A 72089-nucleotide genomic window follows, 5' to 3' on the forward strand; every position below is an offset into this window, starting at 1 on the left:
AGGGGTTTGCAGAGGTAGGGAGGGACATATGCATTTTTATTTATTCATTCATGGGATGTCAGTGTCTCTGCTAATTACCCAGGGGACGGCTCAGAGTTAGCCATATTACAATGGATCTGGAGTCACATGTAAGCCGGGCCAGGTTAGGATGTCAGATGTTCTGGAGGTCAGTGAACCAGATGAGTTCTTCCTACTGATCAACAACGCTTTTATGGTGACCTGACCGATCTCTTGTACAGATACAACATGACGTCCCGACTCCTACTCTTAATGCTCTGCCCAAAGAAGGTAAACTTCCCAAATGCCTGCTTCACCAGCCTGTCCACCTGTGACACCACTTTCAAAGAACTGTGTACCTGGGTCACTGGGTCACTGACTGACAACACTCCCCAGGTCCCAAACATTAACTGTACAAGTCCCACACTGGTTTGTTTCACCAAAATGGAACATTTCACATTTATCTCATTAAACTCCATCTGCTATTCTTCAGCCCGCTATCTCAGCAGTACTGTTCATCCTGTTGCATCACAGATAACCTTCATCACTGTCCAGTTTACCACCAATGTCAGTGTCACCCAAAAAACTTACTGAACATACATAACAATATTCCCATCCAAACCATTTATCCAAATGACAAACACGGCCGTGATAATATTCCAATCTTTTATCCGACCGTAAGATTTTTAAAAAGTGGCAATTAGAGTTTAATTCATATAAATGCGTGGTGCTGCATTTTGGGAAAGCAAATCTTAGCAGGACTTATACACTTTATGGTAAGGTCCTAGGGAGTGTTGCCGAACCAAGAAACCTTGGGGTGCTGGCTCATAGCACCATGAAAGTGGAGTTGCAGGTCGATAGGATAGTGAAGAAGGCGTTTGGTATGCTTTTGTTTATTGGTCAGAGTATTGAGTACATGAGTTGGGTGGTCATGTTGCGACTCTACAGCACATTGGTTAGGCTACTGTTAGAATATTGCGTGCAATTTTGTTCTCCTTACTATCGGAATGATGTTGGGAAACTTGAAAGGGCTCAGAAAAGATTTACAAGGATGTTGCCAGTGCTGGAGGATTTGAGCTATGTGGAGAGGTTGAACAGGCTGGGGCTATTTTCCTCGGAACTTCGGAGGTTGAGGTTTTGTAAACTTCATAGAAGTTTACAAAATTATGAGGGGCTTGGAGAGGGTAATTAGACAAAGTCTTTTCCCTGGTGTTGTGAAGTCCAGGACTTGATGGCATAGGTTTAGGATGAGAGGGGAAAAGATATAAAAGAGACCAAAGGGGCAACTTGTTCACACAGAGGGTGATACGTGTATGGAATGAGCTGCCAGTGGAAGTGGTGGAGGCTGGTACAATTGCAACATTTAAGAGGTATTTGGATGGTTATATGAATAGGAAGGGTTTGGAGGTAAATGGACTGGGTGCTAGATTGGGCTGGGATATCTAGTCGGCATGAACGGGTTGGAAATAAGTGTATGTTTCCACGTTGTACATATCTATGTCTCTATCTTCTATACCCTTCAATTTATTATCATCCATGTGCCTATCCAGAAGTTTACTAAATGTCCCTAATGCATCTACTTTTACCGCCACAACTGGCAGTGCATCCCACTCAGCTACCACTCTGTATGTAACGAACCTATCTCTGAAATCTCCCCTTAACCATTCGCTAATCACCCGAAAATTATACCCCCTTGGAATACCTATTTATGTCAGGGTAAGAAAATCTCTCTTTTCACTGTATCTATGCCTGTCATCACCTTGTTCACCTCTGCCAAGTCACCCCACACTCTTCTTCACTCCAATGAGAAAAGCCTTAGCTCCCTCAACCTTTCTTCACAAGACATGCTCTCCAGTACAGACAGCATGCGGGTAAATCTCCTCTTTACCACTCTAAAACTTCCACATCCTTCCTGTAATGAAGGGACCAGAATTAAACACAATATTCCAAGTCGGGTCTAACCAGGGCTCTATAGAGCTGCAGCATAACCTCACAGCTTTAAAACTCAACCTCCCAACTAATGAAATCCCACACAATATATTCATTCTTAACAAGCCGATCAACTTGGGTTGCTACTTCGAGTGATCGATGGACTTGGAACCCAAGATCCCTCTGTTCCTCCACACTGCCAAGGACCTGTCTTTAACCCTGAATTCTGCATTCAAATTCAATCTTCCAAAATGAATGACTTCACACTTTTCCAGATTGAACTCCATCTGCTACTTCTCCGCATCATGTCAATGTCCCGTTGCAACCTACAACAGCCCCCCACACTGTCAACCACTCCACCAAACTCCGTGTCATTGGCAAACTTACTAACCAACTCTTCCACTCACACATCCCACTTATTCATCAAATCACAAAGAGCAGAGGTCCTGTAACCACTCCCTGCAGAAACCCACTGGTAACTGAGCTCCAGGATGAATGGTTTCTATCTATCATCGCCCTCTGTATTCTGTAGACCAGTAATCCCATATCCAGACAGGCAGGTTTCCCTGTATCCCATGCCTCCATACTTTCTGAATGAGCCATCAACGTGTTTCGTCACATTCTCAAAAGATTCAATAAGATTTGTAAGGCCTGACCTGCCCCTTACAAAATCATGCTGACGATCTCTGATCAAACTATGGTTTTCCAAGGAATAATAAATCCTATCTCCCACAGTCCTCTCCAATAATCTGCAAACCACAGACATAAGACTGACAGCTGTGCAATTCCCAGGATTATCCCTATTCCCTTTCCTGAACAAGGGAATAATATTTTTCTGCCTCCAATCATCTGGTCCGACTACAGTGGACAGTGAGGGGACAAACGTCATTACCACGTGCGCAGCAATCCATTCCCTCGCTTCGTGTAGTGACTTTGGACGAATCCAGTTTGATACAGTGAGTTATCTATCCTTATCTTTTGCAAACCTCGCAGCACATCCTCTTTCGTAACACCCACCTGTTCACGTAATTTGGCCAGTTTCATGCTGTCCTCACAAATGACAAGGTCCCTCTCAGCAGTGAATACTGAGACATAGTATTCATTAAGGACCGCCCTGACCTCCTGTGACTCCAGGCTCAATTTCCTTCCTCTATCCCAGATTGGCCTTATCCTCACTCTGGCCATGTTCTTCTTCCTCACATAAGTGGAGAATGCCTTAAGGTTTTCCTTTATCCTTCCCAACAATGCTTTTTCAGCCCCATTCCCCCACCCTATTACTCTCCATTCGCCCTGACTAATGCGCGAAACCAACCCATCCGTGAACACTATGTGCAATTTAGCATGGCTGAGTCAACTAAGCTGCACATCTTTGTGCTGTGGGGGGTAACCGGAGCACCTGGAGGAAACCCACGTAGACACAGGGAGAATGTATAAACTCCACACAGACTGTCGCCTGAGGCTGGAATCGAAATTGAGTCCGTGGTGCTATGAGGTCGCAGTGCTAACCACGGAGACACCGTGCCACCCAATGTAACTCTCTGGAGCCCTGTCTGATCCTTGCTTCCTCAACCTTAAGTAAGCTTCCTTCTTCCTCTTGTCTCGATGCTAAAGTCCATGTGGACAACGTTGACTGCTCTGCCTTTACGTATCTTGGGCCACCTCCTCAAAGAGTCAATCCGGTTTGTGAAACTTTGTTTCCCAATCACAAAGCCATGCTGACTATCTTGGATCAGCCCTTGCCTTTGTAAATATAAGGAGCTCCTTTCTCTCAGATTCTCCTCCAACAACTTCCATATCATTGCGCTCACGGGACGGTAATTTCCTGGCTTTTTCCTGCGTCCCTTAAGTGATGGAACAGCATTAGTCAACCTCTAGCCTTCCAACATCTCACTGTTTCTGTTGATAATATAAATATCTCTGTTAGGGTCACTGTAATCTCTTCTCTAGCTCCATTAATATTTTAGGATTGGCCTAATGAGCTACTGAGGATTGATCTACATTTATTTGTTTTAAGATTCCAGCACTTTCTCTTCTCTGGTGAGGATTCTTTCCAACACATCATTATTTATTTCACGTTCCCGAGTTTCCATGTCTTTCACCACAATAAAGACTGACAAGACTATTTTGTCTAATACCTCACCCATATCCTCTGGTTCCTCACATGGGTGACCTTATTGATCTTTAAGGGGCCCTATTCTCTACCAGGTTACTCCTTAGCCCTTATTGAAACTTGCATAAAGGCGTCCCATTCGTCAAATACACCATATCCCCTATAACACTCCACCCCTTCTGCACCCTTACAGTTCTGCCATTTATATTCGCACCAACAAATTAAATCCAACAGGCTCAAAAACAAATTATCCTTTATCAAATGTGTTGCTGAGTGGCCAGTTATTGCATATTGACATATCTTTTCTAACAATTTCAGTTTGCTCCCGACGTACTGTCAGGCTAACACTATTTGGTTTCAGACCAACACCAGAAAGAGTTGAGGGAGTTCTTGTTTATCAATCTGAAAAAGGTAGCTTACAGAGTCAGGAGGTAATAGAGAAGGCAAATCCAATGCTGGACGTGCTTATTCTAAGCTCCACCTATTGTCTCATTAATGCTTTATCCTCATCCTTTTTTCACAACTTGTTGATTCTTTTTCCTGAAACGTTGATTCTCCTGCTCCTTGGAGCTGCCTGACTTGCTGCGCTTTTTCAGCAACACATTTTCAGCTCTGATCTCCAGCATCTGCAGTCCTCACTTTCTCCTCGTAGATTTTTTTCCCTAGTCTGCCTCTTGTGACTAGATTGGATGGGGATATCTGGTCAGCATGGATGGGTTGGACAGAAGGATCTGTTTCCATTCTGTACATCTCATTGACTCTATGACTCTATCCCAACAATCCTTCAATATTCCTTTCCCAGCAATGGTCATTCTGCAGCTACATCTCTGGAATGACAGTTCCATCATATCTGTTCACTGTCATTCTATCTGCCTTATGACGAATACAGGGGGTCATTCCTCAGTAGTGGGGGGTTGAACGGATGGATCGAGATTGCAGAGATGGGGAGGCTTACAGGGGCTCGAGGATGTTTGAGTTAAACAGAGTTACGTCTAGTAAAGAATGTCAGTGGGACAAAGGGGTTTGGGGATTGGAGGAATTTACAGAGATAGAGGGAGCTGGATTAGATTCTGGAGATAGGATAGGGATGGATGTAGGGAGAGGCAGGCAGAGTGAGAGGCAGCGACAGGGGGTGTTTCAGGTAGGAGAGAATTGTACATACTGACAGAGGTATGGAAGGTTGTAGTGACAGAAGACATTTACAGATGTCAGGCAGTTTCTAGGTTCTGGAGGCTACATGGATAGGAAGGCAATGGAAAATGCCAGGTTCTGGGTTGGATACAGTTACACAGATGGAGAGGGTTGCACAATCTGAAAGAGATTCCTGTGGTCGGGAGGGGTGTGGGAGGCGGAAACGAGGGTGAAATTTAAAACAATTCAGATCAAAGAATCAGAGAAGGGTATGGAGATTACAAATTTTTCACAGCTCAGGAAGGTCTGTAGGAGTTGGAGAAGATTACCTAGGTAGGGACCGGTGGAAAGGTGAAAGATAAATGCATTGACATGGGGAGGGGGTGGTATTGGTAGGAGGAGCTTACAGGGATGACAGGACTGTCTGGGTTTACAGGGATGAAGGAATTTAGTATCTACTGGAGAAGTTTAGGGATGAGGGTGTTAGGGTTTAGAGAACCTGACAGAGACAGAGAGCATTGTGTGGACTAGAAGAGATTCCAAACAGAGGAAGGATTATCGGGTCTGGAGGATATTACAGAGATCATTATTACTGCATGGGCCAGGATTGATGCTTGGAACCTCCTGTACTGTCTCAGGGAGGACCAATACAGCAGAGGTGAGAGCAGGACCCTCACAAGATGGTGGGAATAAAGCCTAGGATGTTGCTGTTCCTTGCCCAGCATTATAATCTGTATCCTGTCTTCCAGGTCTGAATACAGAAGGCTACTAGCCCCACCCTATGCTCTTTACTGTAAGTGATCTTACCGGCTGCAGATCTCACTCTCCATCCCTCTCTGGCTGACCAAGCATCTTCAATGAGCTGATGGATGAGACAGGATTTAGGAATATCCTGATTCCTGCATGAGACAGAGAAGTAGACAGAATGGGAAATTTGACTGATGCAGTGAGGATAACTCATGCAGAGTGGCACATAGTCCAGTAGAGATCACGAAATTCTCAGTCTCCAACTCTGACCTGTGCTGCTGTGTCTCTCTGGAGTGGACAATTCTGTTGACTTAGGATCTCAGACCAGCAGTAAGATAAGAAACGCCGACAGAAGCTGCAAATAGACCCACGCAACGAGGGATACCACATGGAGATATACTGAGTGATATCACCAGAGTGCAGGAAGGTGTCTGAAGACGAGGTTCTGATGCAGTGGGGACTGCTACCAGTACTCAGGGAGGAGTCAGCCATTATATTGGAATGGGCTCCACTGATACGGTGCTGGGGCCAATGTCCTTGTCAATCATATGACCAGAATTATGCAGAGTGCTTTAAACTTACACAGATGAGGAGGAACTGAGCTTAGGTGAAAAGAAATTCCCAAGTCCAAAGAAAAATATTGAAATATTGGAACACGATGGAGATGTGGCTAAAGACAAACGTAAAGAAACAGGAAGGGAGTGAGTTTAACTGAAGTTGTACATCAGCAAATAGTTTTGTGACAGGAAATTGTGATAAAAAGGTAAATTACTGTTTCTTAATTTGAATGCATGAAGTATTTGCAATATGGAATATGCACGTGTGACTTGTGATTTCTATCTAATCACCATCAGGGAGACGTGGTCACTGGGTAAACAAAAAGGTGAGTCATTAATGTTAGAAGTCATTCATCATTGTGGAAAGCCAGACAGAATGGGAAGCAGGATGGGGAACTCCCATAGTTAGGGAAACCAAGTAATAGGAAACCATTTCTTGATAATAAGGGTCAGACCTCAGAAGTGGAAGGGCCCCTTTACAACATGACATTATTAGACACTGCATTAACAGGGAATTATTTCAATTTGTAACGAAGGCACTGGGATAATTGTGAGGTAATTCAATCTTCCTTTTATCATCTTGTTGGTGGTGGGTCACAGACAAGGCTGACTCTCTCCCACTCTCAGGGGGAGCTGAAAATGTGTTGCTTGGAAAAGCGCAGCAGGCCAAGGAGCAGGAGAATTGACGTTTTGGGCGTGAGCCCTTCTTCCTGAATGCCCGAAACGTCGATTTTCCTGCTCCTTGGATGCTGCCTGACCTGCTGCGCTTTTCCAGCAACACATTTTCAGCTCTGATCTCCAGCATCTGCAGTCCTAACTTTTTCACTCTCAGAGGGAGTCTGTACAGACCGATGTGTCCTTCCACAGACTTTGTTACACTTGGGACAGAAGGTGGCCATGGGAAGGGTGTGGGTGGGGCGTCGGTGTGACAGCAAGCTCCTTGTGCTGTTTTTTCCTGGTTTCCCATTTTCCCCACAGCAAGTCTCGAGGTGCTCGACACCTTCCCAGTGCTCCTCCCCCACTTCGGAAGGTCTTGGCCCAGTAATTCCCAGGAGATACCAGATTTGATTAAGAGATGAAAAAAACCTATCAATTCTGAAGAAGCCAACGTTTAGAAATGTGGACACATTTGTTAAAGAGATCACTAGGGAGTCTCCGAGCAGGAGGAGTGCAGTAGGAATAGGAAACATTGCCAGCGTTTAATCAGATGATAGGAACAGGGAGAGGTGAAGGTACTGGAGTGGTGAGAGTGTTACACAGAGGGGCAAAGGCCTGAACAGTGTTACAAAGCCAGTACAAATAGCTGCAGATAGAGCTGTTTGCAGAGGTAGGGATGGACATCTATATTTTCATTGATTCATTCATGGCCTGAGGATGTCACCGGATGGACCAACATACATTGCCCTACTGCTAATTGCCCAGAGGCAGCTCAGAGTCAGCCATATTGCTGTGGGACTGGAGTCACATGTGAGCCAGACCAGGTAAGAATGTCAGATGTCCATCCCTAAAGGACATACGTGAACAAGTTGAGTTTATCCAGATAATCAACAATGCTTATATGGTGACCTCACTAATGTCCATTACAGATACAATCTGACATCCCAACTTCTACTCTCAATGCTGTGACCAATGAAGGTAAGTATCCCAAACGCCTGCTCCACCAGCCTGTCTACCTGCAATGCCACTTTCAAAGAATTGTGTACCTGCATCCCTGGGTCACTGATTGGCAACACTACCCAGGGTCCTAACATTAACAGTACAAGACCAGCCAGGTCTGCTTTACCAGAATGCAACATATTGCATTTCTCCACATGATATTCCTCAACTCATTGCCCCAGCAGTACTGTTGATCCCATTGTACTCTTGGATAACCCTCTTCACTGTCCACTTTACCACCAATTTCATTGTTACTCACAAACTTGCTAACCATGACTCCTGTATTATCATCCAAACCATTTATATAAATGATTCACAACAGTGACCCACCACCGAACCCCATGACACACCGTTGGTCACAGGCCTACAGTTGAACTGCAACCCTCTATGAACACACTCTGTCTCCTACCGTCAATCCAATTTTGTATCCAATTGGTGAGTGCACCCTGGTTATGTGTGATCTAAACTTATGAACCAGTCTGCCATGCAGAACTTTGTGAAGCGCCTTGCTAAAGTTAATGTGGTCATCATGTACTGCTCTGCTTTGATCTGTCACTTGTCAATCGCTACACTCAGGTTTGAGGCATGATTTCCCGTGCACAAAGCCATGTTGACTATCGTTAGTCTGTCCTTGCCTTTCCAAATGCACAATGATCCATTCTATCAGAATCAACTCCAAAAACTTACCGACCTCTGCCATCAGTCTCACTGGTCTGTAGTGGCTGTCGATGACACAAACATCTCTGTGAGGGATTTGGTAGTTTCCTCGTTAGATTCTCACTAGGCACTGGGATACATCTGATCATTTCCCAAGGTTTTATCTGATGTGTTTTGCATTTTAAACCATTCAGCACCTCCTGTTCTCCAATGTTAACTCTGTTCAAGACATCACTATGTATTCTCCCAAGTTCCCGAACTTCCATGTCTTTCTATGTAGTAAATACTAACGCAAAATATTTGCCCCATCTGCCCCATCAGCAGTGATTCCACACAGACAGCCTCATTGACCTTTCAGGGGCCCTATTCTCTCACGAGTTAATTTATCGACCTGGTTGAATCTTGTCAAAATGCTTCTGAAATTTCAAATATCCCTCGACCACTACTAGCCTCCTCCAGCCTTAACTATTCTGCCATTTATGGTCACACCAAAATATAGAATTCAACAGATTTAAAAATATTCCCCTTTAATAAAATCATGTGTCTCCCACTGTTTCTAAGCATCCAGTTATTATTTATTGTCATATCCTTTATAATACACTCCAACACGTCCCCGACTTACCGTCAGGTTAACATCGTTTGGTTTCAGACTGACTCCACAAAGGGTTTTGGGAATCCTTGTGGATCAATCTGTAAAAGGTAGCTTACAGGATCAGCAGGTAATCGAGAAGGCAAAGGAAATGGAGTCTAAATATAGGGAGGTCTTGCTAAAACGATGCAAGGTACAAGTCAGGCCACACCTAGATTATAATGAACTGTATGCGTACCCTAAGGAAAGAAATTTTTGTATTAGAGGCAGGCCAGGGAAGGTTCACTCGACTGATCCTGGAGTTGGCGGGATTTTCCAATGAGAAGAGGTGGAGTAGATTGCCCTTGAACCTATTGGGGTTTTTGAAGAATTGAAGAGAAATTGAATGAAACATCCAGGTTTCTGAGGGGCTTTCACAGGGTAGATGCCATTAAGTTAGAAAATGGAACAGTACAGCACAGTAATAGGCCCTTCGGCCCACCATGGCTGTTCTGACCATGATGCTATTCGAAACTATTTCCATCTGCCTGCACATGGGCGATATCCCTCTATTCTCTGCCTGTTCATGTTTCTGTCTAAATGCCACTTCAAAACTTTGCTCTCATTGCCACCTCTCTCACCTCCTGAGCAGCTTCCACCCTCTCGGTAAAGACAATTGGCTCATTTATCTCACTTAAAACTTCTCACTCTCATCTTAAACCGGGGTGCCCTAGTATTTGATATTTCTACAGTGGAAGCAGGATTCCAACTATCCACACTATTTACGCCTTTCCTATGCTATATACCTGTACCCAGTCATTTCTCAGTCCCTGATACTCTCACAAAACAATCCAACTGCGTCCAACCTCCTTACAGTAAACACATTCTCATCCAAGCAACATTCTGCCAACCCTCTGTTGCAACCTCCCCAAAACCTTCACATCCTTCCTGTGGTGTGGCGATCAGAACGACACGCAACCTTCCAGGCATGGCCGAATAAAGTTTCATTCAGTCACAACATGACATGCAAACGTCTGTACTCAATACTGTGCCCAATAAAGGTAAGCATACCATACTCCCCCTCTACCACCACATCCTACTGTGTTGTAATTTTCAGGGAGCTACGGATTTGCATCAATGTTTCCAATTAGTCAATTAGTGTACTTCTGTCTTCCATTAGGCTTCATAAATGCATCACTTCACACTTGTCCCGATGAAATTCAATTTGAGTTTTCTCTGCAAAGCGTTCCAGCTGATCTACATAGTGCTGCAACCTTGATCACTCTTCCTCACTATCCACAATTCCCCTAACTATCCCTAATCATTACATGCCTTTCCAAATGTCGTCTGCAAAATTCCCACTCAAACTGCTGACCTTTGCATCTGAATCACAGATATAAATTACACACAGACATCGCAGCACTGATCCTTGTGAAACAGCATTGGCCACAGACGTCCAATCAGAAATTGACCACTCTACATGCCTCTGTCTACTATCACCAAGAAAATATTGTATCCAATTTACCAACGAGCATGGATTGTGATTTGATCTTCCAGATCCCCCTGGCTATTTGGAAGTTGTCCATTCAAAATGACTCTATATTTTGATTCCCAGATTAAATAGGTTGTCTCACTAATGCACTGACTGCGTCCTTTCTTCACAACAAAACGGGACCTGGTTTGGTTTCTTGCTGATCCTGCCTAAATCCCTACAACCCCTCAATCATCACATTGTTGTCATGATCATTCTGCAGCCGCACCTCCACAATAACAGTCCGATCATATCTGTTCTCTTCAGTTAATGCTGTCATTCCATCTGCCTTGTTGCAAATGCATGGCACGTGTCACGGAGAGAGGGCCTTTGAGGGACAGTTAGAGGTCAGAGTGAGAAAGATATTTGGGGGCGCGACAATATTGCAGGGTTAAACATAGTTACAGTTGCTACAGAATGTTCGCAGGAGAAAACATTTTATTGTTTGGAGGAAGTTAGAGCGATAAAGCGTCTTTGATTAGATTCCAGCGATAGGGATGTATATAGGGTTGTGGATCGTTACATGGTCTATGCTGATCATGGCGTAGACACATTCAAATGATTCGAGGATGTCGTACATTTAACAACAGTTGTGGGATCTGGAGAATATCACAGTGATAGGGAGGGTGGTATGGACTGGAGTTTGTTGCAAGCACATGGAAGATGATATAGACTGGAGAATGTTGCACGGATAGGGAGGAAGTTGTAGACTGGATAAAGTTAGAAGGAGAGATGATTTTATGCACTGGAAGGTATGTCAGAGACAGTGAGTGGTGTGCATGCTGCAAGATATGACAGTGATAGGGAAGCTTGTCGAGACTGGAGGAGAGAGTCATAAAGAGGGTTGTGAGAGAACAGATTTACTTATGAGCATAGGATGAGCTACACTGAGCAGAGTCCTTTGCAGATAGAAACGAGGATACAATGGCCACAAAGCAGTCACACCTATACATAGGTATATTGGAACTGAAGGAATTGAAGAGACTACACAGACTGGGAGTGTAGTATGCTGTGGAGTAAATAGGGATGGTTTTAGAGACTCAACAACGTTAGGAAATAATGGGAGTTGCAATGCTGAGAGCGGGTTTCAGCAAGGTGGAGGATATGGATCTGAAGGAGCTTTCACAGATAGCGATGGCTTTCAGGTCTGGTGGGGGGCTGCACAGTACAGGGAATTGTAGTGGCTGGAGGCATTTACACAGATAGCGAGAGTATTAGTGGTCGGCAGAATTCACAGAAACGGGACTGCAGGACACGACAGAAATCAGAAGGGTTGTATCAACTTGATGGTGTACACAGGCAGGAAAGGTTGTGGGGATTGGAGCAGCTCACCATGACAGAGAGATGTATGGAGGCCGGAGATGTTGCAGAAAGATTACTATGTTTAATTGGATAGAACTCCACATAAGTCTGTCCTGGTTCTTTCTTTATGTAGCTGAACCGCTGTCGATAAGCTTCTGGTACTAATCCATAAGCACTTAAAATAGCCTGTTCGACATGTGCATAATCTCTTGGCCACTCAGGAGACAGCGCTGCAAATACCTCACTGGCTCTGCTTAACAGCTTAGACTGAACTAACTTCACCCACAAGACCTCAGGCCACTGCATCAGTCTATCCAATTTTTCAAATGAACTACAGAGGTCCTTGAAAGCAGAGTCACAGGTAGATAGGATAGCAAAGAAGGCACTTGGTATGCATTCCTTTATTGTTCAGATTACTGAGTACAAGAGTTGGGAGGTCATGTTGCGGCTGTACAGGACATTGGTGAGGCCACTTTTGGAATACCGTGTGCAATTCTGTTCTCCTTCCTATCGGAAGGATGTCGTGAAACTTGAAGGGTTCAGAAATGATTTACAAGGATGTTGCCAAGGTTGGAGGATTTGAGCTATAGGGAGAGGCTGCACAGGCTGGGGCGTCGGAGGCTGAGGGGAGACGTTATAGAGGTTTACAAAATTATGAGGGGCATGGATAGGATAAATAGACAAAGTCTTTTCCCTGGGGTCGGTGAGTCCAGAACTATAGGTTTAGGTTGAGAGGGAAAATATATAAAAGAGAGCTAAGGGACAAATATTTCACACAGAGGGTGGTACACGTTTAGAATGAGCTGCCAGAGGAAGTGGAGGAGGCTGGGACAATTGCAACAGTTGAAAGGCATCTGGATGGGTATATGAATAGGAGGGGTTGAGACGGAGATGGGCCAGGTGCTGATTGGTGCGACTGGATCGGCATGGACAAGTTGGACCGAAGGGTCTGTTTCCATGCTTTACATCTCTATGATTCTCTGACTCTAATTGCCAAAGTTTCAAATCACTGCAGGCAGTGAGTGATCGAGAAAGAATTGTATGGTCTTTTGGGGGTTTCACAGTTCTGGAGGATTGTAGGGGCTTGATGAAGTTATATATGGAAATAGGGTTGTCAGTACCGAAGGTGGGAACAGAAATAGAGCGAACCGCAGGGGATTACAGAGATCTGGAGGCTCGTGATCTCTGGTGGAAGTTCCACGTAGAGGGATGTGTTGTGGAACTGCAGGACCTTGGAGAGATAGGCAGATTTGAAGGGGCTGGAGGGGTTTACAGATGCATGGAGAAATATAGTGACTGGAGCATACAGAGATGGTGAGGGTTGTAGGAGATGCAATAGTTTAGAAGGACTGTAGAAGCTGGAGGGGTTCACATGACAAGGAGGATTGTAGGGGTGTGAAGAGTTTACAGAGGTTGGAGCATTCTCAGTCTTTCGTGGTTTGGAGCACTGTCCAGACTGGGGAAGGTTTCAGAATGAGGGAGGGGTCGAGCAAAAGGAAGCAGTTGCAGAAAATCGAGGAACATAAACATGTCACTTCGGTGCTGTGCCACTGATGGTCATCAGGAGGACAGTTGTCCTCATTAAAATGCACAGATCCTCATGGGAATGGACAGGGTGGATGCTGAAAGGATGGTTCCTTACACTTATGGGAGAGAGACAAACAAGCAGACTCTGTTTGACAAAGGTGGAGAAGGGGGAGTTGTCTTTTTCTTCCAATGGCCCAAACCTACTTCAGGTTTGTTCCCACACAGCTCAAAGGAAAGCAATGCGATAATATTGGTCATTTAGGATTGCAGGAGATACGAAACCAAGGCCAGGTTGGAAGGGCTGTTGGGAGTGAGAGAGAAGGAAGATGTTCAGCAGCTGGAAAGGTTTACAGGGAGTGGACACTGTCAGGACTAGAGAACATGACATGCTCACTCATGAGAAGGAGATAACGATATGGCACTCGGTCAAACACAGCAGGAGGAACCCACGCTCCATACCTGTCATTTGCTCAGGGAGCTGCTCTCACCCAGTCTGTGCCAAGCCCCACATACAAACAGAGTCTAGATTAGAGTGGTGCTGGAAAAGCACAGCAGGTCAGGCAGCATCTGAGGAGCGGGAATATCAACATCAGGCAAAACGTAGATTTCCCGCTCCTCGGATGCTGCCTGACCTGCTGTGCGTTTCCAACACCACTCTAATCGCGACTCTGATCTCCAGCATCTGCAATTCTCACTTTTGCCACATACAATCGGCATGAGGTTTCCCAGCTGCTGGTGCTCAGGGCCCAGTGCACTCACCCCTGAACCTGTCGGTGAGGTATTTACATAGTTGTACATTCTCCAGAAACACTGTGTCTGAGCCGAAATAAACTGGTAAATTCACACTCTACCAAGCAAAGACTATCTGCACTCAGATTCCCCGGTGATACAACCTTCTGAGTGACAGTCTGTAGAGAACAAAAGAATCCATGAATCCCCATTGCATGTGTCAGGGTCAATGACAAAAGTTTGATTCTTTTAAAAATGACAACTCCTCAATTCCTGCATCTCATAAAACTGCCATTTAATAATATTAAAATAAAGAACATTCTAAATGAAGGCTTTGATGAGGTGAGCTCTGGTCAGTCCTGTAGATCTGTTTGTTACCAGATGCACGTAGAGTGTTTTTTACCAGAGCACCACCAGGTCAGTGTCAGGCACACAGAGAGAACGGGCAAATAGATTCACACATGAATTCACATCTTCCAGCCTTGCAATCTTAAGCTGTGCTCACCATTCCGGTAGACATCTCTAGAAACAGGACATCAGAGCCAGAAGACTGGAGGTTGGCTATCGTGTTGCTACTATTTAAAAAAGGCAGTAAGGGAAAGCCATGGAACTATAGACTGGTGAGCCTGACATCGGTGTGTACGTTGTTGGAGGGAATCGTGAGGGACAGGATGTACATGTATTTGGAAAGGCAAGGACTGATTAGGGATAGTCAACACTTCTTTTTGAGTCGGAAATCATGACTCACAAACTTGATTGAGTTTTTTGAAGAAGTAACAGAGAAGATTGATGAGGGCAGAGCAGTGGATGTGATTTATATGGACTTCAGTAAGGCGTTCAACAAGGTTCCCCATTGGAGACTGGTTAGCAAGGTTAGATCTCACGGAATACAGGGAGAACTAGCCAATTGGTAAAGAACGGCATTAAAGGTAGAAGACAAAACGTGGTGGTGGAGGGTTGGTTTGCAAACTAGAGGCCTGTGACTAGTGGAGTGCCACAAGGATCGGTGCTGGGTCCAATATTTTGCATTGTTTCGATAAATGATCTGCACGTGAGCATAAGAGGGACAGTTTGCAAGTTTGCAGATGACAACAAAATTGTAGGTGTAGTGGCCAGCGAAAGAGGTTACTTCCAATTACAATGGAATGTTGATCAGATGGGCCAATGCGCTGAGAAGTGGCAGATGGATATTAATTCAGATAAATGCGAGGTGCTGCATTTTGCGAAAGCAAATCTTTGCTGGACTTATACACTTAATGGTAAGTTTTGACTGAGTGTTGCTGAACATAGAGATATTGGAGTGCAGATTCATAGCTCTTGAAAGCAGAGTCGCAGGTAGGTAGGATAGTGAAGGCGGCATTTGGTATGCTTTCTTTTATTGGTCAGAATATTGAGTACAGGAGTTGTGAGATCATGTTGTGGCTGTACAGGACATTGGTTAGGTCACTTTTGGAATACTGTGTGCAATTCTGGTCACCTTCCTATCAGAAGGATGTTGTGAAACTTGAAAGGGTTCAGAAAAGATTTACAAGGATGTTGCCAGGATTGGGGGTTTTGTGCTATAGAGAAGTTGAATAGGCTGGGGCTGTTTTCCCTGGAGCATCGAAGGCTGAGGTTTATATCTTATCGAGGTTTATATAATCATTAAGGGCGACCATGTAGAGCTTTATAAAATCATGAGGGGCATGGAGAGGCTAAAGAGACAAAGTCTTCACCCACAGGAACGGGAGTCCAGAACTGGAGGACACAGGTTTAGGGTTAGAGGAGAGAGGTATAAAAGATACTTAAGGGGCATTTTTTTTCACGCAGAGGGTAGTACGTTCATGGAATGAGCTGCCAGAGTAAGTGGTGGAGGCTGGTACAAAGCTATCTGGATGGGTATATGAATAGGAAGGGTTTGCAAGAATATGGGCCAGATGCTGGTAGGTGGGACTGGATTGGGTTGGGATATCTGGTCGGCATGGACAGGTTAGACTGAAGGGTCTGCTTCCATGCTGTACATCTCTTTGACTCTAAGATCAGCTGAATGGTCCAATCAAAGATGATCTGTGGTTCAAATCGTAACATCCTTCAGGGTCCACAACCCATTCTTGGTCCCATCCTGCATGCTCTATGAATCCCACACTGTCTAACCTCCTGCAGGATCCACGTTCCTTCCTACATTAGTACCATCCTCCAGGTTCTGCAGCGCTTCCTAACTCGTAACATGGCCTGGTCTCTACAACACTTCCTTCCTCTGCAATGTTCCCCAGAAAGGCACTGGAGGATTGTGGCATTTACAGAGTTAGGGAGGGATATCGGGATTGGAGGATTTTGCAGGCATTAGGAATATTAGGACTTGAGGAGGTTTCACAGTTTATGAGTGTTATATGGACTGTAGCAATTTACAAAGATAGAGATGGTTTCAGATTGGAAGAATCTGCAGAAAAAGTTTACATGGTTAAAGGCAGGAACTTTAGCAGTGTGCACGAACAGAGTGATCCTGTGTCCCTGAAGTTACCACCCAAGTTGAGAGGGTGTTAAGAAGGCGTATGGTGTGTTGGCTTTCATTAGCAGGTATGGCTAAGACCATAAAAAATTTTTTTTCCCTCCAGAACTTACTGTGGACAAAGACTGGGGAACGCAGAGAACAAGAGTAATACGTTAGACCACATTTGGAGTTCTCTGCAATTCCAGTCTCCCTGCTATAGGAAGGATGCTGTGAAAATTGAAAGGGCTCAGAAAAGATTTACAAGATATTGCCCGGGTTGTTGCTGAATAAGCTGGGGTTATTTTCCTTAGAGCGTCGGAGACTGAGGGGTGACCTGACAGAGGTTTATATAAACATGAGGGGCATGGATTGGGTAAACATTCAAGGTCTTTTCCCAGGGGTTGGGCCGCCCAAAACTAGAGGACATAGGTTTAAGGTTAAAGGGGAAAGGTTTAAAAAGGGACTGAAGGGACAATTTCTTCACACACATGGTGATGTTTGTATGGAATAAGCTGAGAGAGAATGTAATGGAGACTGATACCTTTTAAATGTTGTAATTGTATCTGGATGGATATATGGATAGTCAGAGTTTAGCGGTACATGGGCCAGATGCTGGTAAATGGGATGGATTTATTTACATCTTCTAGTCAGCATGGATGAGTTGGACCGAAGGCTCTGTTTCCATGCTGTACACCTCTATGACTTGAAAAGAGTGTATGTTATAGAAGAGGTGGTGCTGGTAGTTTTAAAACACAAAGGAATGGAAAGCCCCAGGCCCTGATTAAGTGTATCACAGGACATTGTGGGATGCTAGGGAAGAAATTGTGGAGCTACTAGCAAGGGTATTTGTAACATTGACAGCCATGTGTGATCGGCTGGAAGGCTGAAGGGTGGCATAGTGGATTTCCAAGATTCCAAAGGGATCTTGATGAAATGATTGAATGGGCTGAAAAACTGCAGATGGAATTCAATCTGAATAAATGCGAGGTAATGCATTTGGTAAAACAAACAAGGGTAGAGCTTATACAATTAATGTTAGGGCCTCGGTTAGTGTTTTAGAGCAGAGGGACCTCCGGGTTCGGGTACATAATCCTTGAAACTTGCTTCACAGGATGGATAAGACAGTGCTTGGCATGCCTGACTATTGCTCAGTCCATTGAGTGGAGGATTTGGGACGTCATGTTGAGATTGTACAGACATTTTGTGAGGCCTGTTCTGCAATACCCCATCTAGTTCTGGTCACCCAGTTATAGGGAGGATATTATTAATCTGAAGGGTGTTCAGAAGAGATTTACCAAGACGTTTCTGGGTATAGAAGGCTTGAGTTCTGAACAATGGCTGGATATGCAGAGTTTCTTTTTTCACTGGAGCCAGGAGGTTGAGAGGTGACCCTATAGAAGTTTAAGAAAAAAAGTTGGGATATAGATAGAGTCAGTGATAGCTGCCTTTTCCTTCGGATGACAGAGTCTCAACTGGAGGGGCCACATTTTTTAGGTTAGAGGAGAGAGGTGTTCAAAAAAAAGGATATAAGGTGCAAATTGTTACACAGAGGGTGGTTTGGGTGTGGAATGAACTTCCTGAGGTGGATGTCGGTACAATTACAACGTTTAGTTAAGGACATGAATAGGAAAGGGTTGGAGGGATACAGGCCAGCAACAGGCAGCTGGGACGAGTTTAGTTTGACATTATGGTTGGTGTCAACTGAAGGGTCAGTTTCCATGCTGTACAGCTCTGACAACACTATGGTTTTGATCCATTATTTAAGAAAGGCTGCAAGAGAAAGCCAGGGAACTGAAAACCAATTAGCCAACGTCTGTGGTGGGTTAGTTGTGAAAGTGATTCTGCCAGACTGGAGTTACATTCGTTTGTAAAGGCAAGGATTGATGAAAGATAGTCAGCAGGGCTTTGTGCATACAAAGTCAAGTCTCACTAACTTGACGGCTTTTGTTGAACTGGTGACCAGACATTGTCTACACCAACGTCAGCAGGGCCTTTGACGGGATTTAGCATGATTTAGGTTGTAGGTTTGCTCGCTGAGCTGTAGGTTTGATATCTAGATGTTTCGTTACCTGGCTAGGTAACATCATCAGTGGCGACCTCCAAGTGAAGCGAAGCTGTTGTCTCCTGTTTTCTATTTATATCTTTCTCCTGGATGGGGTTCCTGGGGTTCGCTTACTTGGAGGTTGCCACTGATGATGTTACCATGACCAGGCAACGCTACTTCTGGATATCAAACCTACAGCTCAGAGAGCAAACCTACATCCTAAACCTCAATATGAGCAACAAACCTTCATAAACCTTGCATTTAGCATGATATACTGGTTCGTAAGATTAGATCACATGTGATCAGGGAGAGCTAGTCAACTGGACACAAAATTGGCTTGACAGTAGGAGACAGGGGGGTGGTGGGAGAGGGTTGTTGTTCAGACTGGAGGCCTGTGACCAACGGTGTACTACAAGGATCAGGGATGGGACCACTGATGTGCATCATCTACATAAACAATTTGGTTGAGAATATTGGAGTCATTGTTAGTAATTTTGTTGATGATCAAATGAATGGTGTAGTGGGTAGTCAATAGGTTATCAAAGGGGATCTCGACCAACTGGGCCAGTGGGCCAAGGCATGAAAGATGGATTTTAATTCAGGTATTGAGTTTTGGACTAACACAGGTAATGGTACAGCCCTGGGTAGTGTTGTCGAACAGAGAGAGACCAAGAGGTGCAGTTACATTGTTCTTTGGAAGTAGCATCACAGGTGGACAGGGTGGGGAAAGCGGTACTTGGCACACTTGCTGTCATTGGCCAGCACTTTGATACATGAGTTGGAGATATTTGTAACATTGTCTTCAATATTTCCCTTGGACAGAGGAGGCTTATAAGGGGTGACCTTATAAAGGTTTATAAATCCATACGGAGAGTAAGAATGGTGAATAGCCACGGGTAAGTGAGTCCAAAACTAGAGGGTATAAACGTGAGGTGAGAGAACAAAGATTTAAAGAGGGAGCTGAGGGGCAACATCCACAGAGGATGGTGCATAGACGGAATGAACTGCCAGGGGCCCATGGGAGAAACAAGAACAATTACAACTTGGAAAAGAAATTTAGGCAGGCACATGGAGAAGGGAAGGTTTGAAGGGATATGGGGCAAACACAGGCAAATGTGACTCGTTCAGGTTTGGGGAAAATAGTCAACATTGATGACTTGGACTGAAGGTTCTGTTTTCATGCAGCATGACCCTGTACCCAGTTAAAGAGGAGGAGAATACAGAGATAAGGCATGTTGTAGACACTGAAGCAAGGTATAGTGATAGGGATGGTAGTCTGCAATGCGGTACATTTCACATATGCGGAGGGCCTATATGGAAAGAAGGAGGTTACAGAGATAGGAACTGTTATAGGAGTTAAAAATTATTGAAGACACTGATCCACAAGACATACCATAGGTACAGTGTTGGAGAAGGTACACAGAACAGAAAGATCTCAGGCAGCATTCCCACCCTCTCGTGGGAGGCATGCTTTCCCCTTTGTTGTACTGATGCTCACTAAGAGAGCACAGGCCTGGATTGATAACTGTGAACTCTCTACGTTGTCTCAGTACAACGTAAGTTAAAGTAGACGTGGTGATTGAGCCAGAGTTGTGTCTGTACTGTGCTCCCCCTCCAGCACTGTATCTATGTCCTGTTAGCTGATGTTTGGATCCCTCACATTGCTGTCTGCTCTGTGCATTGTGAGTGATCTTACCTCACTGCAGGATTTATTGAAGGCTCTAGATCTCCCTGCACTTTGTCTATCTGGCTGATCAACCATCTTCAATGGGGTGATGGATGGAACACCCAGCAGCTGAGAAGTCTATTGAATCTTCCTGAGTACCTACAGGAGACAGACAAATAGACAGAATGGAAAATTACACTGATGTAGTGAAGGTTACACATGTAGAATGGCACTGAGTCCCACAGAGTGCCTGTGCTGTTGCATCTCTCTGGAGTGGAGAATTCTGTTAGCTCAGGATCTGGAGTAGCTGCAAGAGTGAGAGACACTGACAGAGGCAGCAATTAGACCCACACAGTAAAGGATACCACATGGAGAGATACTGAGTGATATCACCAGAGTGCGGGAAGGTGTCAGGATCAAACAGTTGTGACAGAAGAAGATGTTTAGCTTCATGATGCACTGGTATCAGTGCTCAGGCATGAGCAACGTGCGAGCAGGTGAAGTGATGGCCTAGTGGTATTATTGCTAGAGCATGTATCCAAAACCTCAGCTGATGTTCAGGGGAGACAGGTTTGAATCCCACAATCTGAAGTGGTGGAATTTGAAATCAATAAATTCAAATATTATAATTAACCATCCATAAATATGTATGAAATCATTGCTGATGTACAAAAAACCCAAACACTTGTCCTTTCGAGAATGACATCTGCCCATCCTCACATAGTCTGCATGACATATCCACAGCAAAGTGTTTTCCAAATCCAAATAGAAAAAGGTGATGCATCAGAACAGCATGGGAATGTGGCTAAAGACAAGCAGAAAGGAACAGGCTGGGCCAGAGTTTAACTAAAACTCTAAATTAACGAATTGGATTGTGATAGGAAATTGTGGAAAAGAGTACAGAAACTTGTTTTCTGCATGGACAAAGTATCTTCAATAAGGTAGCTGGATTTGTGACACAGCTGAAAGAGATTTCGATCCCAGAGAGATGTGGTTACAGGGGAAACAAAATGTGGAAGAGAAATATTCAATGGTTTACAACCTTGTGGAAACTCAGGCAAAATGGACAACGCTAATAATAATGGGTAACAAAGGTGTTAGATAGAAAGCGCGGGGGGTGGGGGTGGGGGTTCCTTAAAAAACAACCGGCAAACAATGGTCACAAAATATCCTTAGCAGATAATGTTAAGGATAAGCTACGAGATATTTAATAAGTACAGTTAGAGGAAGAGGATCCCCAACTAAGCAGTAGGGCCTGTTAGAATCCAAAGGGACAATCTGTGCATGGAGCCAGAGGAAGCAGGTGAGGTCTTCAATGAATACTTCCCATCTGTATTCACACAGGAGAAAGGCATTGTCGGGATTTCAGTTGGGATGGTGAGGTTCTGGAACATCTTATGATAAATGAGAATTAGGCGTTAAAGGTATTCACAGGCAAAAAGGTGGAGAAATTCCCAGTAACAATAAAATATATCCCAGGCTGCTATAGGAGGTAAGGGAGGAGATTGTTGGGGCCCTGGTGGATATATTTAAAACTTTGCTGGCCACAGGTGAAGTGCTGAATGACTGGAGGATCGCTAATGTGATTCCTTTGTTCAAGAGCAGCAGTGATAGGCCAGGTAATTACAGAGAAGATAGTCTGACAGCAGGGGAAAGGAAAATATTGGAAACAATTGTGAGGGACACGATGAATCAACATTCAAAAGGACAGGAATACATTAGGGATTGTCTGTATGGATTTGGTAGAGGACTGTCCTCCGATATTGATGAGGCCAGTGCAGCTGGTGTGGTAACATGGTGTTTATTAATGTCTTTGACAAGGTCTCACATGGAAGGGCGGTCCAAAAGGAAAGAGCCCATGGAATCCAAGGCAAGTTGGAAAATTGGATCCATAATTGGTGGAGCAGGTTTTTCACGACTGGAAAACTTTGCCCAGCGGGTGTACCACAGGGTTCTGTACAGGAACCATTGCTGGTTATTACGTACATTAATATCTCAGATGTGAAAGCAGAAGGTATCATTGGTAGGTTTGCAGATGACATGAAAGGTGAAGGTGTTGTCCACAGTGAGGAGCATGGTCTCAGGCTGCAGTCTGATATTGATCAGATGATAAACTGAGCAGAGTAATGGCAGATGGAATTTACTTCTGATCACTGTGAGGTAATGCACTGTGGGAAGTCGAATCAGCAAATGATATCCATCATGAATAGTAGGTCCTCCTGAAGTACTGAGGAATACAGGGACCTTGGCGGGCAAGTCACTGGATGTCTGAAGGTGTCAGCACAGGTAGACAGAGTGGGGAAGACACCCGAACTGGGAACAGGAGGGGGACACATATCCTGGTGGGGCGAGTTGCTGGAGCTGCTCGAGAGGATTTAAAATTGTCTGGCAGGGATGTGGGACCGCAAACAGTCGTACGGCCAGAAAGAAGTTTGAGGCTGGTCTCGATGTTCAAGAGAGCAATTTAAATAGACAAGGCAGGCACGAACATAGCAGGCAATGAGGGAAAATTGATTAATTAAACTGCATTTATTTCAATGCAAGTGGCCGCACAGATAAGGCAGATGAACCCAGAGCATGGAAGGGAACATGGGACTGGGATACCATAGATATTACAGAAACACAGATAAGGGAGGGACAGGACTGGCAGCTCAATGTTCCACGGGACAGAGGCTACAGGAAGGATAGAACAGGAGGCAAAACAGGAGGAGAGCTGGTGGTTTTGATTGGGGGAAAACATCACAGCAGTACCTAGAGAGAATATTCATTCAGGATTGCCCAGTTAAATGATATTAGTAGAACCGAGAAATAAAAATTGGTTATCAGTTTGCTACGATTGTACTACAGCGATAGGCAATGGGAGATGAAGGACCAAATATGTCAGGAGATCTCAGATATCTGTTAGAGTGATAGCGTCGTAATGGTAGGGGATTTTAACCTTTCCAAACGTCGACTGGGATTGCTACTGTGTTAAGCAGTTGGATGGAAGGAATTTGATAAGTGTTCCAGAAACTCCCAGTCATTATGTAAATGACCCAACTGGAAAATGGGGCTAAACCTGACCTCCACTTGGGAAACAAGATCAGGAACGGGACTGAGGTGTTAGCGGGGACGCAATTTGGAAAGTCACCAGAATTGTATTAGTTTGAAAATAGCGATGGAAAAGGACAGGCCTGGTCCACAAGTTCAAATTATACAATGGAGCAAGATCGTCATGAATTTTTAAAGTAGATCTGGGGAGGCTATTTGCAGATAAAGGGAAGTCTGGCAAGTAGGAATATTTTAAAACCGAGATAAAAAGAGCGTTCAGCGCCAGCGTGTTCCTGTTAGTGTGCAGTTCAATGCTGACTGAATTAGGAAACACTGGCTGAGTTTCAAGGCTGTGGTCAAGAAAAAAGGGAGCACATGTCAGATATAACTGGCTGACTCAAGGGAATCCCTTCAGGAGCATCGGGGATGTAGAAATACACTTAGGGTGGAAATCAGGAATGTAAAAAGGGGACACGAGATCCCTTTGTCAGAGAAGGTTAAGGAGAACCCAAAGAGACTCTCCAAGGGGATTAAGGGCAAAAGAGGAGCTCGGGACAATCCCGGTCTCCTTAATGATCAATGAGGGCAACGGTGTGGGAAACTACAGGATCAGAAACAAATAGTTCACTTTGGGACTTACTGTGGGTAAAGGCTGGGGCGCTCAGGGAACTAAACAGGGTTTGGCCTGACCACTATTGGAATACTGTGTGCAGTTCTGGTCTCAATGCCATCGGAAGGATGTCGTGGAACCTGAAAGGGTTCAGATGACCAAAGATTTGCCAGGGTTGTAGGGTTTGCGCTGCAGGAAAAAGCTTAATAAGCTGGGGCTGAATTCATTTGAACATGGGAGGATGAGGAGTTACCTGATAAAGGTGTTTAAAATCATGATGGTCATCGATAGGGTGAATAGACAAGGTCTTTTCCCCAGGTTGGGGGGATTGCAAACCGATAGGCCATAGCTTTAAAGTTCGAGGGGAAATTGTCAAAGGGACCTAAAGGACAATTGGTTCCTGCAGAGTGTATGGAATAAGCTGCCAGAGGAAATAGTGGAGGCTGAGAGAAATACATTTAAAAGGCATGTGGATGGGTGTATGAATAGGAAGGGTTTAGAGTGATATTGGCAAAATTCTTGCAAATGTGACTAGATACGTCATGCAGGAGTTGGTCTGAAGGATCTGCTTCCGTGCTGTACATCTCTGTGACTCAATGTCCTGAAATGAGTCCACATTATAGGAAAGAAGGTGCTGGAGGTTTTAATACACAAAGGTAGATAAATCTCCAGGACCTGATCAAATATATATTCGGACATTGTGGGAAGCTGGTGAAGAAATTGTAGGGGCCCTAGCAGAGATATTTGTACCATAGAGAGCTATGTGTGATAGGCAGGTCGACTGGAGGGTGGCATTGTGGACAGTGAAGAAGGTTTTCTAAGATTACAAAGGGATCCTGATGAAATGTGTGAATGGCTGAAAAATAGTAGATGGAGTTCAATCTGAATAAATGTGAGGTAATGCATTTGGTACAACAAACACGGGTAGGGCTTATACAATTAATGATAGGACCTTCAGTAGTGTGTTGTAGAACTCTGGGTTCAGGTACATAATTCTGTGAAGCTTGCAACATGGAGAGACAAGATGGTCAAAAAAAGGTGCTTGCCTCACTTGCTTTCATTGCTCAGTCCTTTGGATGTAGGAGTTGGGAAGTCACATTGAGATTATACAGGCCATTGCTGAGACCTCTTCTGGAATACTGTGTTCAGTTCTGGTCGCCCAGGATATCAGAAGGATATTATTAAGCTGGAGAGGGTTCAGACGAGATTTACTGGGACGTGGATGGGTATGGAAGGTTTCAGTCATAAAGAAAGGCTGGAGAGATTGGTATTTTTTCATTGAGGAGAAAGTGAGGACTGCATGTGCTGGAGATCAGAGCTGAAAATGTGTTGCTGGAAAAGCGCAGCAGGTCAGGCAGCATCCAAGGAACAGGAGAATCGATGTTTCGGGCATCAGCCTGAAGAAGGGCTGATGCTCGAAACGTCGATTCTCCTGTTCCTTGGATGCTGCCTGACCTGCTGCGCTTTTCCAGCAACACATTTCTTCACTGAAACCTGAATGTTGACAGATGACCTCATAGAAGTTTATAAAATCATGAGGGGGATAGATAGAGTTAATGGGAGCTGTCTTTTCCCATGGACAGGGGAGTTTCAAGACAAGGCACTACATTTTTAAGTTTAGAGGAGAGACATATAAAAAAAAAAGACATGAGAGGTACATTGTTACACAGAGGGTGGGTTGTGTGTGGAATGAACTTCCCAAGGAAGGGGTGAACATGGGGACAATTACAATGTTCAAAAGATATTTGGATTACTCCAGAAATAGGAAAGGTTTGAACGGATATGATCCAGGAACAGGCAGGTGGGACGAGATCAGTTTTAAGAGTGTGGTTAGCACTAACCAACAGTGCGGTATGACTGTCTGACTGTGATTATAATATTGTGCCATTAATTAAGGAAGGATGCAAGAGAAAGCCAGGGGTGTACAGACTGGTGAGCCAGACATCAGGGTGGGTCAGTTGTTGAAGGTCATTCTGAGAGATATGACTTACTTGCAGTGGTAAAGATAAGGACTGATTACAGCCAGCCAGCATGGCTTTGCGCGTGGGAAAACATGGTAAAAACAATGACTGCAGATGCTGAAAACCAAATACTGGATTAGTGGTGCTGGAAGAGCACAGCAGTTCAGGCAGCAGATTTCGCTGCGCGTGAGAAAACATGTCTCACAAGCTTGAATGGAGTTTGTTCAAGATGTGACCAAGAAGATAGACGAAGGCAGAGTAACAGACGTCAAGGTGTAGCATGATACATTGGTAAGTAAGGGTAGATCACAAGGGATCAGGGAGAGCTCACCAACTGGATACACAATGGGATGACAGTGGGAGACAGAGGGAGGTGGGAGAGGGTTATTGTTCAGACTGGAGGCCTCTGACCAGCAGTGTGCTTTCAGGATTGGTGCATCATTTACATAAACAATCTGAGTGAAAATATAGCAGTCTCTGTTAGTATGTTTGCGGATACCAAGATTAGTGGAAGAGTGGGCAGGGAATATAGTTATCGAAGGGGATGTCAATCAACTGGGCCAGTGGGCCAAGGAATGAAAGATGGAATTTAATTCAGGTGCTGGATTCAATTAAGTCATACCAGGGAGGACTAATACAGTTAATGGTCTGGCCCTAGACTGTGTTGTCAAACAGGGAGAGACCAAGGGGTGCAGTAACATGGTTAGTTGGAAGTGCCATCACAGGTGGACAGAGTGGTTGGGAAAGCAGCATTTGGCACACTTGTCTTCATTGGTCAGAGCATTGAGTACATGAGTTGGAGATATTTGTAACATTGTCGTCAATATTTCTCCTGGGCAGAGGAGGCCACGGGGTGACTTTATAAAGGTTTATGAAACCATGTAGGGCCCAAGTAAGGTGAATAGCCAAGGGTAGGTGAGTCCAAAGCTAGAGGCATAAACGTGAGGTGACAGAGCAAGTATTTAAAGAGGGAGCTGAGGGGCAACATTTTCCACAGAGGATGGTGCATAGACGGAATGGACTGCCAGAAGAAATGGTAAAAACAAGTACAATTACAACATGGAAAAGACACTTGGGCAGGTACATGGAGAGGAGAAGATTTGAAGGGCTATGGGCCAAACATAGGCAAATGCAACTCATTCCACTTAGGAAACCTTAGCCGAAGAGTCATGCAGCACAGAAACAGACCCTGTGTCTCCAGTTGTTGGAGAAGGAGACTATTGAGACAAGGCATGTTGGAGAGACTGAAGCAAGTTACAGCGATACGGATGGTCATCTGGACTGGAGGTTTGAAATATGTGAAATAATTGGTGGGAGGGGAGGAGAAGACAGATATAGGAACTGTTATAGGAGTTAGAATGATTGAAGATACTGTTCCACAAGACAAGCCATAGAAACAGTGTTGGAGAGGGAATAGGGAACAGGAAGATCCCAGGAAGCATTACCACCATCTCGTGGGAGGCCTGCTTTCCCCTCTGTTGTCCTGATGCTCACCAAGACAACACATACCTGGATTGCAAACTGGGAACTCTTGATGCTGTCTCAGTACAAAACCAAACTTAAAGTAAAGGTGGTGACTGAGCCTGGTGTGGGTCTGGACTGTACTCACCCTCCAGTACTATATTTATGTAATGTCTTGTTAGCTAATGTTTGGAGCCCTCTAATTGCTCTCTGCTCTGTTCACTGGAATGATCTTACCTGGTGGCAGGATTTATTGAAGACTCCCGACCTCCATGACCTTTGTCTCTCTGGCTAACCAACCATCGTCCCAACCAGCAGTTCGCAAGTCTGTTGAGTCATGAACTCCCTGAGTACCTGTAGAAGACACAGAAATAGGCAGAATGGGAAATTTGACTGATGCTGTGAGGGTTACACATGTAGAATGGCATTGAGCCCCACAGAGATCTGGAAAATCCCAGTCTACATTCCTGGCCTGTGCTGCCTCATCTCTCTGGAGTGGAGAATTCTGTTGGCTCAGGATCTGGAGTAGCCTCAAGAGTGAGAGGTGCTGACAGAAGCAGCAATTAGACCCACACAGTGAGGGATACCACATGGAGAGATACTGAGTCATATCACCAGAGTGCAGGAAGAAAGGGTTTTGATTCATGTTGCAGTGGAATGCGCAACCTGTGAGCAGGCGAAGTGATGGCCTAATGGCATTATTGTGAGATAATTAATCCAGAAACTCAGCAAATGTTCTCTGGACACAGGTTCAAATCCCACCATTGCAAATGTTTGGATGTGAATTAAATGTTTCAAAAAAGATTAGATTAAAAACCCGTAAGTGAGTATTAAATAATTGCTGATGTTAAGAAATATCCATAGAGTGCATTCAAGTCTTAAGTGAAGTAATCTAAGATGGGTCTGGGATATCACAGGTATTACAGAACAACAGCTGAGGGAGGGACAGGACAGGCAGCTCAATGTTCCAGGAGACAGATGCTGAAGGAAGGACAGAAGGGGAACTGAGAGGGGAGGAGAGCTGCTGGTTCTGATGGGGTGAAACATCACAGCAGGACTGAGATAGGATATTCCTGTGGGATCGCCCAGTGAAGCTGTGTTCGTGGAATTAATTGTTCGAAAAGCGCAGGTCAGGTAGCATCTGAAGAAGGGCTTATGCCCGAAACGTCGATTGTCCTGTTCCTTGGATGCTGCCTGACCTGCTGCGCTTTTCCAGCAACACATTTTCAGCTCTGATCGCCAGCATCTGCAGTCCTTACATTCTCTTCGTGGAATTAATCAATAACAATGGGTCTTTCCTTTCCTCGGATTGTTCCACAGACCCCAATAGCCCCGCCCTCCTGCAACTTGACCTTCTCAAGATGGCGGCCCTCAGGCCTGTGCTCCCTCTTCCCTCAAACAAATGGCGGCCGTGATCAGAGACCGCCACATCCTGACCCGGGCCTGAAGAGTCTTTTTCGGGGTTTTTAACCTTTACTTGGGACTTGTGAATTCTCTCCGCTCCTTTCTCCCAGCGAGGCTCCCACACACCGGCTCTGAGCGCCACTCTTTGAAGCCGATCGCAGCCGCTGCCAGAGAAAGTAGCTCCATGTCTCTCTGTCCTGGTCAATGTGACACTGCGCATGCTCCACATGGAAAGCAAACTACGCGTGCGTCTGAAGTTATCAATGAGTTTACAGAGAATATTCATACCTGCACAGAATCATGGGGGAAATATTATTCATTAACAATTGCTCTGTCGAGTTATAGTCATGGCGCTATCTAGCATTTAAATAGACTGGTCGCTTCAATTTAGCCATACCGGCCAGGTATGTAAATTGCCAATTGTTCTGGGAGTTTGAAAAGAGGTTTCTTACTCGAGTTGTGCAAATCGTTTGGAAATATGTACGTTATCAGATTTGCATCTCAACTGTTTGTTAAAATTTCACATAGATTTTTGAGAGAGGTTTAATACTCCACTATGTTAATGAGAATTATGAATCCTGCAAAACAGTTTGCTTTCTGACCAATCTTGAAGCGTTTACTCCCCGAGAATGCTTTGGCCCCGATCCTCACTCACTTCTGGTCGGAGGACCGGCCGCTGCTCCATCCCTTCCTCCCAATTGCAGAGTTGATTCAGACGTGACTCAGCAGGCTCAGCACAAGAAACAATCAGGGTCAAGGGAAGTTAGAGGCGATGTCTTGTGATGCAGTGAAAATATCCCGAATCTTGGTTCGAGAGGCTTGAGTTCAATTCACAGCTAGTGCAGGTGTGTGTAATAACTACTTTGAACAGGTTCATTAGGAAAAACAAGGGAAGTTAGGAACAGAGGAAAAAATATAGAAAATACATACAATGTGGTGGGGCTCTCAATGCTCAGAAGATTTTAGTCTTTACCAAGTGTTTCAGGGCCCCATTGGTCCCAATGCAGACTGTTGCACTCCTCCTTGTGCACAGCCAGATACCACGATTGTGGGGCAAAGTGTTGTGGTGGGATATGGAGGTGCTTTTGTAGAATTTCCTCAGTTTTAGAGGTGAAAATAGGTGAGAAGGTGTAGGGTTTTGTATGGAGTTACCTATTCCCCTCCTGTTGCAGCATCATAATTGCCCTGACTCTACCTCGTACATTGTTGGCAGAGATCGCTGACATTTTGAAAGCCCACAATACAAGATCCATCACTCTGTTTAAGACAGCAGAAATGTCTTGTAGCATTTGGTCATAGAACAATACAGTGCAGGACAGGCCCTTCGGTCCTTGATGTTGCGCCAACCTGTGAATTACTCTCAGCTCGTCCCCCTACACTATCCCAAAAATCACCCATGTGCTTAAGTACAGGATTGTTTAAATTTCCCTAATGTGGCTGAGTTAACTACATTAGCAGGTAGTGCATTCCATATCCTAACCACTCTCTGAGTAAAGACCCTGCCTTTGACATCTGTTTAAATCTATCACCCCTCAAGTTGTAGTTGTACCCCCCATACATGCTAGCGTCATCATCCTAGGAAAAAGACTTTCACTGTCTACCCTATCTAATCCTCCTCCGATCATCTTGTATGTCTCTATCAAATCCCCTCTTAGTAGCTTCTTGCCAATGAGAACAGGTTCAAGTCTCTCAACCTTTCCTCATAAGACCTTCCATCCAGACCAGGCAACATCCTGGTAAATCTCCTCTGTACTTTTTCAAATGCTTCCACATCCTTCCCGTATTATGGGCACCAGAACTGCACACAATATTCCAAGTATGGTCGCACCAGCATTTTGTTCAGTTGCAGCATGATATTGCAGCTCCAAACTCAATCCCTCTATGAATGAAACCTAACACACCGTATACTGCCTTAACAGTACTATCCACCTGGGTGGCAACTTTCAGGCATCTATGTACATGGACTTCACCATCCCTCTACACACCCACACTACCAAGAATCTTTTCATTAACCCAGTACTCTGCCTTCCTCTTATTCTTCTCAACGGCATCACCTCACATTTAGCTGCATTTAACTCCATTTTCCACCTCTCAGTATAATTCTGCAGTTTATCCAAGTCCACCTGCAATCTGTAACATTCTTCCACACTGTCCACTCCACGGACTTTCGTGTCGTTTGCAAGTTTACTGATCCAGCCACCTATGCCTGCATCTATGTCATTTATAAAAATGACAAACAGCAGTGGTGCCAAAACAGATCCTTGTGGCACACCACTACTAACCTGAGTCCAGGCTGAATATTTTCCATCAATCACCACTCGATGCCTTCTTTCAGAAAGCCAGTTTCGAATCCAAATTCCGATATCACTCTCCATTTCATGTCTTTGCATTTTCTCCAACAGCCTACCATGTGGAACCTTATCAAAGGCTTTACTGAAGTCCATGTATATCATGTCAACTGCCCTACCCTCATCTACATGCTTGGTCACCTTCTCAAAAAACTCAGAGGTTTGTGAAACATGACCGGCCCTTGACGAAACCATGTTGACTATCTGAAATCAAATTGTTGTTTGCTCGTTGATTATAAATCTTATCTCTTATAATCCTTTCCTACAACAGAAGTAAGGGTCACTGGTCTATAATTACCTGGGTCATCTCCATTGCCCTTCTTGATCAAGGGCACAACATTTGCAATCCTTCAGTCCTCTAGTACCAAACCTGTAGAGAATGACGACTCAAATATCAAAGCCAAAGTCTCTGTTATCTCCTCCCTAGCTTCCCAGAGAATCCTCAGATAAATCCCATCCAGCCCAGGGGACTTGTCTACTTTCTGGAATTGATATCACCTGATCGTAACTAACCTCGATCCTTTCTAGTCTAATATGTTGTACCTCTTCTCCTCTACAACATTCTCCTTTTCCTGAGTGAAAACTGATGAGAAATGTTCATTTAGCACCTCACCGGTCTCCACAGGGTCGACACTGAACTTCCCACTTCTGTCTTTGACTGGCCATATTCCTACCCTACGCTTTTGTTTCTCACATACCTATAGAAAGCTTTAGGGTTCTCCTTTATTCTATTCACTAAAGACTGCTCGTGTCCTCTTTGCTCTTAACTCTCTCTTTAAATCCTTCCTATCTGATATGTAACTCTCCATTGCCTCATCTGTTCCATCTTGCCTCATCAACACATAAGCCTCCTTCTTCTTCTGAACAAGAGATGCAATTTCCGCAGTAAACCATGGTTCCCTTACCTTATCACTTCATTCCTGCCTGACAGGGACATACCTGTCAAGGACATGTAATATCTGTTCATTAAACCAGCTCCAGATTTCAATAGTCTGCATCCCCTGCATTTTGCGACCCCATTCTATGCATCCTAATTCTTGCTGAATCGCATTGTATTTGCCCCGCCCCATCGATAAGGAGGAGGTTAATTAGGTTGTTTCTGGAGTTGAGGGGTTTGGCTTAACAGTAGATTGGTAATATATTCATTGGAATTCAGAAGAATGGAAAAATATAAAATAATGAATGAAATGGATAAAATAGAAGTAGAGAGGATGTTGCCACTGGCAGGTGAAGCTAGCACAAGAGGGATCAACTCAAGATTAGAGGCAGCAAATTTAAGACTGAATTGAGAAGGAACTTCTTGACCTCTACGGAATTCATTGCCCAGGGAAGTAGTTGATGCTAGTTCAGTAAACGTTTATAAAGCTAAGGTAGGTTTTTTAAAAAAAGAAATAATTAATGAAGGGATACGGTGAGAATGTGAGGAAATGGTTCTGCATCCACGAAATGATCAGCCATGGTCACATTGAATGGCAGAGCAGGGTCAAAGGGCAGGACGGCCTTCTCCTGTTCCTAGTTCTTATGTTACGCGTTCCTCCCTCACTCGACTTGGAAGTGCTGGTTCTGGATTAGTGGTGCTGGAACAGCACAGTAGTTCAGGCAGCATCTGAGGAGCAGTAAAAATCGACGTTTCTTACAAAAGCCCTCCATCAGGAATAAAGGCAGAGAGCCTGAAGTGGGGAGAGATAAGCTAGAAGAGGGTGGGGAGAAAGTAGCATAGAGTACAATAGGTGATTGGGGGAGGGGATGAAGGTGATAGTTCAGGGAGGAGGGTGGAGTGGATAGGAGGAAAAGAAGATAGGCAGGTAGGACAAGTCAAGGGGACAGTGCTGAGCCAGAATTTAGGAACTAGGGTGAGGTGGTGGAATGGGGAAATGAGGAAACTGTTGAAGTCCACATTGTTGCCCTGGGGTTGAAATGTGGACTTTAATAGTTTCCTCATTTCCCCTTCCCACACCTCACCCGAGTTACAAACTTCCAGCTCAGCAGTGTCCCCTTGACTTGTCCTACCTGCCTATCTTCTTTTCCACCTATCCACTCCACCCTCCCCCCGCCCCATCACCTTCATCCCCACCCCACTCATCTATTGTACTCTATGCTACTTTCTCCCCACCCCCACCCTCCTCAAGCTTAACTCTCCATGCTTCAGGGTCTCTGCCTTTATTCCTGATGAAGGGCTTTTACCTGAAACGTCGAATTTACTGCTCCTCGGATGCTGCCTGAACTGCTGTGCTCTTACATCACCACTAATCCAGAATCTAGTTTCCAGCATCTGCAGTCATTGTTTTTACCTTGGAGGTGCTGCTGTTGGATTAGGATGGACAAAATTCAAATTCACAGAACACCATGTTATAGTCTAATGGGTTCATTTGGAAGTACGAGCTTTGCTGCTTCTTCATCAGGTGGTTGTGTGATTTTTAACTTTGTCCCTCACTCTTGTAACCTGATAAAAAGCAACAAAAGTCTTGAAGAAGTGCACGTGCTCTAGCCAACAATCGGGCCCGGGTGGGAGGAGGTTGAGGAATTCATCAACTTCACCAACACATTCCACCCTAACCTTAAATTTACCTGGACCACCTCTGACACCTCCCTCCCCTTCCTGGACCTCTCCATCTCCATTAATGACGACCGACTTGACACTGACATTCTTTACAAACCCACCAACTCCCACAGCTACCTGGATTATACTTCTTCCCACCCTACCTCTTGCAAAAATGCCATCCCATATTCCTAGTTCCTCCGCCTCCACCGTATCTGATCCCAGGAGGACCAGTTCCACCACAGAACACACCAGATGGCCTCCTTCTTTAGAGACCGCAATTTCCCTTCCCACGTGGTTAAAGATGCCCTCCAATGCATCTCATCCACATCCCACACCTCTGCCCTCGGACCCCACCCCTCCAACCGTAACAAGGACAGAACACCCCTGGTGCTCACCTTCCACCCTACCAACCTTCGCATAAACCAAATCATCCACCGACATTTCCGCCACCTCCAAACACACCCCACCACCAGGGATATATTTCCCTCCCCACCCCTTTCCGCCTTCTGCAAAGACCGTTCCCTCCGTGACTATCTGGTCAGGTCCACGACCCCCTACAACCCACCCTCCCATCCTGGCACTTTCCCCTGCCACCGCAGGAACTGTAAAACCTGCGCCCACACCACCTCCCCTACCTCTATCCAAGGCCCTAAAGGAGCCTTCCACATCCAAAGTTTACTTGCACATCCACCAATATCATTTATTGCATCCGTTGCTCCCGATGTGGTCTCCTCTACATTGGAGAGACTGGGCGCCTCCTAGCAGAGCACTTTAGGGAATATCTCCGAGACACCCGCACCAATCCACCACACCGCGCCGTGGCACAACATTTCAACTCCCCCTACCACTCTGCCGAGGACATGGAGGTCCTGGGCCTCCTTCAACCCCGCTCCCTCACCATCAGACGCCTGGAGGAAGAACGCCTCATCTTGCGCCTCGGAACGCTTCAACCCCAGGGCATCAATGTGAACTTCAACAGTTTCCTCATTTCCCCTTCCCTCACCTCACCCTCGTTCCAAACTTCCAGCTCAGCACTGTCCCCATGACTTGTCCTACCTGCCTATATCCTTTTCCACCTATCCACTCCACCCTCTCCTCCCTGACCTATCACCTTCATCCCCTCCTCAAATCACCCATTGTACTCTATGCTACTTTCTCCCCACCCTCCTCTAGCTTATCTCTCCACGCTTCAGGCTCACTGCCTTTATTCGGGCTTTTGCCCAAAACGTCGATTTCGCTGCTCCTTGGATGCTGCCTGAACTGCTGTGCTCTTCCAGCACCACTAATCCAGAATCTGGTTTCCAGCATCTGCAGTCATTGTTTTTACCCCGGGTTAAAAATGTCAGTGGTGGACCAGTGGAAAGGCAGGGGTCGAGCTGGAGGACCTGGTGGGGCAGTTGGTCCTCCAGTGAATCAGTAAATGAGGGGCGGGACGTGATCATCCTCTGCGGTTGGCGCGGACGTTGGGGACGTATGTGCGGAGAGCTGTCGGTAAGGAAAGAAATAAACAGCCGGAAGTGGGAGGGGAATGGTGTTGGTATGGTCTGAGAGGTTTTACAATCATTTGGTACACATCCGAAAATACAAATTTGAAACTTACAGTCTCATTTTTGAAGCAAACGGGAATATGCCTCGTTGAGTAATCGGCCCGAGTGAGCGTCGCCATCTTTATTTGGGGCAATGATTCACTGGACACGTGCGCGGCCGCCAGCTTTGTAGGTGGCAAAGTTCAGAGGGATGTGTGTACAGCCTTCCCTAGTAAAAAGAGTCATAGGGCAGGATTTACACAGAGCACATTCAAACCCACAGAAATGGACTTTTTTCTGGATTTGTTTCGTCATTCATCGAAATGATATAGATGTGAATAGAGGCCGTATAGTTAGTAAGTTTGCAGGTGACACCAAAATTGGAGGTGTTGTGGACAATGAAGAAGGTTATCTCAGAGTACAGTGGGATATTGATCAGATGGGCCAATGGGCTGAGGAGTGGCAGATAGGATTTAATTTAAATAGGTTAGGTTAGGATATCTGGTTGCCATAGGTTGGACCGAAGAAGTCTGTTTCTGTGCTAGACATCTTTGACTGTGAGATCATAAAAGTGAACTCTGCTCTGGTTCACCTCTGGATTCTCTGATGTCCACTTGTTCATTATCTAGCTTCCTCAGTCTCTCATGGGTGTAATTTTGGTCTGTGTAGTATTTTACAATTACTTTCACAGCTGTTTTGTCAATGAATTGAAAAATGTAGAGCTGGAAAAACACAGCAGGCCAGGCAGCATCCGAGGAGCAGGAGAATCGACGTTTTGGGCATAAGCCCTTCTTCAGGAATGTAAATGAATTGTCCACTGCTGCCCGGCTCCTGACCTGACCATCAGATTATTTTTTTCACAATATCTTTGACAGTCAAGAATTCTTTGTTCCAATAAGCGACTGCATTTTCCTTCAATTTCTGACAGTCAAATTCTGCACCATTTTCATTCCCTGTAATTCATATTGCACTCTCTGAAACAACAACTGTGTATTTCTGCTTCCACAGAAACCAATGATCAATGCCAAAGCCTTGTTGTCTGTGGAGAGGGTGATGTTTGACTGCCTTGTACTGCTGACGTTTGTATGGTGAAGGTGGTTGGGTAAGAGACATTACAGATTATACACTCAGTGATATTGAAGAGGAGAAAATATCTGTACAAATCATCATGGTTTTAATTTCACAAAAATATTATTGAGATCTTTTGACATAAGGGTACAGATGGAGAATATTGTGTCCAGTGACCAAAACCATTGCCAAATAAGCAGTTTTTCAAGAATGCCTTAAAGGAAGAAAGTAGATCTTAGAGAGTTAGAGTGGGGATTCCAGACCATGTTCCCTTGGAGTCTATAGAAACAGCCACACAGGTGAACTCAAAAATAAACACATCATTGAGAGTCTGAACTAAAATGAGTTATTGAGATATGAAAAGCTGTGTGGTGCAGGGAGATAGGAATGATTACAGCCAGGAATTAATTCAAAGGTGCGAAAGTAAATTGTTGTTGCTTACAAATGGGAGTCTTTTGATTGATCAGAAAGTTTTGGTACAAGTGAGTACTTCAGCAGTAGAGTTTTCAATTTTCTTGAGATTATCGGGAGGGTGAATGCGGGATGCTGGCCAGGAGTGGGTTTAGATAATGAAATCTGGAGTCAACAAAAAGAATGAATGAGAGTTTCAGCAAATGTGCTGAGACTGTGGTGCGGTCAGGTGATATCACTGAAGTAAAAATAGTGGTCTTGGAGGGGGTCTGGCCTGTCATCCTCACCTCATTCAGCTGTTTGTCTGTTTGTGAATAAAGTCTGTAACAAGCTCAGGAACTGAGTGGCCATGGCAGAACCCAAAATGAGCATTGCTGAGCAGTTGCTTGACAGCACTGTTGATGACACCTTCCATCACTTCACTGCTGAGCGAGTGTGGACTGATGGAGGGGAATTGGCTGAGTTGGATCTGCCCTGTGTTTTTGTGTTGGAACATCCCTGAGCAATGTTCCACAAAGTTAGTAGGTGCCAGTGCTGGAACAGTACTTGTCTTGTTGGGCAGCAGGCTCTGGAGCACAGCCAACAGTATTATTGCCAGAATATTGGCAGGGCCCATACCTTTACACTGCTTATCCATTTCTTGATCTGATTGGAAATGAATTTTCAACCAATTCGATTCATATCTGTGATGTCAGAGACCAATGGAGCAGGCTCATCCACTTGGCACTGCTGGCTGAAAATCGCTGCTAATGCTGTCCTCTTATCTGTTGCATGAATGTGTGAGACCCCTCCATCGGTAAGGGTGGGGCTATCTGTGATGCTTCCTCCAGTGAGTTGTTTAATTGTCAATCACTATTCTTGACTTGGTGTGACAGAACTGCAGTACTCCGATCTAATCTGTTGGTTATGGGATCACTAAGTTCTATTTGGTGTTGCTTGTGCTTTTTGGCTTGCAGGTTTGGTAGCTGCACCAGATTGGCACCTCATTTTCAGGTATGCCTTGTACTGCTCCTGACATGCCCTCCTGCATTCACCATTGAACCAGGGTTGATTCCCCTGGCTTGATGTTAATGGTTGAGTGGGGGATATCAGGCCATGAGATTTCAGATTGGGCTGGAGTACAGTTCTGCTGCTGTTGTTGGCCCACAGTGAGGCAGAAGTTGCAGGGTCAAGAGGGCTGATTGTGTGGTTGTATTTGCTCGTGCATTGGTAGATGTAATGTGGCCCATCCAGTTTCATTCCTTTGTTGAGACTGTGCAGTGATTAATACAATGAGTGACTTGATGGGCCACTGTCGGGTTTCTTTCCCTCAAGGACATTGTCAATGGCAGAAAAACATCCCCAATGGTTCCATGGCAAACAGTAGATTCTTCATTACAGTTATTTTTTTTTTCTTGAATTCAGAGCCGCCCTCTACCGATTTGGGATTCAAACCTGAACTTCAGTTGTATATTTTAATATTCTTGATAAATGATAAATACGACAGGTTTGTTCACTTACTTTTAGAATCGCTATCACAGGTTTTGTTTATTGTTTTGGAAATAAAAACACTGTCCATTATCCTGTCTCCTCCATCCTCCCCTCCAACAATGAGTGAGGAGCACATGGAGTTTCTCTGTCAATAACATTGAGACAATCCAATCAGCTGCCTCTGCTTCTATCCTCCCTCTCCACTAGCCCACCGAGCCAAACTGCCTCACAAGGGTGCTCCTCATTTTAGTCCTAAACTTGCATTTCCTCGATCATTGTTCCATGATCTGTCTATCTGTCTTTTTGGTTATGTCCTTCTCTCCCATTCTGCTTAAACCTAATATTTGACTTCACCATCATTGGAAAATCCTGCTCCATCTCCGCTCTCCCTTTCCTTTCTGAATTCATTGTAGTTGGTGTCCCTCCAGGATTGTTCCTTGGTCCGTCCTGTTTCTCACCTACATACTGCCAGGAGGTAACATCGCCCAAAAGCACAGTGTTAGGTTTCACATGTACACTGACAATGTCCAGCTCTCCCTCCCCTTCATCCGTCTCCATTACTCCACTGATACTCAGTTATCAAACTGCTTATCACGCTTCGATTAGCTGCAATTCACTCCAATGAAACACTGTAATTGTTAAACCCATTGCCTTCAGTTGCTATTCAAAATTCATTTCCCTTACTGCTGTGTCCCTCCCTCTCACTGGGCAGTGTCTGAGGCAGAACGACATTCTTCACAATATTGCTCTCATATCTGACCCCAAGGAGACCTTTTGATCAGACATCCACACAATCACAAACACCAGGAATTCCAATCTCCTAAAACGTTGCTTGACTCCTTCTCACCACAGCTCCATTGCTACTGAAACCCTAATCTGTGTCGGTGTTGCATTTAACTTGACAAATCTGAAACAGAACCCTTGATTCCGTGACTGACCCAGAATCTGGTTCAAGACTCACCCGTAATGGGACACATCCTCTCCATATTTACCCTGTCAACCCTTGACAGAATCCTGTATGTTTCAAAGAGATCACCTCTCATTCTTCCAAAGTCCAGTGAGTATATTCCCAACTTATTCAGCCTTTGCTTACAGGATAATCCCTTCAAAACAGGGATCATCCCAATGGATCGTCTCTGAAATGCCTCCAATAAACTGCTCTATTTCATGAACTAAAGTGACCAAATCTGTTCAGCTTACTCCAGATGTGGTCTCACTCGCCATTTGTTTAGTCTCCCTAAGGTATATACTCCAAACCCTTATATTGCAAACTCTTTGAAATAAGGGACAGCATTCCATTCCCCTTCCTGATTCCCTGTTGTAACTGTGTGCTAGCTTTCTGCGTTTCCTGCTTATTTTCTCCCAGTCCCTTTGTGGTGCAGCTTTCTACAGTTTATCCCAAGTTATACTCTATTTGCCAACTTGTTGCCCATGTTTCCTGTGAATACCTCTCTCTAAACTGTTTATAATCTTTTGGATCTTTCCTGTTATGCCTTTTCTAGGAGATTTCCCCCCTCATTATTCGAAACATTTACTGGGAGCACTGGGCAGTGGGAAGCATGCACAGTTGCTATCTTTCAGGGATACTCTGTTTCATGACTGGGAAGAGCTTGCTGCCCATTGGTCAGAATGTAGACATCTTCCCCATCAAGGTGCATGAGCCTTTCACACCCCATGTCTTATTGAGGAGGCACACCGGCAGGAAAGAAAAGGAAGCAAATCCTGCTCTCCATAACTCACTGAATCTTGGGACATTCTGTCTCATGTTCAGTCACATGAAGTCCCAAGGTGGAAACTCAAAGAAACCCACACAGATTTGCCCTTGGAGTGCCTGCTAACCTCCACCAGGGGTAATGTGTACAGTCCTCCTGGGCCAGGAGGAGGGGATTGTATGAGTTTCAAACTTGAACTGACAGTGACGGATTTTATAAACTTGTATTACAGGCAGATATTCAGATGGAAATCTCAGTCATTGTAACGCCAAATTCTGATAGCATTACTCAATACATCAGGACCTGGATATTCATATTGTGTGAGAGTATTGTGTTCCTGATCAATACCATTTGCTGAATAAAAATTCTCCTTTGAATCAAACCATCCTCTCAATAGATCTTCCCAAATTTCAACATGTGTCCTGTAATCCTTGTATAATGAGCTGATGGGTCTAAGGTTTCTTATTACAACGTTTAACTATTGTAAACCGCTTTTTCACAGCTCCCCAAATTTCCTTTGCTACAAGGAGAACTCCTCAGTTTCCTCAAACCCCTGATTCCCCAATGTCTGTTTGCTCTCTATAAGGTACTCATCAGGATTGTGTTGGAACATTCTCCACTTGCCTGCATCAGTGCACCCCCCCCCCCAACTTTATTAAAGAAAGTGAACATCCTCAAGGATAAAATACTGTACCTGAGTGGTTTCCCATCCACCACCTTCAGCATTCCCTTTCCCCACTCTCGAGGTACAGTGGCATCACTGTGTCAAAGATCAAGTCAGCATTGTCTTACCCGACCATAGGACTGCTCTCTCATTACAGAGAGATGTCTAGTAGTGGTTAACCTGAATATTACCACAGCACATGCAAGGGGAGAGGTTGAAAAGGAGAGTCCATTAGTTGCGGATGGTTGTTCTTGATGTGTATTAGCAACACACATGTCACGTGAACAATTAACGTTAAAAAAGCCCCACAAGTTCTGAAACTAAAATCCCCCATTCCTTGAACCATCCTGGTAAATCTCCTGTGCCCCCTCTCAGGGACCCTGCCACCCTTCAGAATGTGTGGGCGATCTGTGGTTCGCACAGACCCAGATGCTCTGAACCCTGTGGGTGATAGCATAGAGCAACAGTTGCAATAAACCTCACCGTCTGGAAGTGAGTGAGAGACAGAAATCCCGAAGGCATTTAAAATCTATTTAGGAACACACTTGCAAGGCCACGGCTGACAGGTCTATGGGCTCTGTGCTGGAAAATGGGATTAAAATAGTTAGCTGGGAGATTTCTTTACAGCATAAACCCAATGGACCACAAAACCGTTTTCCATCATGTAGACCACAGACGCGTAATATAGGAATATGACAAGCCACAATAGAAACCAGGTCAGAGAAGGTGATATTAGAATAGATGATACGTGATTGATTAATGTCTTTTGGAGGAAAATGTCACAGAGGTTAAGCAGGACATTGTGGAGCTCTGGGCGCAGGAGTCTGAAATAAAAATGGGTTATCCTGTAGGCTGGAATTAAAGAAAGGCACTTCACAGAGATTTGAGACAAGATTAGAGATAGGGAGGGTGTTGAGACTGGAGGAGATTAGAGATTGGAGGATGTTGCAGAGATTGAGATGTTTTTGATCCCAGAGATAGTGATAGTTCTGAGACTAGAGAGGAATTATAGAGATAAGGATGAGTTGTTCCCTTTCCCAACCCGACCTCTTTACTGATAATGATTGTTTCTCTGTCCTTATCTGCCATTGCCTCCATAGGCCTGCGACAATGAGAGTACACAGACAGTATGTTCCTGTTAAGGCCAAGGCTGGGAGGCATCGAGAATGCTGCATGACCTGCAAAATTGAGGCTCTGGTCAAGAAAATGAAGGGAGGATATGGCAGGTACACACCACTGGGTTTGTGTGAATCCCGAGAGGACGATAAGGGAAGTAGGAGTATACTCGCGGAAAACCAGGAGGCAAAAAAGGGGACATGAGATAGCTTAGGGAAATAGGTTTAAGGAGAATCCAAAGAGATTCTACAAATACACTAAAGACAAAAGAATAACTAGGCAGAGAATAGCGACCCTCAAAGATCAACAAGACTGTCTATGGAACAGCAGGAGGTGGGAGAGATTCTGTAAGTATTTCATGTCAGTTTTTACTGAAAGGGGATATGGAAGTAATAGAAGTTGGAGAAATAAATAGTGATAACTTGGCAAGTGTATATATTACAGAGGAGGTGGTACTGGATGTCTTAAAATGCATAAAGGTGGATAAATCCCTGAATCTGATCAGGTGTATCCCAGAAATTTATGGGTAAATAGGGAAGCTTTTGCTGGGCCCCTCGCTGCGATATTTGTATCATCGATCGCCACAGGTGAGGTGCTGGAAGATGGGTGCCATTATTTGAGAAAGGTGGTAAGGAAAAGCCAGGGAACTATAGACCGGTGAGCCTGAAGTCAGTGGCAGAGAAGTTGTTGGAAGGGATTCTCAGGGACAGGATTTACATGTCATTGGAAAAGCAAGAAATGATTCGGGAGAGTCAGCATGGCTTTGGGCATTGAAATCAGTAACTTGGTCTTGAGAAAGACACAAGGTTTCACATAACACACTGGTTAGCAGGTTCAGTACAATAGAATTCTGGCGGAACTAGCTGTTTGGATACGGAATTGGCTGGAAGGTCAAAGAGTCATAGATGGACAGCACAGAAACAGAGACCCGTCGGTCCAACCACTACATGCTGATCAGATATCCCAATGTAATCTAGTCCCACCTGACAGCACCCGGCCCATATCCTTCCTATTCATGCACACATGAAGATGCCTTTTAAATTTTGCAATCGTAATAGCCACTATCACTTCCTCTGGCAGCTCATTCCATACACGTACCCCCTCTGTTTGAAAATGTTGCCCCTCAAGTCTCCTAAAAGTCTTTCCCCTCATACCATAAACCTATGTCCTCTAGTGCTGGTATCCCCCATGCCAGGGAAAAGACATTGTCTATTCATCCTATCCATGCACCTCAGGTTTTTATACACATAGATAAGATCACCTCTCAGCCTCCGACGCTGCAGGGAAAACAGCCCCAATCTATTCAACCTCTATTCAACCCCCAGCCTAACTCAAATCCTCCAACCCTGGCAACATTCTTGTAAATCTTTTCTGAACCCTTTCAAGTTTCACAACATCCTTCCAATAGGAGGGAGACCAGATTTGTACGCAGCGTTCCAAAAGTGGCCTAACCAATGTCCTGTACAGCTGCAACATGATCTCATAACTGCTGTACTCAATACTTTGTCCGATAAAGACAAGCATACCAAATGCCACGTTCACTATCCTATCTACCTGCACTCCAAGGACTCTTTGTTCAGTAACACTCCTCAGGACCTTACCATTAAGTGTATAAGTCCTGCTAAGATTTGCTTTCCCAAAATGCCACTCCTCAGCCATTTACCCATTTGATCAAGATCCCATTGTACTCTGAGGTAATCTTTTTCACTGTCCACTACACCTCCAGTTTTGGTGTCATCTCACTAACTATACATCTTATGTTCACATCTAAGTCATTGACATAAATGACGAAAGGTAGTGGATGCAGCAGTGATCCTTGTAACACTCCACGAACACAGGCCTCCAGTCTGAAAAGCGACCTTCCATCACCTCCCTCTGTCTTCTGCCTTTGAGCAAGTTCTGTATCCAAATGGTTAGATCTCCCTGTTTGCCATGAGCTCTAACCTTGCTGAGCAGTCAGTGTCATAGTGGAGGGTGCTTTTTGGACAGGAAGCCTGTGATGAGCAATATGCTGTCAGGTTGGGTACTGGGTCCATTGCTTTTTTGCCATTTATATAAATGATTTCTATGTGAATATAGGAGCTATTGTTAATAGGTTTACAATAGACACCAAAATTGGAGGTGCAATGGATAGCAAATTTACCGGAAAGTACAATGAGACTCCGATCAAATGGGCTGAGGAGTGGCAGATGAAGTTTAATTTAGATATATGTGAGGTTCTGCATTTTGGAAAAGCATATCAGGGCAGGACTTCGATAATTAATGGGAAGGTCCTGGGGAGTGTTGCTGAACAAAGAGATCTTGGAGTGCAGGATCATAATTCCTTGAAAGTGGAATCATAGATAGACAGGATAGTGAAGAGAGTGTTTGGTGTACTTGCCTTTATTGGTCTGTGCATTGAGTACAGAAGTTGTGACATTTTGCGGCTGTACAGGACATTCATTCAGCCACTTCTGGAATTCTGCTTTCAGTCTTGGACTCCCCGCTATTGGAATTATATTGTGAAACTTGAAAGGATTCAGAAAAGATGCAAAGATGTTGCCAGGGTTGAGGGATTGAGCTATAGGGAGAGGCTGAATAGACTGAGTCTGTTTTCACTGGAGAATCGGATGCTGAGAGGTGACCATAGAGATTGATAAAATCGTTAGGGGCATGGATAGGGTAAACAGCAAGGGTCTTATTCCTGTTTAGTTGAGTCCAAAACTAGAAAGCACAGGCGTGAGGGGAAAGATTGAAAAGGGATATTAGGGGCAAAGTTTCAAGCTGAATGTAGTATGTGTATGGAATGAGTTGCCAGAGAAAGTGTGGAGGCCGGTACAGTTACAATATTTGAAAGGCATTGGATATGTGATCAGGAAAGGTTTCGAAGGCTATGGGCCAAGTGCTGGATTATGGGACGAGATTAATTTAGGATATCTGGTCGGCATGGACAAGTTGGACTGAAGGGTCTGTTTCTGTGCTGTACATCTCTATGGCACTAATAAATTAAAATTAAGATAGGTTTATCTTTTATGGAGAGTTAGCAGAAGGTCAGACAATTCTCCTTGGAGCTGAGAAGGTTAAGCAGTGATTTTGAACAGGAGTTGATTTGTTTCCAGGGTATTTCATTTACAGAGAGACAGAGTGAGAAATCTTTAACGTCACAATTTTTAGTATCTATTTTCAGGTAACTGGCAAATAATGCAAAGAAAAATGTGAAGATTATTTTACTCAGTAAGTTCTGAGCATCTGGAACAGTTTGACCGACAGCTGGATGCAGATTCAGTAGTTATTGTCAAAACAAATTTGAAATTTAACATTTTTAAGGAAGGATTTGGAGGGCTATGTCTAAATGGGAGGTGAGTTGGGACTGACTGGCACCATCTCCAGAGGGAGAGAGTATAGCCCCAATGGGCAGAATAGCCTCCAGCCCCTGTGATCTGTCATACTGACCCATTCACTGTGAATGATGAAGCTCATCACAGGGCAGAGCCGTAGAGATGTACAGCATGAAAATAAACCCTTTGGTTAAACTGGTCCATGCTGACCAGATATCCCAAACTAATCTATACCCATTTGCCAACACTTGGCACATATCACTCTACACCCTTCCTATACATATACCCATCCAGATGCCAAATGGTTTAATTGTACCAACATCCTCCACTTCCTGACAGAAGATTCAATACACGCACCAACATCAGTGGGGAAAAAAACATTGCCCCTCAGATCCATTTTAAATTCTTCCCCTCTCATCTTAAACCTCTGCCCTCTCATTCTGGACTCCCCGACCCCAGGGAAATGACCTTGTCTATTTATCTTACCCAGGCCCCTCATGGTTTTATAAACCTCTATGAGGTCACCCCTCAGCCTCTGATCCACCTGGGAGGATCCCACCACTCATGTCACAATGGGGCCTGACTGATTGACACAGCTTCAAACCAATAGGAGAGTTGGCATGATCCTCCAGCCAATGGGAGTAAATGAGGGGTGGGTCCAGCAGGTTAACACATGACCATCAGCTTTGCAGGCGCAGTGTCACTGTGAGGGGGGACTAAATGTGAAGGAGTGGGAGAGACAGCAGATACTGGGAGAGAGATGGAGTTAGTGTGGACTGGGAAGGTTGATAAACACTGTTTCAGTCTGCTGGACCTAAATTAGATACTTCGGGTAAATTAGAACCTAAAGAACTTCGGATGCTGTAAATCACACACAACAACCAGAAGGTACTGGAAAAGTCCAGCAGATCAGGCAGCATCTGTGAAAAGAAATCAGTTCGCATTTTCGATCCAGTGACACTTCCTCAGGAACTGATGTTACTGCAAAAAAAAGTCTGTTTTTATGCAGAAAGTAGGGGTTAAGGAGTGAATGAAATGTGGGGATAGAATCCAAAGAGAGAGATAAGAGCAGTTGGACAAAGGAGTGGATAACGATCTGACGGGGGGAGGGTGAATAGCTGTTTATGGGGACTGTTAGTGGCTAACCATAGGTAGTGTGTAATGGCAGGCTACGTAATGACAAGGCCTGGTATGTTGGGTAGGGGGCAAAGACACTAGGACGTGGGAGAGTTCAGGACTTAAAATTATTGAATTTGATGTTGAAGCCAGAGGGTTGCAGGGTCCCCGAGTGGGAGATAAGGTGGTGTTCTTCCAGCTTGTGTTAAAGTGTGGCGCTGGAAAAGCACAGCAGGTCAGGCAGCATCCAAGGAGCAGGAGAATTGACGTATTGGGCATGTCAGCACTTCATCAGAAAGGTGGGTGGTGGAATATGGCTGAGAGATAAATAGGGAGGGGTGTTTGGGGTTGGAGGGAAGGGAGCTAGGGAGGCAATAGGTGGTTTTAGATGGAGGGTCGTGGTGAGAGGGTGGAATTGACAATTGGAAAGGATGATGGACAGGTGGGACTGTTCAAGAGGCCATTGCCAAGTTGGAGGGTTGAATCTGAGATAAGTTGGGGGATGGGAGATGAGGAAACCTTGATGCCGTGTGGTTGAAAGTTCCCAAGGTGGAAGATGAGGTGTTCTTCCTCCAGGTGTCGGGTGGCTCGGATTTGGGATGGAGGGCTTGCATGTCCTTGGCAGCGTGGTGGCGGAGGGGGTGGGGGGTAGCCGAAGTGGTCTGCCACAGGGCGGTGAGGTTGGTCGGTGCATGTGTCCCAAAAGTGTTCCATGAAATATTCCACAATTTGGTGTCCTGAGAGCAAGGGACACAATAGGTGAGGTGTTTGGGGAGGCAGGGAAATCTCTGCTGGATGGAGGAGGATCCAGTGGTGCCTTGGATGGAGGGGAGGGGAAGGTGTGGGCACAGATTTTCCACCTCTTGCAGTGTCAAGCGAAGGTGCTTGGAGTGGAGGGTGGGTTGGTGGGGACCGTGGATCTAATGTGGAAGTCACAAAAGGTATGATCTCTGTGGAATGCTGAAAGGGGTGGGGAGGGAAATATATCTCAGGTGGTTGAATCTGATGGTGGAAAGAGCAGAGGATGATGAGTTGTATCTGGGTGGAAGCTGAGGATGGTGGGATTCCATCTTTGTTGCATTTGGAGGGGTGGGGTTCAAGGGCAGTGGTGTGGGAAGTGGAGGAGATACACTGGAGGGCATTGTTGACCACAAGTGAGGGGAAATTGCAGTCCTTGAAATTGGAAGCCATTTGGTATGTTCTGAAGTGTTCTTCCAGCTTGCATCAAGCTTCACTGGAACACTGCAGTAAGCATGAGACAGAGATGTTGGACAGGGAACAGTCTTGTGTGTTAAAGAGCATGCAACTGCAAGCTCAGTGTCTTTTTTGCAGGCACAATGTAGATCATCAGCCGCCATTTCAACCACCGCCACTGGGATGCTAGAAGGTTCCTGTCTCCTCCGTTAACAGCTTTACACCTTCCCACTCCTTTATCTTTCCAAATGTTCCTGTGTCTCTTTGGGCTCTGTCCCCACCTATTATTTACTGTTTAACCCCTATCTCCAGTAGTCCAAAGATGTGCACGTTAGGAGAATTGGACCAGCTAAATTTCCCGTAGTGTTCAGGGATGTGCATTAGACCGGGGAAATTGTGAGTAATAGGGTAGGGGAATGGGTCTGGGTGGGTGTGGAATTGTTGGGCCGAAGTGCCTGTTTCCTGTGGGGATTCTAATTTTCCCAGCTGCCATCGGTTCTGAGGAAGGGTCACTGGACCCATGATGACCCTTGGTGTGTGCAGGAGGCGGAAAGGGGAAAGCGGAAAGGGGAGAGTGTTAGCAGAAACCGGATGAAATGTATCAGTGTAGACTGGGCAGGGTTTAAACACTTTGTGCAGGTAGTTAGTCGGAATTAGAAACTCTTGGTCCCACGTTTGCAGCAAAGGGGAAGATAGCTTGGGCCTCAGGCAGTGAGAGGTCCTGGGTTACAGCCACCATCTTTATTTGGGGCAAGGTACAGCAAGGAGCATGCACGTGTCCTCTTCCTGGGTGGGGGCGGGGTGATTTGAAGAGGAGCATTTACACATCAAAGACATACCAAGACAAGTGTTGTCTTCACTATTCATCTTGCACTAACTGAGCTTTGTTTTGTGAATTCTTTTTATAGGATATTAATTGAGAATAATTGAGAGTGGGATCTCTAAAAAACAAGTTTCTACAGTCAGTGGATTCATCAGAATCTCAATATCATTGGCATTTAACTGTGGAACGAGAAAAGTTTATCTGTTCTGTCTTTGGGAAAAGTTCATGGTTGGATCCCCCTTGCGTTCAATTCTTGGCCCTGTAGCTGCGGAAGGAGGTATTGGCTTGAGAGAGAGCACAGATTTATCCAAATTACACCTCGTCCTTTTGCAGGAACTGTCAGATTTAGTCTCAATCATCCACTTTATAATGTTAATCTGTAAACTCCCGACTTCCAATTCTCCGCAAATTTCTCGTGGACTCAAATTCCAGCACCATTTCAGGTGGAACGTTCCAGATTCTGACAACTGTCTGTTCATTCAGAAACTGCTGAAGTCCATTTTGACTCTGAATGAGTCTGAATTGGGCTAAATTGAAAGATGCAATGCTGGTCTGAGCTCCCATTGAGATGCATGAGAACAGTACAGGAGGCTGAGGGAAGTTTAGGTGTGAGCAGACAATGAAAATGACAGGGCTGGACTATGAGGGCTGCTTGGCTCAATGAGAGTGTTTTGGATTTGGGTGTAAATAGTGAGGTGAGACAGGGAGAAGGTGAAGCTGAAACTCCGTTTTAGTTCAGGCCTTTCAGAAATTCACAGTCCCAATGGGAATAGCCAATTTGTCAGTGATACCTGTGGAGTATTTATGTTTTTAAAGTATGACATATCAGCTTAAGTAAAGTTTTCTTTTGTTATTATAATGGAAATGTTTCAAGTGAAGGAAGGTTACTCACTCATTTAAATTCTCTTAATGGGAGTAACTAGATGAATGTAGAGAGACGTTATGACAGGAGCCCTCAGACCCGTGGTGTGCTCCTCTTGCACAATGTGGGAAATAAGGGCAGCTTCCAGTGTCCCTGATGGCTATTTGTGCAGCAAGGGTTCCCATCTGCAGCTTCTGGGAAACTGCTTTTCAGAGCTGGAGCTGAGAGTGGACTCACTGTGGAGCATCTGCAATACTGAGAATGTTATGGACAGCACGTTTAGTGAGTTAGTCACACTGCAGGTGAGGGTTACACAGGCAGAAAGAGAAGGGTGAACATCAGATCTCGTAAAAGGCTCAGGAAGCGAGTACAGGAGTCCCCCGTTGTTATCCCCTTCTCATACAGATACTGTTTACCACTTGGGATTCTGTCAGGGCAGGAATGGGTGGGGTAGCTTCTCGGAAAATCAGCAACAGCCAGGTTCATGACACCACAGAGAGCTCAGCTGATCAGAACAAGAGGAATGAAAGTGGCAGGGCTATAGTGACAGGGGATTCAATAATCAGGGGTACAGCCAGGCATTTCTGTGCCCACAGACATGAATCCAGGGTGGGATGTAATCTCCCTGGTGCCAAGATCCATGATAACATGGAGCAGCTGCAGGACGTTCTGGAGCTGGAGAGTAAACAGCCCATGGTCGTGCAACACACAGATACCAACAATATCGCGAAACAGAGGGATGACGGCCTGAAATCTGGATATAGGGAGAGCAGAGATACATTAAAATGTAGCTCCTGAAATGTAATTATGTCAGACTTATTCCCAGTGCCATGTGCTAATGAGAGCAGGAATGAGAAGGTAGATCAGCTGGATGTGTGGCTGGGAAATGGTGTACCAGAGAAGGTTTTTGATTCTTCAGGCACTGGGACTGTTTCTGGGTGGGACCTGTACCAGCCTGACCGGTTACCCCCTGGGCAGATCTGAGACAAATCCGGTGGGGGCTTTTGCCAGTTCTATTGGTGAGTTTGTAACTAGTCTTGCAGGGGGATGGGAACTAAAGTGTAGGCTTAGATGGGTCAGATTCAGGACAGGGAATGGGTGGTAGAATATTAGTGATGTAGTTCGCGGCTCAGAAAGCCAAAGGAAAGGAGGATTAAACGAAGATTGAGGCCCTCTTCAACCATCAATCCTGACAACCCAGGAAGGTGACTCAACAAAATATGGAGCTGTATACATGTCTATGACTCTGTGCTTCAGCAAAATGGTGGAAATCTGCAATAAAAACAAAAAGTGCTGGAGATCCTCAGCAAGTCTGTCAGCATCTGAAATGATGACAGATGCAGGAAACATTGCAGCCTTAAAGAAGTGTTCAGATGATCACACAAAGCACTACAATATCGATTACACGCTGAGTGCCAGAACGTGGGACGAGAATAAATAGGTGCTTGATGACCAGCATGAATACTATGCGTTTGGAAAGTTGACGTTTCAGGTCAGGGCTATTTATCAAGACTGACAAAGGGCCCTGACCCAAAACATCAAACTTCCTGCTCCTCTGATACTGCCTGACCTGCTGCACCTCCCCAGGTCCACAGTGTACAGACTCTGACTTCCAGCATCTGCAGTCCTTAACTATCTTCACATCCCAGGACTCATCTGGTGATCCTCCTTTACACTCTCTCAATAACCAGGAGAGCCTTCCTTGGAAAAGAGGAACAAAGGTGTATACAGTACTCCAGGTGTGGTCTCACCAAGGCCCTTCCAGAAAGGGATCCCTGCCCCCATCTTATCCATAATGGTCATCAAGCACACATGCCTGGTGTGATCATCTCAACACTTCTTCAATGCTGCAATGTTTCCTGCATCTGTCACCATTTCAGATGCTGCCAGACCTGCTGAGGATCTCCAGCACTATCTGTTTTCTCTGTTATAGAGTATTGAAAGGGGGGATTTGCAGTTGAGAAATTCAAATTGAACTTCATGTTTACTGGATCCGTGCCGATCTGAATATCATTGACCTTTTCATCTGGAAGGAAAGGTTTGCATTCTGTCCATGGACGAATATTTCAAATGTCCGTGTGACTGGAAAAATTTACTGAGACAGTAAAGTCCATGTTAGCGTGGGGACTTGGTTTTTGAAAGTCTAAAAAATCATGGCACATTTCCCTGGAAAAGGTAAGACACAGATTGGTTTTGTATGAGGACAATTAACCATGAAACCAGAAAGACGAAAGGATTCCTGCATCATGGAAAAATCTATGAAAATGGGATTGTTGTAATGGAGTGAGTTATCGATCATTGATTGTAATCCATTGGCGTTGTCACATCGCTTCCAGTTCCGTGGGGAAACACGGGAAATTTGATGAGTGCAGTGTAGGTTTGTTATTCAACTGAAAAGGTGAAGAAGAATTTTACATGGATGATGCCAGGTCTCAGGGGTCTGAGTTACAGGGAGAGGTTGGACAAGTGAGGACTTTGGTAGAGCAGAGGAAACTGCGGGGGAATATTGTATAGAAGTGTATAAGACCATGAGAGGCATGGGTAAGGTGAATGCACTCGGTCTTTTTCACAGGGACTCAAGGATTGGAGGGCATCAGGTTAAAGTTAGAGGAAAAAGAATACATGGGAACCTGAGGGGCAACTTTTCTACACAAAGGTGGTATGTATATGGGATGAGCTGCCAGTGGAAGTGGTTGAGGTGGGTATATTAACAACAAGTAAAAAACATTTGGACAAATACATGGATAGGAAAGTTTCAGAAGCAGATGGGCCAAGTGCAGGAAAATGGGGTTAGTGTGGATGGACGTTTGGATTGGCATGGGCCAGTATGGGCCAAAGGGCCTGTCTCTGCTGCAGGACTTTATAACTCTAAGTGCATTTGCTATTTCTCCCCCAACTCTGTTGGTATCATGGGATGTATTCTATCAGGGCAAGGAGACTTGTTTATCTTTAGCTCCATTAGCTTGCCCAGCTCTAACTCTTTCGTGATAATGGTTGTTTCTTGGTCCTCACCTTCCTCAGTCTCCTTATAAGTTACTGGCATGTTCTTTGTATCCTCCACTGTGACGACTGACTGCTGTGTAATCATATTCCTGAACCCTTCCTGAAAAGGAATAACTGGGCACAGAATTCTGAGAGGACATTATCTCTATGGTAACAGTTAAGTGCTTCAACAATTACAGAGGCCATATGTTCCCCAAACAATAGGTTTCCCTCTAGCAGGGTAAACTGCTATTCTGTCCCTGGGGAGAGCTACTCATCACTTTTTATCCCCAATTCCATCATGCTTTCTGTTGAGCGTGGAAGTTTTTCCAATCTCCAAATTTATCATTGGTCCTTGCCAATTTGTATGCCTTCTACTTCAATTTCATAGACTCCCTTATTTCCTTAGACATGGCAGATTACTCCTTTTCCTACAGTCCTTCCTTTTCACTGATATATACTTTTGCTGAGAAATTTGAAAAATTACTTTTATATTCCTCCACTGTCTGAGAACTGTCCCACAGTAAAGTCTTTCCTTCCATTCTGCATTCGCCAACTCCTGCCTCCTCCTATTGTAGTCTCCTTTGTTTAAGCACAGTATCTTGGGATTGGATTTAATCTTCCCGCTTTCCATCTGTGTTCTAAATTCAACCAGATTAATGACAAGTCTTTTAATCAGATTACGAGGTGAGGCGATGTTTCCTGGGTGTTTTGGTTTTCATTGTCAGCGACCTTGGCTTTGTAATAAAGTACAGGATAGATATTCACAACAGAGTGTGAATGTACTACAGTCTAAAACCATAAATCACTGTCTCCCCTCAGTTTAAAATTGCAAAATCATTATCTCCTACATGCTTCCTCACTACCTAAGTTAGGAACGCTAATCCACCTGACTATCCTGCTGTTTCTGAAAATCTCCTTTCGCGAAGGTGGTGAGTTTTGGATTCAGCTTTCCAGTTATTACCGTGAGAAGATAGGCCCTGGGCACAGGGGAGGCAATGCAAGCCCTTTGAACCAGCTCCACCATTTAATACGGTAATGATTGAGCTCACCTCGCTCTCAGATGGATTTTCACGCCTGCTCTCTCTCACACTTCAACTCAATGCAAATTAAAAATCTGTATCTCTTCATTACATTTGCTCATGTCTTGGCATCCACTGCATTTTGAATAGGAAATTCCACAGATTCACAATACATTGAGATAGGTACATTCTTCTTCATGAGAATAGAATAGAGTCCCTATAGTGCAGAAACAGGGTATTCATCCATCGAGTCCACACCAACCCTATGATGTGCATCCCATTCAGACCCACCCATAACCTGCAATCCTGCATTTCCTGTGGCTGATTGCCTAACCAGCACATGCATGGACCCTGTGAGCAATTTGGCATGACCAATCTACCTAACCTGCACATCTTTGGACTGTGGGAGGAAACTGGAGCACCGAACAAAACCATGCAGACATGGGGAGAATGTGTAAACTCCACACAGTTGCCTAACGCTGGAATCAAACCCGGGTCCCTGACGCTATGAGGCAGCAGTGCTACCCACTGAGCCACCCCTGCTTAAAATCTGCTGCCCATTATTAACCTCCCCACCCCGCAATTAGCTGAAGGTATATTCCTTGCGTCAGAAATCGAGGTGTCTAAGCGGATGTCTCAGTAAATCCCAGAGACAGTCCACATGTCCTGTGTGTCTGAATAGATATCCGATACACAACACCCTCCAGCCCACACTTTCTCTCACTTTCCAGGGACAGGTCTCCAGAAGTTTCATGGGGACTACAACTCCCACAAGCCGTGAGGCAGGGACCACATGTGTGTGGGGAAACCCAGCACTGTACATGTACAGAATGTCGGCGGGTTTTGGAGCATGTTCTCGTTGGTAACTAGCAGAAAGCATTTCACACCGTGATTGGCAGGAGAAGGGACGCATCTGCCTATAGTATTGATCTGTTGGGGGTGGGCGGGGGGGGGGGGGGGGGGGGAGTCAAAGTGACACTACGCCCAGATGGGTCCAAGTTCCATTCGCAACTTGACATAACACTGGGAATTGACCAATGGGAAACAAGGAAGAATCTGACCCATTCTCCCAGACTGAATGTTCCTCTTCTGTCCAGGATCTGCCACCTCCCTTTCTGTTTCCTTTTGGTGCCTTTTGCTGTTACATTATTGAGTTGCAGCAACTGAAGGGAAAGGAAGTGAATCCAGAAAGGGTGCAGAGTCTAACCAGGGACGGGAAGTGGTGGCATGGATCTGTTTATCAGTAATGCTATGAGAATTGGGATGGTGTACATTAGGGGTAGCAGAATCAGAATGTGGGAGAGAGTAAGTGGGCTGGAGGGTTACAGCTTTGGGGAAGAAAGGGGAAAAGGGTATTCCAGAGAAACTAGAATTGACTGCTCTGAATTTCTAATCTGTACATATTCCTTTATACAGGGTGTGAGATAGTGAAGATTTGCAGACTGAACTCTCAACATCACGTGCAGAGTGTGATTAAGTTCAACAACATTTGAAGAACCAAAGATGGAGAAAATCCTGCAACACTCTCTCTCCCAGCATTGTTGGTCTCTCTGTACCAAATGGACTGTGAATGGTTCAAGACAGCAGCTCACTACCATCTTCTGAAGGGTAACGAGAGATGGGGAATAAATGCTGGCTGAGCCAGTGATGCCCATATCCTGGAAACGGTTTCTATCTCTCGTTGCTGAAACCCAGTTGATGTTACTGCAGGATGATGAGGGATGCTGAGTGCATCCTCCAGGAGGCAGCACCATCACATTACCCCTGCCTCCACCCACACAGTAACACCGCAACGCCACTGGAACAAAAGGCAGTGAAGCCAAAGGAGGACTTAGACATAATTCTTCAAGGTAAAGTCATGAAAAGGGATTGGAACACAGCAGGAACAGGAAACTGAGCTGGATGGTCAGCTGTTTCCCATTGAATGGTCGAGTAGGATTGAACGGCCGAAGGGTCTCCTCCTGCTGCTATCTCCCAGGTGTGTATATAGTCATGGAGCCCGGGTAGGAAGAAGTGGGCAGGGATTCTCCAGGAGATTGCACTTCCACAACAGTTTTCAGTGAGGGATGGTTTGATGGATTTTATTTAAGATTTATCTTTCACAAAAGGTTTGTAAATTTCGGATTTAAAATGTTGTAAGAGCTTTTTGCACCACAAATAAAATTAAAGAAAATAAATTAAACTGTCTGAATATAACAGTTTTAAAGCTTTCAACTTCTGTAAAACAAAATTCTGTCTATTCCCAGACACCATCACTTTCCAGCTACTCAAAATCCAGGGAAATAATTCCTCCCTGTCTGAACCTTTGGTTTGATTTAACTGCTTTTCAATTCTCGTTCTGTGAGCTGTGAAGCGTTCTTTTTTCCCATTTCTCTGACCCAGAAATGTGATCATAGCAACCTTCCCACCATCAAAATCATCATCATGCCATTTTGCTTTTGGTTAACGTATAATCACCAGCAGTGCAAAAGTGAGAACTGCAGATGCTGGAAACCAGAGCCGAGATTAGAGGGGTGCTGGAAAAGGCCTTTTGCCAAAACGTTGAGTTTCCAGCTCCTCGGATCCTGCCTGACTTGCTGTGCTTTTCCAGCATCACTCTAATCAAGACATATCATCACCAGCAGTAAACCGTTTGTGTAACCATTAGAATATTTCCAAACAAAGCCCATTATGGGCCAAGCAAACCATTACAAGTGACAGAGTGAGAAGGGATTAAATCAAAGTCGAGTTGTGCGGAGGGGGCAGCGGTGGAGATAAAGAACTATATCCCCTATGGTGCCCACCTCTACCTAAAGGCATCGAGAGCATTGATACACACCACATGCTCCTTCTCCAAGTTCACCCTGCTGTGTAGCCTTTATGCTCAATCATAGAATAAAATCCCTAGAGTGTGGAAGGAGAGTATTGGCCCATCAAACCCCACTGACCATCTGAAGAACATCACACCCAGAGCACTCTATTGCTCTAACCCTGCATTTCCCATGGCTGATCCACCTATTCTGCACATTCCTGGACCCTGTGGACAATGTAGGACAATTGATCCACCTAACCTGCACATATTTGGATTGTAAGAGGAAACCAGCGCACCTGGAGGGGACCCACACTGTCATGGGGAAAATATGGGAACACCACACAGGCCGTTGACCAAGGCTGGACTCCAACCTTGTACCTGATGCTGTGAAGCAGCTGTGCTTCAATCACAATTTAAATCAAAACAGATGATCCCTGCTCATTGTCATGTTGCTGTTTGTGGAGACTTACTACCCAGAGATACATCCTGAGGTTCAGAAAGTGGCAATGTAAGTTCAGTCACCTCCTGCCCAGTTAATGTGGTTAACAACAACAACATCAATACTCCAACAGTGTCATCATGTACAAGGTCCATTCCTGACTCTGATGAACAGTAACATCAGAATCAGAGTCCTGCAGTTCACACGGAGCAGGGGGATGACCACTTCCATGTGAGCACTCACTGGTCTCTCAATCGTGTTGAAGACGCAGCAAATCCCTTGTCACAAAGAGGGGTGAACAGCTCCTACCCAGTGTGAACACGCTGGGGTCTCGGGGGCAGGATGAATCACTGAATCCCTTCTCCCACACTGAGCATCTGAATGGCTTCTCCCCTGTGTGGGCTCCCTGGAGTCTCTGCAGGTTGGATGAATCACTGAATCCCTTTCCCACACTGAGCATCTGAATGGCATCTCCCCCGGTGTGGGGTCACTGGGATCTCGGGGGCCAGGATGAATCACTGAATCTCCTCTCACACACTGACCATCTGAATGGCCTCTCCCGCTGTGTGGGCTTACTGGGGACTCCGCAGGTGCTGTATTTCAGTCAATCCCCCCCCCCCCCCCCCACACTGGGAGCAGGTGAAAGACCTTTCCCCAGAGTTAGCTCGCTGGTGATTAAGAAGGTCAAAGGACTGAGTGAATTTTTTCCCACACACTGAGCAGGTGAATGGCCTCTTCCCGGTGAGAATGCACTAATGTCTCCGCTGGTGAATGATTTGAATGAATTCTTCTCACACATGGAGCAGGTGAAGGGTCTAAATCCGCTGTGCGACCTCTGGTGCCTCAGCAGATTGTAAGATTGAATAAATCCCTTCCCATATGTGGTGCAGGTGAACGGCCTCTCCGCAGTGTGACTGTGTCGGTGAGTGTCCCACTGGGAGGGGTATGTGAATTCCTAATTCTAATAGAGTACATCCTCCTGTTTCACTCAGTTGTTATTGACAATCTCATTCCCTTCGCACCAGAACCTGTTCCAGTGTTACAGAAACTGCAGAATGGTCAGATGCAGCTGGTCATCTGACTGGTCACTGGACTCAAAGGTTCACTCTCCACAGATGCTGCCAGACCTACTGAATTTTTCCAGCAATTTCTGTTTTTATTTCTGATTTCCCAGCATTTGTAGATGTTTACCTTTCCAATACTCATTTTGTGTGTTGCAGAGGAGTTTATTGATGAAATTAGAGGGGTTAGAAAGTTGTACGTTCGGTCACACATCAGCTGTGATCATCATGAATGGCAAAGCAAAGTTGAGGGGCTGAATGGCCTCCTCCTGTTCTAATGAAAGTTGTCCATCTGCAGCTTGTGGTAACATTTCCCCTCACTGTTCACTTCACCTCCATGTCTAACACACTGTTACTGACTGAACAAATCTCCTGTGTTTGAACGAAACCTGCTAATTTTCTTTGGCCACCTCTCCTGCCACCGGGTTTTAACTCTCATCAAGGAATGCTGTCTTGTATTACTGCAGGAATGCCCACAAAGGACTCAGCCTGGAGTCTGTATCCCCTGGGATCCACAAACCCCGTTTAGTTCCTTCTTCCTCTCTCATTCTGGCTATTGAACTCTCGGTTTAAATCCATTCTCCTGTCATCCTCTTCAACATATCCATGTGGGTGGACTAGAGGCAGCTGGGATTTAATGAAGGGCAGTGGGGATTAGGCAGAAGCACGAGGAGAGGCGACAGCAAGTAAAGCTCTCATTGTAACAGCAGAGGTTCTCTGTGACCCAGTGAGTGGTGAGGCACCTGAGATTGTGGGGGGAGGCTGATTCAATCAGGGATTTGGGAAAACACTCAGACATTTACTTGTCCATTTGTTTGTTAACTCAGATATATAAAAAGAAAGATGCACATTTAGATAGCACTTTTGATGATCTGGGGCAATGAAACATGCTTCCAACCCAACGATTTCAACCTCAAATCTCTGAAAACACAGACACAAAGCTTTCTACTTGTACCAGGTTGTCTCTGAGCCTCCTCTTTTCTTGAGAAAATCGTTTTGAGCTGTTCAGCCTTTCCTGGTGATTATAACAGCTATGTTCCTGTAAGATTTGTGACTGAACGTTTATTTTCCTGTTCCTTGTGAATGATGAAAGTAGCAGAAAGAGTTCCTGACGTGGGAGGGGTTTCGGTTGGAGTATTTATATTTACAAATCCATTCTCACCCTCACATTCAGTGTGAAATTGATTTAAAACGGAAGGGAAGGAGCGAATGAGCACCCACAGAATCATATGTATCTGAGTTGACTGAAGCTGGCATTAGGAAAATGTGACAACAATCACAACTACTTAGAATCACAGAATCCAGTGGGTGCAGAAAGAGTCTATTCGGCCCAACGAGTCTGCAATGACCTGGTCTCCCACCCTATCCCCATAACCCCACATTAACCATGGCTAGCCCAACCCCCTAAATTGCACACTGCGGCCATGTTAGTATAGCCAATCCAGTAAAGTTACACATCTGTGGGAGGATCACAAATTACATACAAATACTGGGAATTGTGGATAAAGGCTCACAAATACTTGACTCTGACACAAATGCTCTACTTTTCAAAATAAAATCTGGGGACATTGCAACCGGAAAGATTTCTGATTATCTCAAGAGGAAGAGAATTCAAAACTCGCGCCATTAACCCAGGGGGCGCAGTGATAGTTACAGAGGTCTGGGGACCATCAGAAATGTCACAGGTTGAGAGCAAGGTGGAGGTGAGACAAGGGCAAAAAGACAGTCTGTCACACGTGGGAAAGCAGGGGAGATTAAACAGCAGAAGTGGTCGTCCCGCAAGGCCACGGGGAATGGAGTTGGGGCTGGGAAAGAAACCAGGAAACAAGGTGTGCATCTGTCAAAGAAATACATTTAAAAAACAGATTATAAAAGCATATTGGGCCGAGTTCACAGGCTGAATTTGTTGCTCTCAATGGTGAGTACAAAAAGCTGTAAAGCCTGGGGAGTTCTATTCCAGCCAACACATACCCAGGATTGGCCAAGTGGCCTCGATCTGTGCTGTAACTTCCTGATAATTTTTTTCTGACATTTCTATTTCAAGTCTGATGACGCTAATAACTTTTCAAATTGGACTGGAGTTTAATATTCTGGAGAAGTGTCAAATAAATTACATTGATCACAATCTGCAGATCTTAGTCCATAACCCTGCATGTTCCAGCATTTCAGTGACATCCATGTGGGACAGGACATACAGGGATGATGACGGTGGTGTCTAGGACATCAGAAGCAATGATTCTCTGCGTATGACTGTGTCAGCTTGTTTTTTTGACTAGTCTGCGTTCCAACTCACCCAATAAGATGTTGGCAGGGTAAGACACTACAGTTGGAGCTCCTCTATTCGCCAGTTACTTTCCTTTCTGCTTTTTTAGAATTTCTTTCTCTCTCACTCTCCCCTTTGCAGACTCTGCCACAAGTATCTCAACTTTGAATCATGATAATTTTTTAATTATCTACCTGTCTCTACAAGAAAACCAATGGAGGAAAATATATTATTCTTGCATCAACTGCATTTTAAACAAACACAAACCTGTTCAATAAACACTGTCACATTTTTCCTTCAATTCTATCAAGCGAGCTATTATATTTTGTTCCTCAATTTATGGATCTTAATAAATATCCAATCAATTTCAGAGCAACAGGCTGACAAAGTATTGAACCAATTTATCTGTTTACGTTTTAGCATTAATTATTAAGTCATTAGAATTACAATAAAATACATAATAAATGGTCTGGGTAACAAGTATACTGAGGTTCACAATTTAATTTATTGACTGTTTGAAAAATGGTACAATATATCTTTTTTGAGGATTCCAGCAGTAATTATTAAGGCATTTGCATGACAATAATTATAGTATCCTTTAGTTTAGTCTTGCTAACAACTACAGTGAAGTTTATATTTGAATTTAATCCAATCTTCAATAGTACCTATACAGCAATATAAAAATCTATTTTATTTCCAATCAACACACCTACAAAAGAATCAATTATTTCTGATGCAACACGCATTGTTAAAAATATGACTTTTGCTCATTTGAATGATCTGTGTAATCCCAGTCTTATAAATTTAGAAAAACCTAATTACTTTTCTGTGCAACAATTCCTGTTCATTTTTGTCGATAGCACAGTCAAATAGCAAGATGAAATTTATCATTATTCTTAAGTATGCGAATAGAATTTTGAAAATCTATATGTTGCTAATATATAAATGTTCATTTCATTCCATAGAATATTGAACAGTACACCACTGTACAGGCCCTTTGGCCACGATGTTGTTCCGATCTTTTATCCTACTCTAAGATCAAACTAACCAACATGCCCTTCATGTATTGTCATTCATGTGCCTATCCAAGAGTCGTTTAGATGTCCCTGATGGATCTGAATCTACTACCACCACTGGCAGTGCATTCCACGCACCCACCACTATCGATAAAGAAACTATCTATGACATCTCCCCACAACTTCCCCATTCACTTAAAATTATGCCGCTTTGTGGGGAAAAGTCTTTCATTATCCACTCTATTTCTGCCTCTCATCATCTTACACAAAGCTATCAAGTAAACTCTCATCCTCTTTCACTGCATTGATCAAAGCCCCAGCTCCCTCAACCTTTCTTCATAAGACATGCCTTCCAGTCCAGATAGCATCTTGATAAATATCATGTGCACCTTCTCTAAAGCTTCCGGGTCCGACGTATAATGAGGTGATTAGAACCGAACACAATATTCCGAGTGTAGTCTCACCAGGGATCCATAGAGCTGCCGCATAACCTCCTGGCTCTTAATCTAAATCTCCCTGCTAATGAAAGCCAACAAACCATACAAAGTCTTCATAGCCTTATCACCTTGGATGTCACTTATGAGGGATCTATGGACGTGGACCACACGATCCCTCTGTTCCTCCAAATTGTCAAGAATCCTGCATTTAATACAAAAATATGCATTCAAATTTGAAATTACAAAATGAATGACTTCAAACTTTCCCAGGTTGAACTCCATGTGCCATTTCACAGCCCAGCTCTGCATCCTGTCAATGTCCTCTAGCAACCTACAAAAGCCCTCCACACTATCCACAACTCCACCAACCCTCGTGTCATTGGCAAACTTCCTAACCCACTCTTCCACTTCCTCATCCAAGTCAATTATTAAAATCACAAAGAACAGAGGTCCCAGAACTGATCTCTTAAGAACACCATTGGTCACCGTGCTCCAGGCTGAAAACTATCTATGTAATCTCACCCTGTCTTCTATGGGCCAGCCAATTTATTATCTAAACAGGCAGGTTTCTCGATATCCCATTCCTCATTACTTTCTAAATGAGCCTACCTTATCAAATACATTGCAAAAATACACCACATCCAGTGCTCTGTCCTCACCAATGGGTTTGTCACATCCTCAAATAATTCAATACGGTTTGTGAGGCATAACCTGCTGCTCCCAAAGCCATGCTGACCATCTCTAAACAATCTATGATTTTCCAAATAATCATAAATCCTGTCTCTCTGAATCCTCTCCAATAATTTTCCCACAACTGATGTAAGACTGACTCATTGATGTTTCCCAGGATTATCTCAATTGTCTTTCTTGAAAAAGGGAATAACTTTTGTCACGCTCCAATCATCTGGTATGACGCCAGTGGACAATGAGGATGCAAAGATCATTGCCAAAACGCAATAACCCCTTGCCTCCCTTCCCAATAACAACCTAAGTTATATCCTTTCTGGTCCAGGGGACTTATCTATCCCCATGATTTTTCAATATTTTTAACACATTCTCAGTCTTAACATCGACCTGTTCGACCATATTAGCCTGCTTCATGCTGTCCTCACAAAGAACAAGGTCCCACTCTCTCGTGAATACTGAAGCAAAGTACTCGTTAACGACCTCCCCTACCTGCTCTGACTCTTGGCACAAGTTTGCTTCACTATACGGGATATAAATGTGGAATTATGTCTCAGCACTCAATTAATGTAAAGATATTGCAGTGTACAATCACTCAATTAGTTTGAATATTGAACGCGATTTTAACTGAGAAAACACATTTGAATTGTTTGGATTATATTTCACTTCATGCTAACATTTATTGTATTTTAACCACAATAAGAGTTTCCTTTTTATGTATATAAAACTTACTTAAAATTCATCGCAGGTTTATGTGCAGAAAATAGAGTTAACATCTGTTTGTTCCTTCCTTTATCAATGGCTGTCCATTTTGAATTTGTGGAAGTTGTACATTGTAGAAAGGAAGCGAAATTGTCTTCAGCTGAATATTCACATTGAATGACTGATGCATCTTTTCAATCAAAGTACAATGAGCACGCAGTTTTGTCAATTTGTCTTTCAAAGAATTGTCATGAGATTCCTGTTTATTTAAGACCACCATTCTATTGTTATTGTAAAATATTGTTTAATTTCCAGTCCATTACACACAGAAAGTACCTAATTAATTCCTATTCAAATTACTTCAAGAAACAGCTGATTAGTTTTCATTTGAGTAATCACATTAAACATAATATTACAGTCATGCCCGTCGTGAGTGGGGAAATTGTGGAGTTTGTGGAGCTGTGGCAGTGTTTCTATTACTAGACCCTAGGGAAGGTTTCAAATCAGACCATCAACAGAAATATATCAAGAGCCGCACTGACTGTTAATTAGAAAGTACCTAAGCACAGATTGAATTGCTTTTCAATCCAACATTAGATCTGCTTCTATCTATTATATCAATAATCACAAAATTTGACACTTATTCATATCAGGTTACCAAGAAATATGTGTACAGGTATCTCCCACTCTTGGAAAGTTCGGTTTCGCCATTTTGCTTTTACAAAAGATTTACATTTGTCCCTATTTTCTCTAACTGTAAGAAATCTGAAGAGAATTTTCACTTTTACGGAGAAAGAGGAGATGTTTCCCATATAAATTAATGCTTCTTCGATTTACGCATTTTCAGCTTATGAAAAGTTTCATAAGAACACTTTACTTTCGGATAGTGTGGATACCTGTAAGTAATTTTGCTGCTTATAAATTCCTGGAGAATATTTGAAAATGTTGCAGAATTAAAGATTACAATGTCTAAGTCATGAGATTGATTGTTTTTGTTGCAAAGGGGCAAGTCCAAACAATTGAAACACATTAAACACTATTCCCTCGTGCAATAAATTTGAAATAAAGTTGATGTCTTCTTCAGTAAACTAATAAATGCTACCACCAATTTTATTTGTCAGTCAGCTGGTTACCTACTTTGCAACTAAATGGTGTGATGCATCTAAATATTCCGCTGTCGTTTGATCAAAGTGAATTTGTAATTGTTGTTCAATTTATGAATTTTCAAAAATTGTTTTTATTTTTCCATTCACCTGTTCATTTCGATCGTAAGGTTGAAATGCTTTAACAATATTGGACTGTGCTCATTTAAAAATAAGTTCTGCACATCTCTCCCATATCTGACTTCTTGCATTATGATTCAAGAATGTTTCTTGTCGGAATTCTAGTAAACTCCAAACATTTGTTGACTTCAAATAAAATCTTTAACCTAATTATCAATCTGTTGTTAATATTTCAGCTGTTTTACATTGAAATTGATTAGGTACTGATTCAGAGAGATCAACTGACAATTATAAACTATTTGCAGGATTATTGAATTGAAAGAAAGATACAGACGGGCAAACATTGTTTGGAAGGAATTCCTTTTTCATTCAAATGCGTCGGCTGTCAAGAATTCTATATCGCCTTCCATTGGTTTTCTTGTCAAGAATGCAAATTTATACTTCATGTGAATTTTAATCTGTTCTGTATTTTGAGATTTGTATCTGATGTAAGAAGAAAAAGAGGATCAATTAATATGAGAACTTCAGTGAATAGAAAGCATAGTAAATTAAAATGACAGAGGCAACCTTTAGTATTATCTCTGAATATTCAGTCAAATATTTCTAATGTCAAGAGCGTGATGCTGGAAAAGCACAGCAGGTCAGGCAGCATTTCACGAGAAGCAGAATCGACGTTTTGGGCATAACCCCTCGATCAGGAATCTTTTCTGATGATGGCCTAATGCCAAAAAGGTCGGTACTTCTGCTCTTTGGACGTGCCTAGCCTTTTCCAAATCCACACTCTTGGCTCTGATCTTCGGCTTCAGCTTTTTTCAATTTCTCCAAATATGTTTAATGAATATGAACTGAAAATGTTAGCAACAGCAGTTGAACAAGACCAAATTAACACATTTGTTTGCAATATTTATAGTGAAAAACGGTTTGAGAACATTCAACAAATCAGATCGAACAACATCTCTTGCCGTTAGAACCCTTGGCCATTCATACTAAAGAATAACCATGCTTTGAACAACCAGTATGGTGTATAACTACTGAACTGAAATACCAGAGGGACAACGATTGCATTTATTGGCGGGAATGATAACCAGATCCTTATTATGATAGTGGTGATCGATCTCAGGAACAATAAGATATTTACTGTGATTATCCCACTGAACAATAATTAGGTGGTCATGAAGATCTTTGAGTGGCTTTCTGTGCAGTGTTTTGTTTGAGCAATGATTTCAGTAACATTGGGATAGTTTACAAGATTGACAATTGACAGTTAAAGATAAATTTTAAAGGTAACAATTTTTAAAAAAATGACAGAAACACAATTCTAAGTTTACAGAATCCCGACTGTGTGGCAGCAGGCCATTTCGCCCAACAAGTTGATGATGACGTTTCAAAGAATAATCCACTCAGAACCATTCTGCTCTCAGATTCCTGGCCATTTACCCCTGACTAATGCACCTAATCTACACATCCCTGAACAGAACATTGCCAATTTACCTAACCTGCACATCTTTGGATTTTGGGAGAAAAGCAGAACATTGCAATTTCCAGACAGACATGTGACCAAGGATGGAATTGAATCCCAATGCATAACACTGTCAGGCAGGACTGCAAACCAAGAATCATCTGTTCTCAACACCCAGCCCCCATGCAAGAAGTGAGATAAGTGAGAGACGTGCAAAGTCAAATTCCAAATGAACACTCTCTGATATTGCCAATGCGTATCAATCTTACATTCAATATGAATAGGTGAATGGAAAACAAAAAAAACTCCCTGACAAATCATGAATGAACAATAATTAGAAAATTAATATAGTCAAAGGACCCAATAATATTCAGGTGAATTGCATTGTTTAACAACAAATTTGGGAAATAGCTAACTAATTAATAACGGGAAGTGGCATTTGTTTATTTTACTGATGAAGAAATTGACTTGCTTTTCATCTTAGTAACACTACAGAAGAGCGATTTATGTGCATAAAATGTTTGAATTAAGCTATTTCCAATAAAACAATCACATAGACTTCTTCATCTTTAAGACTGCAACACTCTTCCAGGAATTTAGAACCAGCAGAATTAGTTAATTTGGTTTCTTGGGAACAATAAGTGTTCGAATCGAAGTGAAGTGTATTGAAATGAATTCAACTATGTTTCCGCGGGTAAAATAAGAATTAATATTAGCAATGATTGCGAGTTTGTACACTACAATAGTTATTCATTTAGTTATTCATATAAAGAGCCGTAATTCCACATTTACGGTATGTACTGGATTAAATAATTGTTACATATGAGGAACATCTGGATTATAAAATGCGATCAATGAATTTAGAAATAATGGGAAATCTCGTTTTGCTATGTGATTTAGGAATATGTGCAAACAAACAGAAATTATTGCAGTGAAAAATAATTGCTGGTCTGTGAATTTAAAGACTGTGATTATCTAGGTAAGCAAATATTAGACATTTACAATTAATTTTGGATGGGAAGTCCTTGGATCCATTGTGGGATACTTGACCTGAAAAAAAAAACCAGTTTCATATTGCAGTGTTGGTACTCAGAAACAATTGGTTAAATTAAAATGTGAATCTCATTTTATTTGTTCAAAAAACTTTCTTAAATAATTGCGCAATTATTATCATGACAGTGACTTGATAATTAATGTTGTAAATTTGGGTGGGATGCTAAATGTCTTCAAGGCAGAAATTGATAAATTCTTGATGTCACAACGAATTAAGGTCTACGGGGAGAATGCGGGTAAGTGGAGTTGAAATGCCCATCAGCCATGATTGAATGGCGGAGTGGACTCGATGGGCCGAATGGCCTTACTTCCGCTCCTATGTCGAATGGTCTTATGGTCTTATGCTGACAATGTGTTGCTGGAAAAGCGCAGCAGGTCAGGCAGCATCCAAGGAACAGGAGAATCGACGTTTCGGGCATAAGTCCTTCTTCAGGAATGGTCATATGAGCAATTAAAATGATTCAACATTTCAAAAACACTTTACTGTGATGTTGATTGGATATTTATTAAAATTGGTAAATTGTAGAATAAAATATAGTAAATAGATTTATGAAGTGAAGAAAAAGTGAGCAATTCAGTGATTATAGGACAAAGTTTTCTTTCTCTACTAAAGAATACAGGTAACACAATAAATATGAATTTCCATCAAATGGTTTCTTCATAGAGTCATGTTATTTTTATTTAGATGATTAATATTATGATCAGTGTTCAGACATTTAAATTTGGAAGAAAATTAATAGATAATGAAAGTGATCATGAAAGTGAACAAATGATGCAATGACATTTGTTATATAAAGAAATTATAATAATTGTGTCATTATTGTACAATGATGAATAACGTTGGAATAGAAAAGACAAAAACAATCAACATGTTCAAAGTAGTTCTTTTCTTACAATGAAATGAAACCAATAATCATTTTGCAGAGAGCATGATTTGAAAATAAAACAGTCATTTTATGTGAAATATAAAGTGAAGACTACTTCCATTTTGCAAAAATGGAGACTTCCACGAATTCAAAATTTAGGTTTGCTGAATTATGCAACAAAAATGTTTGTAATTTAAAATATCTCTTGCACACAAATTTAAAATAAGTACACTTAAAGATTTTTAGAATGACAAAACGTTTGTTGTTTACATGATTGTATTACAGTCAATATCCGTGATAAAGTAGAAGCATTGTTTTAAGCAACATCATCTTTAAGTACTGAACTGAAATAGAAGATATCAATTGCACTTGTTGCATGGAATAGTAAACAAATGCTTGTCATGGTTTCAGGAGCAATAAGGATCGTACTCAGGTTATTCTACTGAACAATAATCAGATGGAAATGAAAGTCTTTGTGTAGTTCTATGTCTACTGTTTAGCGTGAACATTGGTTTCGATAAAATTGAGATGTTTATATGAGTTAGGAACAGATTGATAATTGGGTGTGAATGAAATGATTTAAAATCAGACAGTTTTTTAATATTTCCTAGGATTGCTGAGTGAAACGTTCATAAACCATCATGCAATCAATGGGATAAATGAGTGTTTGCAAATCCAACTTTCAAATGAACACAACCTGATATTTTCACACCATTTCAATGTCACATTCAATATAAATATATGACTGGAAAGCTAAAATCAAATCTCCCACAATTCATAAACTGACCAGTAATTTTAAAAATGATAAATAATATCAAGTGGCATTTGTTTATTTTACTGAAGAAGTTATTGATCTTTTCTCATATTTATATCACTGGAACGTAAAATTCTATGTGTTGTTTTAACTAAGATCTACAGAACAAGAGAAAATTAGTGACTATCAAACTTTGTATATTTCAGGTTTACGACTGCAACATTCTCAAATAATTTCGGAGAATTTTGATTGAATGCAATTAGTCTCCAGAAGAAAGTACAAAGCAGATACTGTGATTATTGGAATGAACGATGATACCTCGATATAATCTACTGATATTGTGATTGGATATACAGTAAACGTCAGCATCGAAGTAAATTATAATCAAATCAATTTAAAATTTTTCCATGTTTAAAATAAATACAATATTCACAATGATTGAGAGATAGTACTTTGCAATGCCCTTGCAGTATTTATTGTACGGAAGGATATTTCCACATTTGTATCCCTTACTGGATTGCACAATTATTATAACTAGAATATATATTAGCAACAAAGGGATTTTTAAAATCATATTCGTGAATTTGAGAATAATGAGATATCTCATCTTGATATTAGAATGAGTAATAGCTAGAAATGAAGATTAATATTGCAGGGAAACATATTTGGAGCTCTCTGAATTTGAAAGTGTGAGATAATTGGTATCTTTCAAATGAGCAAACATCAGATATTTACAAAGAATCTTGCAAGGGATATTATTCGTCGTTTTGTTTTTGGAATTGCCTGAACAAAAACGTATTAGTATAGTAGCATTGACAATAAGAAATAATGAATGAAATTTTAAAAATCACTGCATTTTTACAAAGTCTAAGTTACATTGTTGTGTAATTATTGTATTTGATAAATGCCTTTATAATCCTGACAGATAAATAGACTTAATATTTTGAAAGCACTTTGCTCTGATGTTGATTAGATATTCATTAAGATTAAGAAACTGAAAATTAAAGCATAAAACTTCGCTGTATGGTGTGAAAAAATCATTCAGCAACAATTGAAAAAAATGATTTCGTTCAAAAATGCAGGCAATGCAAGATTTATATGCTTCCAATAGTTTTCTTGAAGCATCATGTCAATTTTATTAATGTAATTTTTAATCACAATAACTGTTCCGATATTTATTTCAGAATTAGGCCATGAAAGTGACTCTTATTGTGAACAAAGTATAGTGTTAATGACATTTGGTACGGAAAGGAATTCTCATAATTGTGTGATTATTATTTACTGACAACTAACATAGAAGGAAAAGAAAAAATTGTCAACATTTCCAAACAATATTTTTCTTATAATGAAATGAAAATAAAAATCATTTTGGAGGGCACATGGTTTGAAGAAAAGAAACACTCACATCATGTGACATTTGAGCTGAAGACTAGTTTCCGTTTCCCCCATTGTAGTCTTCACAATAATTTAAAATGTGTTGTTGGTAGAACTAAAGAACAAATGGATATAATCAAATTGTTTTCTTGTACACCAAAAAAAGGCAAATGTAAAGCAATTTTATCATCAAAATTATATCGCTCTGAATTTAATCATTTCACACTCAATAAATGTATTTATTGAATCGAAATGTCATCATAGCTGTAGAAGAGTTTTCACCCGACAGTGAATGAAGACTCTTGACGCAGGCTGAGCTCAGGCATGTGGAAGATGTTTACTCATGCAGCAATCAGTTAACAAAGGGATCATCCCCTGAGGCCAATCTCTGAAGGGAGATCCATGGCACACTGTAACATGGACAATAAAAATCAGCATTTTTATGGACTTTCTGCATCACAATGGCCACGTGCAATGTGGTTACAACCCTCTTCTCCTCATCCAGACACCTAATTCACACACATAATCGCAGATGGACATTCTAATGGACATTCCCAAATTCCTTTCATCTCATGTTGTTTAACAGGTTCTATAATCTCCAGTCTTTGGGATCTTTCCACGCATTTTATTAATTCAGATTCCAAAATTATTCCTGCACTCCCTCTGGCCTCTCAGGATGCCTTATCAGTTGGGACATTTTGAATTCTGCTATTTTATTTTATTTTATCAAAGTCAATTACGCCTCATATTGTTCGCTGTCCTAATTATATATGTACAAAGAAATACAAAAGACAGTTTTGACTTACTTGCTATAAGATTAGTGATATGACTTGTGTTATAAAGTTTGTTACATTTTGTAAAATTATACAGCTACTCTTACTGTCAGGACTTTATAATTAACGGGCAGTCAACATCATACCTTGAAGTTAATTCCAAAAACGAGCTAACTGCACCTATAAGTCTAAATGCTTTTCTGTAATGTTTTTTGATAGGCACTGGTTACATGTATCTAATTATGTTACAAATTACCTCTATGATTCTCAAGAATCTGTAATCACAACCTTTGTTTAATATTCTGAGTAACTTTAAAATAATAACTATTTCTGACAAACGCACTCTTCTGTTGTCGCGATAGCTGATTAGAAATCTCATATAGCTGCCCGTCAATTGTAAAAATGAACAGCATTTGTTGGAGTGTAATGGGCGGCACGGTGGCACAGTGGTTAGCACTTTGCCTCACGGTGCCAGAGACCCGGCTTCAATTCCCGCCTCAGGTGACTGACTGTGGAATTTGCACATTCTCCCCGTGTCTGCGTGGGTTTCCTCCCACAGTCCAAAAATGTGCAGGCTCGGTGAATTGACCATGCTAAATTGCCCATAGTGTTAGGGGCATGGGTAGGTGAATGAGTATGGGTGGGTTGCGCTTAGGTGGGTCGGTGTGGACTTGTTGGGCCAAAGGGCCTGTTTCCACACTGTAAGTAATCTAATCTCAAAAATAAATCAGACGTCTCTTAATGTGTAAGTCCTAATATTAATCCAATGATTTCTGTGAACATTTAAATGAGAAAGGAACAGCTATTACCTGTGACTGTTGGATGGGGAGTCATGAGTTTGTGTTTGTGTTGACCTGGAATAAGAGAACTATTATTCTTTTTAATATTGACACTAAGAAATACTGGATTGAATTAAAATGTGAATTTGACGATGTTTGTTACAAAACCTAAACTGAATTACTGTGTGATTTTTGCAATGACAATATATTGATAATTATTTTTAGAACTTTGGCAAAGTAAATGATTCAATATTTCCAAATGGATTTGCTGTGATGTTGATTAGATATTTCTTAATCTGTCAGCTGATAATACAAATTCTGGCATGATGATGTGGAAAGACATTAGACATTCAGTGAACGTTGATCAGAAATGGTTTATCATTCAAAATTCTCAGATCTTCAAGATTTCTATAATAGGTTTCTGAGCTTTTATTCTGGAGAAATATAATATATAATAAGAACAAATTCTGCATTGTATTTAATTCATGCAATTTTTCACATTAGACATTTGAGTCAGAATTATAAAGAAAAGCAGTCAATAAGGAAGATTTATTTTCACAGAAACATGCAGTCAACAGCATTTATCAAAGTATTTGTTTCAATATTGTCTCGGAATAAATATATAAATACATTTAATGGCGATCAGTTGACAATGTAATGAGCCACAATTACATTTTTATCACAATTTTTGGACTGGAAACCTATCAGAAAAAGATTCGTATATTTAAGACTTGCTTCATCTCAATACATGTTACGAGTAGTATCCTCAGTCATAAGTAATAAGGTGTCATCATTGGTCTTGGAAAGATGTAGTGTGCAAATTATAATAAGGTGTCTCTTACTTATCTTTGGATCTGGTGGGAGAGTGATGTTTGCTGTGATTATTTATCCTGAGAACAATAAGGCAATAATGTTGAGCTGATTTCCCTGATCTGGGAAATGTTGCACAACATTTTACCAAAATTCTGGATTCGAAACATTCAATTGGTTTCGTGCAAAACACCCTTCACTTGTCATTCTCAAGCGGGGTGTATAACGCTCATGCATTGGCTGGAAGTCAAGGTGCCTGGAAGTCTGCTTCAACCTCTCCAAAACACAACTCTCGGGCTCGTTGTAACTGGATCTCTCGAACCTTTGTGACCTCTTTCACCGGGC

The sequence above is a fragment of the Chiloscyllium punctatum genome, chromosome 14, assembly GCF_047496795.1.
Source record: "Chiloscyllium punctatum isolate Juve2018m chromosome 14, sChiPun1.3, whole genome shotgun sequence".
In the NCBI taxonomy this organism is placed as follows: Eukaryota; Metazoa; Chordata; class Chondrichthyes; order Orectolobiformes; family Hemiscylliidae; genus Chiloscyllium; species Chiloscyllium punctatum.